The sequence below is a fragment of the Lissotriton helveticus genome, chromosome 4_1, assembly GCF_964261635.1.
Source record: "Lissotriton helveticus chromosome 4_1, aLisHel1.1, whole genome shotgun sequence".
NCBI lineage: Eukaryota > Metazoa > Chordata > Amphibia > Caudata > Salamandridae > Lissotriton > Lissotriton helveticus.
The window spans coordinates 335,371,514-335,443,602 of NC_136063.1; positions in this window are offsets into that span (position 1 = coordinate 335,371,514).

Below are 72,089 nucleotides of genomic sequence, written 5' to 3' on the forward strand. Positions count from 1 at the left end.
TGAAAGACTTGATCCGGTTAAGAATATAATGGAATCATTTAATAGCTGATACGTTGAACGAACAACGCCCTGTTTGCAGCCTGGGTGGGGCCGGCCTGACAGACTGACAGTCGCCTCTTGATCTGCTTGTCTGGACAGGGAGAGGCACCTTTCATTAAAGTGTGTCAGTCATGAGGCATGAACGATTGTTGATCCCTCGGCCTTCCTGAAATACATTATGCCTGCTTTCTTATAAGGTGATAAGCAGGTACCCTCTGAAGAGCCGCACTGACAATTAGCTGCCGCAGTCGACATGAAAGGACAAGGCCTCAGTCAGTGGCGTCATCATAACTTACAGGGCGTGGTGGGTATCTCTCCCAAGCGACGTTTCCTTCATTCAGAGCGCCGCGGCTGGCTCATGGCTCAGGGAAGGCAGACACACATCTAATAAAACGACAAGTACACATTTACCTGGGACGATCTCTGATGCTCTCGGGAGTGAGTACCTGAGCTCCTCCCAATATTTAAAAGAAGTTTACAGAATCAATATGTTCTATCTGCTCAGCAGAAATAAACGCAAGTGAAAAAGGCTTTGTTGCGCATGTTATCAATTAAAATCTGAAAGCAGACGATTGCTGCAGTGGCTGTGGCAGTCCATCCCTTTTAGAATATGTGTGTGGTGAGCTCGGAGGCGGGAGGGAAATATATTAACTCGAAGTATGTAAACCATAAAAACAAGAAAGGAACATTTGCAGTTGCATTGGCAGTTTACTCATGAACATTTTAATTGAGTTAAAAGACGATGGAAACCATGTCCACGTGGTACAAATCAATCCATTTGCGTCACAGGCGTCGCCGAGGCTCGCCCCAGTGGGGTTGCCCTGGGACTTAGGAGGCTCGGGATGGTTCTAGAAAGTTTTCATGCGAGTGTGTTGAGGCTCCCTCCCCGTCACCCAGCTTCCACACCTGGGGTCATTTAAACAAGATGGCGATGTTTACATTTGAAAATATAGAAGTACCCTGTTTTCAATTAGAAAAATACAAAACGTTAGCAATACGTACAAATATAAACTGTACAGTTTAGTTCCTTTCATCAGAAATCAATTTGGAATTGCTTTTCTTTTTTCTTCTTAAATACATTTCCACATTTTTACATGGACAGTCTCATCTTCTGCTGTGCAAATACTACATCGACTTTAATTTAAGTGGTTCTGCTATCATGTAACTAACTACACGTTAATGTGTTGTATTCAGCTGTCAGCTACTGTGAACGTTTTTTCTGTGCGATTCATAAATTATGAAAGCCATACATCATCTGCAAAGTTGGCTGGCAGATTTGAACAGAAGCTGCATTTTGTACTGTCGTGTTTTTCAACAAGGAGTATGGATTTGTTGTAGTAAGCGGCACAAAGTTCATGCAGGAACAACTTTGTTAAACAGAAGCTCATACTAAGGGCCAAAGGAAGTATGCGGCAGGGGGGCGCAAAATTATGCGGCAAGGTTGACTAAATTATGAAACAATAAAAGACAAATTATGTGGTATAATGCAGCACTTTTTATAATATTACTTCATGATTTCGTCATTTTTGCACATGTCAACACTGGGCAAGGATTTCACCAAATTTGTACCAGTTAACCAATGTGAAGGTTACACAAGTCAGCGTAACCCCCACACCTATGTTGTTGGTGTTGCCAGGACCTGAGCCACTGAAGTGTGCCCCCCACCGCCAGTTACACTAGTGGCCTTTAAGTGTTCTCTGCCCCCCACCTGGCCTGGGATCTGTCAGAGTTGTGGCGGATGTGGAATATCACAAGATTTTGAAGGGGCATCCTGCATCTCAGTGGTGTGCTGGGCCTAGAAGAATGCACAACTGCATTCCTGTGGTCCACCAAAGATCAGTAATGCATCTTGGGCACTCTGAAGAATTAGTCAATACCATTAGCAGGAAACTGTGTATCATATGACAATTCTGTTTGGAGTCTCATTAGCCAGCCCCCCTAGGGCGGTCTCTGTCCTGGTGTCATGAGACAGTGAGTCCAAGGTGGGGTTCCTGGGACCAGTTCTAACCACAACCCCCCCCCATCCTTTTCAGACCCCTGTGAATCTATCTCCCCATGGACATATTGATTGGCTCTTCATCTTGGGTGCAGGTTTTTGTTTGGTCAGATCTTCACCAGAAACTGAAGCTGTTTCCTCAGCACAACTGTGGAGTATGGAGTGCTGACAACAGCAGTGGGAACCGCACAGCTGAAGCTGAGCTGCAAGCCATAGTCAAATCCTCTGGCACAGACACTGCTCGCGAATCCAGGGGTACACCAGAGACCTACTTCTGATACTATATCTATTAGGTAATGGGGTACAAGCACAACAGATTGGCCTATGGCTAGCAAATGCAGTAGCAATCTACTCGCATCCTCTGTGAGACTGCACCAACCATAGAATATCGCTTTAAATACCTTTCCTGTAGTACTGGCACTGATCAATGAATCTCACCTCACATGCCATAACTGTGCAGATGGCACACAAATATACCTTGAACTGGAAAGCCCCAAAGAGATTGGAAACTCACACATTTTCAATTGCCTCATACCCGTGGATCAGTAGGTGACATGGAGCCATCTCAAATTGAATGCTTCCAAAACGGAAATAGTCACATATGACGATTGGAAGAATTATGACCTACTCGCCGCTTAACGATCTGGGAACACAGCCTATAGTATCAAAGGAAGTAAAAAAGCTTGGATTTGCCATGGACTCCAAGCTATCAATGAATGCCCAAGTAGACAAACTAGCAACATCAAGCTTCATTATATAAAAACTATGCAACACATCTTCATCCATGTGGGATTTCCACACAAGGTCCAGGCCATTATCTCTCTTGTTCTGTCTAAACTTGATTACCCCAAAAAGCCTCTACCACGGATCCTCTCTAACAACTATGACAAGACTACAACAGATTTAGAACTCTGCTACTAGACTACTCTTACATAAAAAAGCCACAAGCCCACATCTCCGCTGCCTTGTATGCCTTACATTGGTTTATGGCTACCAGAAGATCCACATTCAAGTGCTTTGTTTCACCCACAAAGCAATAAAAGGAACAGGGCTGTTCTTCATCAGGAATACAATCACCAAGTACATTTAACAAAGGAACCTCCGCTCTAGATTGGCACCTCACCTCAAACTCCCACCATACAAGAAATAAAAAATGGGTAGCATATACTTCTCTGTTCAAGCAGCCACACTATGGAACTCTTTACCCCCAAACTTAAGATCCATTGATAACTACTTTATCTTCAGAACACTATTCAAGAGTTGGCTCTTCCACATAAAACCACCATACACAAATATAAATGTACAACATATCCCTGTGTATATAAGCATTTATTTGGATTACATATCTGTACCTAGAAATGTGTATTCCTTTGTATAAATATTTATAAAATAATTATTTATATAAAGATATCGATATTTGTTAGTTCTGCTCAATAAATGGACATACTACTTATGGTTATATTATTCTATGTTTAACATATATAAAGGTAACTACATACATAAGTAAATTCTTATAACTATTTATCTACAATTGCTTCACTAATGAATTAAAAAAAATATATAAATTATGAAAACAAATAAATTAGCTCAAAGTCCAGCAACACATGAAAGTCTGAGTTGATCAAATACAACCGAAATCTAGATATATAACATTAATTATACATATATACCTCCTGTGTACTTATGTATCTTTATGTTTATCACTTTACTCCTAGCTCAGCATCTCCAATGAGCTCCCCTATCTCACCCTACACCTCTCTCAGTATATCCTCTGCCTTCACTCTGACTCACTCCAAACATTATTTTACTACTCTCTCCAACACACTTCCCTATTTCTCATCCTATACCTCTCTTAATATATCATCTATCTACACTCTCTGGCTCATCCCAAATCCCATTCTTCTACTATGACTCCCAAAATAACCCTTTCTAGACTTAACCCTCTTCTACCCCTCCTTGCATCATCTCATACCTCTTTTACTATTTAGATCTCCCAAATAAGCCTTTCTAAACCCTCCTCTCTGCCCCCCCCTCCATCTCCCCTTTACTGATTCCAAAACCTCCTACTACTTCTATGACCTCCAAATAAACACTTTCAAGACCCTTCCCTCTTCTATTCTCCACTATCCTTTACGATCAGATTAACAGACTCACATGTCTACAGCTATAATTAATTTCATATTTCCCTATACTCATTCATGAATAATCTTGTTTTTGGATTCTCGAGTAGCCTGCCACTCACCAAAAAGTGCTTCAAGGCTTCATCAAAGGTAAAAAGCACTATATAAATGCAAACCCTTTTCTCTTCTATCCCTCCACTATCCTTTTTCAAGCCAAATAACAGACTCACATGTCCACCACTCAAATTAATGTCATATTTCCCTATACTAATTCACCACTAATCCTTTTTGGGTTCCTGAGTAGAATGCCTACATTGAAAGGGCTTTGACGCCTCGTCAGGGGTAGTAAGCGCTATATAAGTGAAATTACAATTACACGTCACCACGTTTTCAGTAGCTTTTGATTGGTTTGAGCTACAACAAATCTGCAGGTTTTGCAGCAAATGATGGAATATGTAAAACTACCATGACTTCCTGCATTCCTTTCAGGCAAGCATTAGCAAAGCAAATAGGTGTACCACTGATGACTGTGTTTGCATGAATTAGCACATCAAAGCCAGACCTGTTGGCTTTGCCAAAGCTTGTTGGATTTTCAGGGCTCTAAACTATATTCTTATTGTCTCCCATTTAGCATGGGGAGAGTGCTCTAAGGTCAGGATTTTGAAAGGATTGTGGCTATAGTCTGATAAAATACAGTTCGAGAGTGTTAGAGATTTGTGTAAGGTGCTTCTTTATGACTTTATGTTAGGGGAATAACCTTTATTGCAGGTAGGAAAGGTGCAATGTTGCATGACAAAATTTGAAGATGAATGTGTGGATGACTTCCCCTTTTGTCCAGTGAAGGTGTATCAGTCCAGCAGGATTCTTCTTTAATGAAGATGATAAAGTCAGTTTTAATGGAACATGGCGAAGACTGTTATTTGTCACTCATTAGGTTTTCTGGGTTAGCTTCCAGGACTCAGAATTTGTAACATCTGAGAGTAGTGTTTTGTAAGGTGTGGGAAATAAGATCAGTGGCGTGCATTTACATGCATTCTGTAGTCTAAGCTGGAGTTTTCATTGTTTCAGGTCTGCAGCCATATTAGGACCGTAAGCATATAATTAAATATAACTGCAAAATCACTGAAAAGCAAAATTCCAGTTGGTGCAACATCCACAGCAGAGTGGCAGCACTTATAAGAGCACAAGATGCATTTCAGAGAAAAGCACATTTAGGTGTAGCAACAGGAGTATGTAACACATATTTTAGCAAAGTTCAACTTAGGTGAAACAACACCATTGTGGCAACATCACCAGGAGTGTTGAAACGTTTTTAAAAACACATAGCACATACAGGAGCAACACTGTGTTTAGGTGCAAAATCAACCTTGGTGCTATATCAACAGGAATGTGAAAACATTTGCAGAATCAAAAAATACATTTAAGTGCAAAAATGCATTTTTGTGCAAAAGCCAATGTAGATCTAAAAGCATCTTTGTGCACGATCAGTAAAAGTGTAGTATCACATTTAGGTGTAAAATCAATGTATACAAGAGGAACGTGATAGTAATATGTCACTTTATATGTAAAAGGTATGCCTCAGCACGTCATCACATTTGGTTGACAGCACATTTGGGTTCAAAATCTTTAGTTGAGAATTACCATGAGTGTGCAAAACATTTCACCAGCACAAATCAGTCAATCAGGTCGTACTTATAGAGCACAATTGGCACCCCAGAGGGTATCCAGGTGCATGCTGTGTGTTTCAGTCGAAGAGCCAGGTCTTGAGCCCCTTCCTGAAGTAGGACAGTAAGAGTCCAGTGGGGACTGGCTAATACAGTGCTGAGACTAACAGGTGGTCACCTGACCTTGGGCCTCGGGAGTGGGGCTGGAACTGGCAGCTTTGGGGTTGCACATGATTTGGCAGTCACACAGAGCTATGCAGCGGTAGTGGGGTAAGTAGCGCAAGACTAGGGGTCAAGGACTACAAATTCTAATTCAAATACTACACTTCTAAGTGTAAATGGCTTTTCTGTGCAAACATACTTTTAGGTGCAAACTTGCATATGGTGCAAAGTAAATAAAGATGTGCTATCCCACTGGAAACAAAGTAACATTTAGGCGTCTATTCAGCCATAGTGCAACTTGAGCAGGAATGTAGAAACACTTTGACAACTTAGTGGTGATCATCAGCAGAAAAATGGAGCACAAAAGTGCCTTCATCGCAATGCATGTACAATTTGCTTCATTGTCCATGCACTACAATGGCAATCACTTATTTGTCTGGAAGGCTGACACACCTAAGAGCCAAAATCAAATAATGTTTGTAAAATACTCCCCAGGCTTGAACCAAAATGTCAGTGGCTGAAGTGCACTGATCCATATGAACCAATGGCTGGAAGGGGTTGATCTAAACCACTGTCAGTGTTTGTCCTGTGTGTTGATGCTGTGATCTGGGAGATAGCTAACGTTGTCTTTGTCCAGCCTAAAAAAAAGGAAGCAAGGGAATTATCTGGGAGACACACATTCTAGCTTTCCTGTTGGGAAAGTACAGCATTTATTAAGGTAGGACTAGTTCAATATTTATATCTGAAGATAGTTTCAAACGTTCAATTCTTTCAACTTATATCTCTTATTACCTTCATTTACCTTATTATCATCCTTTTCAACCCTATTACCAGTCTTCTAATCTTTAACTGGAAATCAATTGATTTGATCACCTCTAATTTCAGTTGTAAATTGATGATAGGGGCATGTTGGTTTTGTTTTGTATTCAATGTATCATACTTTGGCCCAGTTTTACCTTTCCAGCTTAGTTTGTGTTTTGTTTATCATATTGCCTGGTATAATATTATCAGCATATTTTGTTATAACCTGCCTTTTCATACCTTTTTACCCTCTCCAAATTGTTTTATTTAGGCCCATTCAACATCCTAGCTCTTCTATCCACCACAAACAACTACACATCCTCTAATACATTCATTAATTATGTTTCAGTACCCAGAGTGTATTGATGCATAACACCCTGTCTATACAAACCAGGTAACTAAAGAAGCTCAGTATTCTCTTCCTGCAAAAATCTAACATTTCTCTATTAACTACTCATCTCACATTAACTACCACACATGCTTATTCACTATATGTAATTCTCAGAATCCTGGAATGAGGTTAATCCACCCTGCCACCATTCTAGGTCATTTCTTCTTTGTCTGCAGAAAAGTCAAAATATATAATCAGGAGCCAAAGTCAAGGACTATGCTAAGTCTATGAGTTATCAGCCAACAAAAGCAGAATGTTCATAAAGTTTATCAAGCATTACACCAACTCCCTTCACTATAGTCAAGTGTGATGTCACCTAAATCTTTACTTATAAATCACAGAATATTCAAGAGTACTCTAACACAAAAGCCTGCGCCTCTTACATTCACCGGTCCATGCTGCATCAACTCAATGATAATCTTTCTAAGACCTGTCTCTTATAGACCTCACCAATATCCACAACGCCCTCAAAACAACATCTTATGAAGAAGGTGTCTTAATCTCATCCATCATCAAAGTCCTCTAAGGAGAAGCTCCCTCTTTCATACTCATCAGTTTCTTGCTTCCTCAATGTATCTTTCCAGAAGCTCTCAAGAGAGTGCTTATCCTCCCTCTCCTACAGAAAGCCAGACTAGATCCAAATGATCTCACCAACTACCACCCATCACACACATGTAATTCAAGAGCAAGATCAGGAAAATGGGTGTAGACGCACAAATTCAAGATCGCATCAATGCCAACCATCTTATGTACGACTTGACTACATATCAAGCAGCAGCAAGGAATAATATACCTTAAAAATAATATGACAATGCCTACATGGCCACATATAAACACGATCTATGCCTCCTGATCCCTGGACTGTTTAGCCACATCTGACACAGTCAACCATCACACTCTCATCTCCACTATGAAATCCTCAAATGGGATTCACTAACAACATTTTCTACTGGATTTCCTTCTCTCTTTTCAACAAATATTAGTTCATTCACCTGCACTCCTCCAGACCTCAAATCTTGCAAAACATCTGTGGAGTATTCCAAGGATCCTTTCTTCCCATGTTATATTTAACCCATACATGGAGATCCTTGGAAATCCACTAACCGGTAGCATAACATCCATCAATCAGCACCTCAAGCCCTGCCTGAATCTCATCCAAATATAGATGTCCAGAAACTACTGGAAACTTAACCACCTCCTATTCGCTAGAAACTAGTCACATTCTGACTGGAGGACGTGGACCTGGACTTAGTCAAACAACAGATTTTGGCCATCATCCCTGACAGTGACCTCAACATCATGGACCACATTGTCAAGAAAACCAAAACCGCATGGTACCATTTCTCTCTACCTAAAAAAGTGAAACTATTCTGCTCAAAGGTCTGCTTCAAAACTCCCAATTAAGCACTCATATATTTGTGTATGTGATTGGTGGCAAAGTCCTGCTTGGCTATATCACAGACTCCACACTTTCCTGTCTTAAGCATGCCCTTTATGCAACAGCATGCCTCATTAAGGGTCTAAGAAAATATGACCACATCACCCCACAGAGATGAAACTCACTAATACCTCCGAATTCTATCAAGACACTGAGGCACACAACTCTACATGAAGGTCTCCAATACCTGTAGATCATCAGCATCTCTTCCAAATCTAGATGTCTAGCAAATACCTGAAACTTAACCCACAAAAAGTGAATTCCTCCTAATCACCAAAAAACAAGCATCTTTTAGCCACAACCTGGCTTGAGGATATGGACCTGGACTGATTCAAAGCATGGCTTCTGACCGACATCAAGTCACTTGATAGCAAACTCCCCTCAAGGAATACATTGTCAAGAACATCAAGACAGCTTGGTGCCAGCTCTCTTCACTAAATAAACTGAGACTGTTCATCCAAAACAGCAACTTCAGGACTGCCAATCAATCCCTGGTATTCTTTCTTCTGATTGGTGGCAAAGTCCTGCTGCATGGCCACCCAGACCCCATCCTACCCTCTGTTGAAAGTATCTTTTATATCGTAGCTGCTCCCTTAAGTGCTTGAAGAACTGTGACCAATCAGCCCCAAATTGACCGAACTTCACTGGCCCCCATTTCTGGATGGCACTACTTTCAAACCTAGTTGCATCACATACAAACTAAGGCAGACACCACAACTTCTATGCACAAAGGATCTGGAACGACATGTAAGTGTCTCTCAGGACTACCCTTATCTTTATTTAATTTAGGAAAGAAGAGCTGGAGAAGCATGTCTTTAAAAAACAAAACATCATGATGCAGTAAATAGGTCATCCTCCTCTCAAATACCAATACCCCATCATCTCTGATTGAACATGTGCTTTCTACTTCCTACTGTGCTCTGCTACCTTTTGGCTAGATTTCATTTGTGCCATGCAAATAACACATACATACATACATACATACATACATACATACATACATACATACATACATAAACACATACATACGCACATAAATACACATGATTACCTTCAAACCTGGTATTTACACACTTTTTGCCTCCTTACATTCTGAAATCACTTTTACCTCTTCAAATGAATCCAACCCTGAGTGGAAGTATCTGACCTTAGAAGGAAGGACGCCACCCCTGCAAGATCTGCCTGACTTAGCAGAGTTGCAAGGAGCCTGCAAACCCAGAAGAGAGAAGCTGTGCCAAGGACAAAGGGATTGCCCGACTCTCGAGGGCCTGAGGCACACTGCCTTCAGGTAAAAGAAGGGTGGTGTCAGTGGTTTCCACAGAGTCTAACGAGAGGATGGAGTCCTCTATACCAAGGCCAGGATCCCAAACCGCAGACAACCAGAAAAGGGGTGGTCCTCCAGAGGTATAGAGAGTTCCTCCTCACATTGGATCATGACATCCCCTTAGCTAGGTATTTGGGACAGACCAAGACACGGAACAGGCTGAGCAACCATTTCTATTGGTCTCCTAAGTCTGACCCGCTAAAGGCGTTTTGCAGCTCCTGTGGTATCAATGTAAATGTAAATGTATAGGCATTTATATAGCGCACTACTTACCCGTAGGGTCCCAAGGCGCTTCGACCGCTGCGAAACCCTTCCTGGCTTCCCTGAGAGATGGTCCCTTAATGGGTATCTCCAGGGTGAGACCAGGCATCCCCGGCAGTCTGGTGGGGCCGTTAGTGAAGATGAGGCAAGCTAATGCCCAGAGTTGCCGAGTGTGAACGCTGATCAGAGTGGGCACCGAGGCGAGAGAATTATCGAGTCCGCTGACCCTGGTCCAGAAACCTGCCGCGCCGGGAATCGAACCCTGGTCCCGGGCCGTCCTCTGCTCTCGGGTCTGCCGCCTCTAACCAGTGAGCCACACTACTTCACTCAAGGGAACCAATGGTATCAAGGGAACCTTTGACTTGCCCCCTGTCCTGCCACTGGTATCAAACCAGTGGCAGGACAGGGGGCAAGTCAAAGGTTCCCTTGATACCATTGGTAGTAATTGGGACTCCCTTTGGGAGGGTGGGGATTGGCATTGTTGGTCCCCTAGACCCACCAACCCCCTCTGGGAACATATATATCTTGGTGGTAGTGGACCATGCCACCAGATACCCAGAAGCAATACCCATCAAAATGGTCACTGCTTCCAAAGTGGCAATTTTCCTACTTGCCATCTCCACCAGAGTGGGCTTTCCAAAGGAGGTGGTCTCAGACAGGGTGACTAACTTTATGTCTGCCTGACTAAAAGTGGTGTGGGAGGAATGTGATTTACCATCAAGTTTATCACCTCATTTCATCTCCAGACCTATGGTCTGATGGAAAGATTCAATAAGGCACTGAACGTCATGATTGTGGGTCGTCAGGAGGATATGGGATGTTTTCCTCCTATTCCTGGTGTTTGCTTACAGATAGGTGACACAGAAAGGGGTTGGTTTTAAACCTTTGAGTTACTGTTCGTCTATCCTGTAAGAGGGCAACTGATTTCAGTTAGAGGAGCCTTTCAAAGAGCCCAAACAAGATGCGCTGGATTATGTGCTAGGCTTCCTGTCCCACATGACAGAGTACATGGGGAGAGCAAACATCATCCTGGAGGCCAGCCAAGAGCTTATTAAATTTTGGAATAACAAGAAGGCTACTACCCCTGAGTACAATCCAGGACTGTTGGTGTGGGTGTTGGAGCTTATGGCTCTTAGTGCCCTCTGGGACATGTGGACGGGACTCTACCCCATTCTGGAGAAAAAAGGGTATGGTCACCTACTTGGTGGACCGTAGCACCCCCAGGAGTCCCTACTGGGTACTCTATCTCAACAGATTGAAACCCAACTATGACATGGCAAACATGACCATTCTGATTGTCACAGATGAAGGACGAGAAGAGGAGAGTGTGCTTCTACCGGACCTCTCCACTAATGCACAAGATGGGTCAGTGGAGGAGGGAATAGTACTCTCTCCAAAAGTTGACAGACCTTCAGCAGAAAGACTGCAGACAAGTGTTGGAGCAGTTTGCTGGGCTGTTCCCCCTGAACCATGGAATCACCACTTGGTGAGTCCATGACATTGGCACTGGGGGCAGCCTACCTGTCAAAAACAAGCTGTATAGGTTATCTGACCAGGTCAAAGCAAGCACTAAGCCTGAAGTAGCCAAGATGCTGGAGTTGCGGTTAATTGAGCCCTCTGACAGTCCATCAACAAGTCCAGTGCTACTGGAGCCAAAGCCTAATCCCCATGGGGCAAAAAAATAAATGAGGTTTTGTGTGGACTACAGAGATTTGATTGCAGTCACCAAGACTGATCCTCACCCCATACCTAGAGCGGATGACCTCATTGACAGGATGGGGGCTGCAAAGTACCTGAGCATATTTGATTTGACCTCAGGTTACTGGCACGTTGCCCTAAGTCCAAGAGCACAGTAGAGGTGCACAGTTTCCACCCCAGAGGGCCACTTTCAGTTTAGGGTGATGACCTTTGGCTTGAGAAATGCCCTGCCACCTTATAAAGGTTGGTGAACTGAGTCCTGTCTGGGTTGGAAACTTTTAGTGCAGCTTATATAGATGAGATAGCTGTTTTCAGTTCCACCTGATCCACCTGAATGAAGTTGCTTCAGGCCCTGCAGCAGGAGGGTCTGACTATCTATGCAAGCAAATGCCAGAAAGGGCAAAACTCAGTAGTGTACATGGGCAACGCTTGTAGGCCATGTACAACTTCTCAGGAGCAAGATACAGATCATCCTGGATTAAGAGGCTCATAAGACCCAGGCACAGGTCAGGACCTTTCTTAGCCTGACTGGGTACTACAGGCGGTTTTGATAGGAACTATGGTACCATGGTGGCTCTCCTGACGAAACATACCTCAAAGAAGCTGCCCAAAAAGTCCCTATGGATCACAGAGTATCAGAAGGATTTTTACAATGTGAAGGAGGCTATGTGTTCAACACCAGTCCTAATGGCCCATGCCTACAATGCTTCGGAGCAAGGGTTTGGGTCAGTGGCACAAGAAAATGAATCGGGCCAAGACCAACCAGTTGCCCTCATTAGCTTGCAACTACTACACAACGAGAAAAGGTGGAGGGCCATTGAGAGGGAAGCCTTCGCTGTGTCCTGATCCCTGAAAAAGCCAATGCTTGTGTGGTACTCACTTACATGTTTAAACAGACCACAGATCTCTTAGATGGCTCATGCAGATGAGTGGGGAGAACCCAAAATTGTTGAGGTGGTCTATTTCCATACAGGGGATGGACTGCAGAGTAGAACGAAGACCTGGGACTGCCCATGCAAATGTAGATGGACTTTCCAGGTTTTCCCACTTAGATGGTGGGGACTACCAGGGTGTAAGTTAGTTGCCCATCACCTTTCGTCAGGGAGGGGCATATAGGAATGTCATCCTTCAGGCCCTGACCCGCCCCATTTTTGACTGATGGATACTGACTCTGACATTGTTGGCACCAGTTTTGACGTAGCGGTCAACTATATAGGCTCCACCCAGGCGCTCTGACATCACATCAGTAATTTTCTTTTCACTCTAGTTAGTGCTGATCCAGATAAGAGCTACCCTTCTGTCTCTTTATGACAGTCTTTTTCGGATGTTTTGCTGAAGATTTTATTCATTCATTGTGTGTTAAGGATGAAAGATAGTGTTTAAGCTGTATGGTGCCTGTCACTGCAACATGTTGATTACCGACCCCGCCTGGTATGCTTATGGTTTCTCGAGGGTGACCATGACTTGAAGTTGTGCTTTGACTGCTGGGCCTGTGGGACAATCGTGCCAAAGGCTTTGAGGGAGCAGTCCCTAAAGCTGCTTGAGGCCCGGCGCAATTCTTCAGAGGGGACAGTTACGATTGAGGAAGAGAAGGTCGTGGCACTGCTCCATGAGCTCCGAGAAGAAATCAAAATCGACTTTGACTTCCCCTCGTCTGTCATCTGTCAACGGGACGAGTGGGGAACATCGACGTTCAAGGCATGGTTCTGCAGAGCTGCTGCCAGTTGGGCCTCTGCAACTCACCCAGTTTCCGGGAGCCGGAGTGACTCCCGCTCAAATTAAAGTTTTACAAGGCCATGCGCCGAGTATTTTAAAGGGCCGACCCCTCTGGTGTGTCTTCAAGCCCTGTAGGGTGGGAAGAGGCCCTATCAGATTCCACGGCGATGACTCAGGCCTTGGCACTTGTGGAGTCTCATGGATATGATTCTGGATCCCGAACAGCAACGGTCATGCCAAAGGGACCTTCCTTGGCGCCAGTCCCAAAAGTGATGCTCCTGCTGGCGTGTGTGCCCCCCCATCGCACCAGGCACATTCTGATTCTTGGCAACTTGGCTTCGAATCATCATCGTTCAATTCAGGACTGGCGCCGACAGAGTCCATGGGTTCTAGGTCAGTGCCTGAACATTTTGAGGTCTCAGGCCTAGTAAAAGAGTGGGAGGGGACATTTTAGAACACCAGTTGAGCCCTTATGGTGAAGAATTGGACTGGTCTGAGGAGCTTGTGGAGGCCAGTATACTAGACTCCTCTACAGATACTGGTATGCTCTCTCCACCTACCATGGCTACAGAGGAGGGAGCTGCCTATGGTATGGTGGTAAAGAGTGCTGTAAAGGTTCTTGGCCTGGAGATGCCCTCGATGCAGGCCAAGACTAATCTCTTGACCAAAGTGCTTCAATCTGGGTCTTCCTTATCTGAACCCTTTTTGCCCTTTAATGATGCACTGACAGATGTCCATCTAGTCACATGGTCCAAGCCTAGCACAGGGGCTCCTGCAAACAGGGCAATAACACACCACCATTGCCCTGCCCCGTGATCCAGGTTTACTGAGCCAACATCCTACCCTAGAGAGCTTGGTGATCCAAGCCTCAACATCCCATGGCGCATTCCCATCCGCTCCCCTGGATAGTGAATCAAAAAGGCTGGAAGCACTTGGGAAGAAGATGTTTTTTCTGCTAGGCTGGCATTGCGGTCAGTGAACACTAAAGGCTTTTTGGGCAGTTTCTCACATACCTCATGGTAAATGGTAGTGCAAGTGCTGCCACTGGTCCCGGAGAAGGCCCAGGCTGTGCTCTATAAAGCAGTGAGAGAGGGGAGGGATGCAGCAAAGTTCACCATTAGGTGTGGTCTGGATATGACTGATTTGCTCGGCACAGCAGTTTCACTGACAGTGCCTTGCGGGGCAATGCCTGGCTGAGAACATCTGGCTTTTCAGGGGATGTCCAAGCCTACGAAATGGATATGGCCTTTGATGGGACTAGGCACTGAAGCGCATTAAGGACTTGCGGGCTAAAGCCAGGTCCTTGGGCATCCCAGTCAAACCTCGCCCTGTCTGCCTTTCGCCCCTTTTGTGACCATGGAAGGGGCTTTCAACTGTGTCAGCCATATCTCAGCCACCATCCTCCACAGACTTCCCAGGTTGTGCAAGAATGTGAAATGGTGCATTGCGACCTTGTGGAAATGGTAGCCAGAAGTCATCCTCTACTAACCACCCCCCCAGCAGCTGCAGGCTCAAAGTCCTCCCGGTTTGGTTCTGCAAGACCATGGCTATTCAGTTGGAGGGAGAATCCAATATCATCTTCTCCTCTGGCCATCTATAATATCAGACAAGGGGTCTTGCAGATAATTCGAAATGGTTGCTCCCTTCCTTTCCAATCTTTCCATCTACCTTTACCATCATCTCAAGAACGGCTGGTGGAGGATACTCTTTTCTTGCTCGGTGAGGAAGTTACAGCTTTCCTGGCCAAAGGGTCAATGGAAAGGGGTCTGATTTCAGGCGTAGGCAGTGGTTGTTATTCCCGCTACTTTCTGACTCCCAAAAAGAAAAAAGGACTTTGTCATATTCTAGACCTCTGAACCGTCAATCTCTTCTTTTAAAAAGGAGAAAATTAAGATGCTCACATTGACTCATGTCTTGTCTGCCCTAGACCAAGGAGACTGGCTGGTAGCATTGGACATGCAGGATGCGTATTTTCACATCTGCACCCTGCCTGCCCACAGGCATTCCCTGCGGTTCAAGGTAGGCCAAGACCACTTTCTGTTCACTGTGCTACCCTTTGGGCTAAGCAGCACCCCTCCGGTGTTCACCAAGGAGATGACAGTGGTTGCAGTTTATCTGTGCAGGTTAGGGGTTTCTATCTTCCTCTAAATCGCCAGCTGGCTATTGAAGGCATGTTTCCCCAAGACTTTCGACTCCCACCTCCAGACTACAGCAGCCCATCTGCATTCACTGGGGTTCACTATAAATATGCCAAAGTCACATCTGACTCCTTCTCAAATGCTCCCTATCATCACAGCAGTTCTGGACACAGTGCATTTTCAGGATTATCCTCCCGGGCAGCAAGTCCAGGATATTCAGATCATGATAGCAATATTTCAGCCTCTATTCTGGATTTCCATGACAATGGTTCTGATGGTCCTGGGCCTCATGGCCTCCTACATCCTGTTGGTAAATAATGCCAGATGGCGTATTCAGACTCTGCAGTGGGACCTAAAGCTCCAGTGTGCGCGGCATCAGAGGAATCTCTCCAATGTGGTTCAGATCTTGGAGGGAATAGCAGAAGATCTACAGTGGTGGCTAACAGATGAAAATTGGGCCAGAGGCAGACCCCTCTCCCTTCCCCAACTAGAACTCACAGTAGTGACAGATAAAGCACTCCTGGGATGGGGTGGCCATTTGGGAGAGATGGAGATCAGAGGACTCTTGTCTCAGGTTGGAATCAGGGGTCCATATCAACTTGTTGGAGCTCCTGGCGATCTAACTAGTTTGGAAAGCATTTCTTTCCTGTGTCAAAGGGAAGTTAGTGAAGGTGTTCACAGACAATACCACCGCCATGTAGTACTGCAACAAGCAGGGCGAGTGGGGTTGTGAAGCCTTTGTTAGGAGGCCCTGCATTCTGGACATGGCTAGAACAGCAGGGTGTAACCCTAGTGGTTCAACACCTGGCAGGTTCTCTGAATGCCAGGGCAGGCAAACTTAGCCATCGATGCCAAATGGATCACAAATGGAGTCTCCACCTGGAGGTGGTGCAAGGTCTGTTTCAGCAGTGGGAGAGCCTTGGTTAGAACTGTTCTCCTCCAAAAGAGCAGCATTGCGCGTTGGAGTTTCCAAGGCCTCTTTGGCTCTGCAACGCTTTCCATCATGAGGGGAGCTCAGGCCTCCCATATGCTTTCCAGCGCATGCCACTCCTCCCCAGAGTTCTCAAGAAGATCAAGAATGTCCGGGCCCAAGTTATTCATGTGGCTCCGGACATGGCACAAGAGTGTGGTATCCCGAGCTTCTTCGAATGAGCATTGATCTTCCGATCAGGCTGCCTCCTTGGGAGGATCTTCTGTCGCAGCAGTAGGGGTGTGTCCTCCACCAGAAACTGTCAACGCTACGCCTCCTTGCGTGGAGATTGAGCAGTGGCTGTTGACAGCATTTGACCTTCCTCCCAAAATCTGTAAACTTATTTTGGTAGCCAGGCAGCCCTCCACCAAAACAGTATACACCTGCCATTGGTAAAACGTGTAATATATTGTACAGCTAGGCTCTGCTCTGGGCACTTTCAAGGGCTATCATTCTGCTCTGTCCACTTTCCTGCAGCTGCCTGACTAAGCCTCTGTTAGAAATGGGTAGCGTGGTGCAGCGCAGGTGGGCCAAACTCAGGAGGAAATGTGTAAAGCATCCACGAAGTACACACAGGCGACACACAAGGCGCACTCCAAAAAGAGACTCTACACAAGGTTGTGTAAGAATAACTTTTGTATTGGGTCAAACATACAATAGTAATCACAGTAATCTCTATTCTGCGCCAACTGGCACCCAGGCAATATTTACAGGGGGATTATATGCATGGCAGGGCCAATCGGGCCGCTGCCAGAACCATTGTGAAGGACAAAGGAAAAAAAGGTAAGTCCATCAGTCTCAATCCTGCAATAAAAACATCAGGGCGTGAAATTAGTCAATAGGCCGGAACACCTTCAAGGGAAACATCATGTCATCACCATAAGCATAAAAGCAGTAACCTCTGAGAGCAGGCATAATCTAGAGCATCCTATTAGGCCTCTAAATGTGCATAAACATTAAGTATCATCGTATGTATCAACCTGTGGCCATAGGAGCATTAGACATAGAACGAAAACATGGCCTTAGCATGAGACATTATCATGAGGCATCAGAGCAGGCCTAACGACCCCTCATGCGCGACAATCAGCATAAACCCCCATTAGCAGCATGAGGCATAACTTTAGGTAGAACTGCATAAAAGGCATAGAAACAACAGTTTACAGGCATAAATCATAAGCAAGGTAAGCGTAAGTGGGAGCCTCAACATAACTACCTGGGGCATCTCATTAGGCCTCAATGCATTAGGCATGAACTCACCAACGCGCACATTAGGGGAAGCAACAACACATTTGCCATAAATAACATTAGCACACAACCTACATAATCTCATGCAGTAGGGAACAGGGGCATGAATGCATTAGGCATCAAATCATGAGCATGAGACTGAATCCTAACATAAGTCCCACCCTGCCTTGGCCAAATCCTGGGAGCACAGTGGCATCTCCTCAGCAGAAACAAAATGAATAACCCATGAGGCAGGGAAACATCATGGCATGATGCGGGTATGAGGCATCCGCCGCACTAGGCGCCAAACCATCGGGGTAAACCCTAGGGAGGGAAAGCATTATCAGCATGACGGCATCAGCATGAACCCCAAGTGCATATAGCATAAGAGGCAATAGGCCTCGCAAGCGTAGAGTACAGGGTGCCCCACTTGTTGCAACCGCTCACTATGCAGCGAGGCAGTTGAGTCCAGTAAAGTTAACGCGGGTCCGGTGGAGGCCCCCCAAGGGACTCGGAAGCAAAGTCTGTCCAACGTCGCAGGTGCCCGTGGACAGACGGAGCACCTGTAAAGTCAGCCCTGTCACCGTGGGCGGGCACCGGCAATGTGCCATGACATACCCCCACCATGGTTGGCCTGGGCCCCCTTGCCCCACATGTGGCCGCTAGAGCCCCACACTCACTGGGACTCTCCTCAGTCTGCTCCGGCTCCGTCTTCTGCTCTGCGGAGGTTGCGGGGCTCTCCCTCTGGATCCCGGGAGCCCCGCCTCCCTCTCGGCTGCTCCCTGGCTTCACTCCGGCCCCCTCTTGGGACCCGGGACTTCAAGGCGGCCTCTGCGAGGCTGCAGAGGTCTTCGCGCGCTGCTAGGCTACTGTGGGGTAGGCTCCCGCCTGGCTCCTCTGCTACCACGGGGCTCCCTCTTCACCCCGGGAGCCCCGTACACCACCACTTGCTTCCTGCTCCCGCTGGGCTCCGGATGTCTTCCGGCAGGCCCCGCCCACCACCAGGCGGCCTCGGCTCTGCTTCCGGGTTGCCACGGGCAGCGCGGCGGTGCTCCTCTTCTTTTGGCCCCGGGCTGCGGCGGTGATTCCACAGTGCGGCGACACACGGGGTGGGCTCCCGCTGGTTCTTAAGTATGCAGGTACGTGGCACGGGCTGAGGAGGTGATCTTGGCCATTATAAGGTGCGGCTGAAATGCGGCAATAGTGCGGGGTGGGCACCCGCTTATTTTCAAACGTTCAGGGGCCACACACACGCGGGGTAGGCACCCGCTGTTTTCTACACAATGCGGGGTAGGCACCCGCGAGGGCGGCAAAATGTGGAGTAGGTTCCCGCTATTTCCAGAGGCGATGGGGAACTGGAAATACAGCGCTCCCCCCTCCTGGCACAATAAATGCAGCACTCAACCAGCGCTATAAAGCACAGCATTGTAGAGGGGGTGTGGAAGCGCTCCTCTCTCCTGGCATTCAAGCAATTGGTATCCACGAGGCGCGTTTAAGGAGCAGGCAGGAAACAGTCAATTAAAGTGTAGAGCCCATGCTCCTCACCTCTTTCTGGGGCACAGTCACTGCTGGTATAAGGTTGTAGTGCCCACAAAGCGCTAGGTTCCACACAATAACGTAGTACAGCGCTGCGGGCATCAGCCTCTTACTCCTGGGCAGTCAGATAAAGCGCTCTTCCTTTCCAGGCGCTAGCCAGCAGGCAGGGCACAGATGTAGCGCTCACCAGGCGCTAGGTAGTAGAGCAGCAGGTACTGCTAGGCCAGTTCAGCGGTCAGTGGGTACTCATCAGTACTGGACAGCAGCTCCTAGGAACCATCATGCCCTGTAACGTGGCACTCCTCCTGGTAAATCGGCCTGTACTCTAGCAGCAGGCTCTCCCTGGCCCTGTGGACAGTGGAGGGGTACATATGGGCTCAGGGGCCAGCACACAGGCCCATGCGGTGTTATCCCCTGGCAGCAGGTCCCTTAACATTCACGTCCATGCTCTGACTGAGCACATGGTGGCACAGCCCCCTCACCCCACCTACCAGACAGTCTTCTAGAAGCGTCTTGGGAAACTGGTTCTAACTAGTCTTGGGGGGTAGTAGAGCACCCTGGGTGCCAGGTTGTCCCTCCAAAAGCTGGGACGGCTGGGAAACAAACAACTAGACTGCTAACCTACCTCACTCAGGCCGCACCAAACACTGCCATGGCATCCATTTTAAAAGTAGCATTTTCCCAAGGTGCATTCTTACAGGGGGGGAATTACAGGTGCTCACACCATTGCATCACATTTAACATTTGTATTTCCCATTCATCAACATGACATGTCTAAATAGGGAAAATCAGTCTGCGCACGCCATTGCGCTGCATGTACTATGGCATCTCACACCACACATGGCCTATACATTTCTTTACCAAGGGGGAGATATCCTCAAATGACATGTTGATTTCCCCCCAAAAAAGCAAAAAAATTCAGGGAACAAAGGGACAAGTCCAACAGCCTCTTTGTTCGAGTCCACTATTGTTAGTAGTTTTCTGAAAGAGGTTGTACATGTTGCCGCCTACACCCTTCATTATACCGCAGTGGGATGTGAACCTGGTTCTCACTTATCTTATATGTGCTCCCTTTGAGCCGCTACTTAATTGTCCCCTCTGGTTGCTTGCCATCAAGACAGCATTTCTAGTGGCAATGTCATCTGCCTGCAAGGCGAGTGAACAGCAGTTTTTATCATCTAAGCCTCCCTATCTTCCGATATTACCGGATAATGTGGTGATTCATACCTGAGCTTATTTCCTACCTAAAGTGATGACACCATTCCATCTGGGTCAGTCGGTTACGCTGCCCACCTTTTATGCTCCTCCACAGCCCTTTAAGGAAGAGGAGCGAGCCCGTCATCTATCCCAAAAAGAGCATTGTCGTTCTACCTTGACTGCACAAAAGAGTTCCCGGTGGACAACCAACTCTTTGTGGGATATGTGGGAGCTAAAATGTTCGGGCAGTTCAGAAACAAACTATTTTGTGCTGGGTCATTATCTGTAATAAGATATGCTATGCCCTGCCTAAAATGCAATCTCCTGAGGGCTTACATGCCCATTTCACCAGGGGAAAAGCTGCGAGCACGGCTTTGGCTCATGGTTTTCCAGTACAGAATATCTGTCAGGTAGCAACATGGGCATCTATGCACACATTTGCCAAGCACTACTGCCTGGACAATTAGGTCCGCAAGGATGGGCATTTCGCCCATTCGGTCCTGTAGGACGTTTTAGTCTAGTAATTCATCCGCAGCCCACCGCCAGGATGGTATGGCCTGGGTATCTATTCAAGGGTAAGGAATCTGCAGATAGAAGTCTCCATCAGAAGACAAGTTATTTACCTTCAGTAATGCATTATCTAGTAGAGACATTATCTAGCTGCAGATTCCTTACAGACTCACCCTTGTCTCCCTGTTCTGCGGACAAATTTTTAGAGCTAACAACCCCAATGACAACATGTGAACCTGAACGGAGCCACCTGACAGCGCACAGGGGTACTGCTCATGCAAATGTTTCCGGGTCAAGTCTGATGCCTGGGAATTTCAAAGGTAAGGAATCTGTAGGTAGATACTGTCTCTACCAGATAATGCATTACCAAAGGTAAGTAACTTGTTCTTTATGTTTCCTAGTAAGGAAAAACAGCCAAAGTCATTTTTACCTATTGAAGTGCTGCTAGCCCCATAGGTTAAAACAGGTATGGCTTATTTAAACTTAATAGAGTCTATCTTTGCTCTGGAGCTAGCTAGCAATATTATTCAAAGTATAACAATAATAGTTACAATCCATCCAACAACTTGCTGAGGTCGATTTATAATAACTATTTCATGAACGCACTCTTAGGACTTAGTATCCAGAAGTTACCTAAAGCAGCCCTGTAGCAGCCTCTTCTGATTGGTCAACATTTGACAGCCTGAGCCAAGCTTCTCCCTGAGTAGGTGTGAAGCGGCCTTGGACTGAAACAATGTATCCATTTGGTGGAAGCAATTTTGGTTCCTGGAGAAGGCACTGAGAGGAAAAGGGCTGGGGAAATAAAATGGACTTCAAAGGCAGGAGAACAGATGTAACAGGATCCCAGGACCCAGGCCAGCCCCCACCTCCTTTATCCCCTGCCAGATGGGAGCCCTCCTTATTAGATTAGGAGAGGGGCTGGAAGCCACAAACACCAAGGAGAGATTTTCTCTATTTTTATTGTTTGGGGGAACAGTGCATTCTGTATCAAAAATATGCTACACTTCACAGGAAGTGGTCATAGCACAGAGAGGTAACTTTACCCCTGTTGGTTGGGGTGCCCCTCTCTTGCATGCCCAGAATGGAAGATAAATATGGGAGAGCTGCAGGAGCTCCTCAGATCACTGCCTGGAACATCAGAAGATGAAGAAGAAGAACTGACCTACTAGACCCTTGGACTGCACTACAGAAGGCTTGCACTCAGAAGGACCGCACCTGCTGCACTGGAGAAAGGACTGTGCCTGACTTAAAAGATAAAGATTGGACCCTCTGATCAGCAACAGGTACAACAGATCTGTAAGAAGTCACCTGCCAAGCCAAAGAGAAGATCACCCAGCTGAAAGTTGTAAGTGGACTGATTACTGGAATTTGCATGTGCATTGTAAAGAATTGAGCCCTAGACCCCAAGAGGCAATCCAGAGTTTCTGAATCCTTGCAACTGTATTTTATCTGGACTGTGCAGGTGCTTTGTGAGAAATTGAATGCTAGCCCCCCAAGAGGCAATCCAGAGTGTCTGAACCCTTGTCTAATGCTACTGGATACCTATTTTATCTAAAGGAACCAAAAAGATCTCAAAGTTTGGAAACCTTCAGCAATGCTTTACAGAAAAGTTACAGGAGGAGACCAGTTCAACTTCAAAAGGCAAGCCGATCTCTTTGACTCGCAAATCCGTCTAACCATGCTGGTTTGTCCCACTGAATGCTCTGGAGCTCCTTGTCATCAAGGACAAAAATAAAGACTTTCAGACGCTCACTGAGGAATCAAACTCCAGATCTGAGGAACCTGAGGACTCGTCGTCGTGAGAAAAGTTCCAGGAAAAGGTCTAAAACCAAAGGTAAACTTTGACTGGAACCTAACCCTCAACTCTCCGACTCGCGCTCCACCGTGGTGAGCCTAAAATGCTGTCTTTTTCCAGGTCCAGCGTTATTAGATAGCCATGATTGGTGCTTTATGCTATTTGGCATCAGAAGGCCCAGTTCTTTTAATTAAACTAAAAAAATAATTTATTCCGTTCCCTCGTAGGACATCAAGAAAACATATACAAATTCTATCACATCTCCTGTGCTTTCTAAAGATTTCCAAGCAGAAGCACTAGCACTATCTCTTGATCTTTAGAAAACATTCAGTAGGATTGAATGAAGTATATGTTCTAAACCCTACAGACAGCAGTACTGCAGCCTGATTTCATCAACATGATAAGGTGGTTAAATTCAGTCCCTACAGCCCATGTGAACTGTGGAAGCTTACTTTCTAATTCCTTCGCTATCCAGCACGGGGTACAGGCACAGTTGCCAATTTTCGCTCCTTCTGTTCCTACTGGACCTGGAACCACTGACTAAAGCTATACAACAAAATTTGGAAATAGTGGGAATTCACCCTAAAGCAAGATATGTTTGTATGATGACAATTTCGTTTTTACTCTCATTGACCTTAGTTCTTCTCTGTTGACACTTTTATCAGTCAATGACTTTTCACTCTTGTCCTTTTCCCCCTTTGTGGGACACATGGTCAATTGGGATAGAAGTGCAGCAGTACTCCTCTCTAGAATTCCCACACAGGTGTTCATTGCAGGCTAAACCTTTCAATGGCAGCAGAAAAAACTGAAATACTTAGGCATATTCCTCAACAATTGCCAAGAGCATTTGATATAGGACAATTTGAATCTGCTGATGAGAAATATCTAACAACTTGCCTTCTGCACAACCTCAACAGTGTTGTGGGGAAACATGAGACCATGACTGAAACTCTTTAAACTGTTAGCAGATAGACCATCATGTAGTTTATGTTTACTACATATAGAATTCATTTACGAGGCACTAAGACTGTCACGGCTAACATAAATGCTTCCACAAGCGAGGGCAATTCCATTCAGTGCATTGCTAGAGCGGGCTATCTCTGACTGTGCCCCCACTGGTGTAAGTTTACCAAGTCTTAAATATCTGCTGTTGACATGTGCTAGAAGTGACAATCACAAATCAGTAATATTTATGGGAATTAGTTATCTCGGGTATTTTCAGGAAGTACAAAGGCAATTGCAATTCTTACTCCTTCCAGCTCAAACTCTGGAAAGTTTAATGAAGTTCCAGAAATTGTATTGAGCGCCTCTAAAGTCAGCTGCCCACAATGTTTGTTTGGAAAAGCTCACTCAGTCTGGTCAGCCGGCTGGTGGCCATCAGAGTTGGGCCTACCACCTACCCCCAAACAAATGCGCAAAGAACCTGGGAGTTCTCATAGTTGATAATCTTTCCATGAGTGAACATGTCAAAAATCATCTCCGGAACCTGTTTCGGTCTAATGTGAATGCTTAAGAAAGTCTTTCAATGGACCCCACTACAGAACAGGAAAACTCTTGTTCAAGCCCTATAACAAGTCGCTTTGACTATGGTAATGCCTTATTGGTCAGAATCAAGGAAAACCTCTTAACCAGGCTCCAGGTAGAGCAGAACTCAGCCGCACGCCTGGCCCTGAACCTTCCCCCTCACTCCCCTTCAGAGCCCACCCTCCCCTGGCTTCCGATTAAGACATGCATCCTCTTCAAACTTCTCTGTCTGGTCTGTAAAACTCTCCATAGTAACAGCCCCCTTTATCTCAGGAACAAACTTCAGCCATAAATCCCGGTTCACCATCTCATATCCAGTGACCTACTATTTTTATGACCCAAACGTATTCGATCGACCAGGTTCGGGAGCCGCTCTTTTGCATACCTCACCCCTTATCACTGGAATCAGCTGTCCTTGTCTATTTAGGCATGCTCTGACCTCACTAAGCATGAGCGTAAAATCCGTTCCGCTCGCGGATTTTGCGGATTTTCGGCAAATTCGCAATCCGCGAACTCTCGCGAACTTGCCGAAAATTCGTAAAATCCGTGCGAAGCGGATTTTTTGCTTGGTTGCACTTGCCAACTAGAATACTATACAATTTCGCGGGAGTAAACACTTGCGAAGACGTAGATGCGGCAGACAGCGACAATCTCGCAATTGCGAGATTGCAAAATTTGCAATTTCGCACAAGAAATCCACCAGCAGGCAGCATAAACCTTGAAAATTATGATTTTTATCAGAATAACTCCTCAGGTTGACATTTGCCTGCACTTTTTCTTTGCAAGGAGTTCATTTTGGGGGGGGGGGTGGGAGGAAGGAAGTGCCCCACAGTCTCCAACTTCCTGTTCCTGTCCAGCAGTCCCCTCCCAGTGCTTTCTTCATGTGCTGGTCACTTTGATTTGGATCTTGACCTGGAAGGATTACTTTTTGTGGATGCTGCTGGATATTTGGATTTTTGCAAAACTGAAAGCACTCAGCAGGTGCAAAAGTTCAATCTTATCATTTGCCTACTTGCAACTATTCTATGACCCTGCTCTGACCCTCACAGCAGGCTCAGAGAATAGCTACAAGTATACAACAAAGGTCCTGTTAAAAAAATTACACTGCAACAGAAAGCAATTACAGACAAAACTGAAAGCACTCAGCAGGTGCAAAAGTTCAATCTTATCATTAGTAACCATTCCCTGTAGTGCTTCCTGAGGGGCCCCTTCAGAGTTCAGTTGCCTACTTGCAACTATTCTATGACCCTGCTCTGACCCTCACAGCAGGCTCAGAGAATAGCTACAAGTAGGCCACAAAGGTCCTGTGAAAAAAAATTGCACTGCAACAGAAAGCAAATTACAGATAAGGAAGCAGGTGCCAGCCAGACTGGAAGTTTAAATTCAGTGACACATTAATCAACCCCAAATTAATTCATGTCAGTTGAAGCAGTGCAGGTGTGCTTGCTTTTTTTCACCCCCATAATCTACAGTGATAAACCAACCAGAGGGTGGCAGTGATGTACCAGAGGGTGGCATGGGTGTACCAGAGAGTGGCAGTGGTGAAACAGAGGGTGCTGTGAACCTGTGATGATGAACCAGACGTAGAAACAACATAGTCGCGGCCGTTGTGAGCCGACAAGTAAGTTCGCAATTGCGAACTGGTACACAACCCTCACGAACTGGCAGAAACCCTTGCGAACACAAAAAAAAAAGTTCGCGGATTTTGCGGATTGCGAATCCGTAAATACGCAAGTTCGCGGATTGCCAATTCGCAAAATCCGCCCATGCTTAGACCTCACCCGTTTTAAAAAAACTCCTGAAAACCTGGCTATTCACTCTATACTCTCATTTCTTATAGTGTGATATCCTCTGCTGTAAAAAATCACCGAGAGATCCCCTCTGGGAAGATTGGTGCCCCAAATAAACAAATAAATAAATGCCAAGAGGACCGTATGCACCTCAGAATGCTTCAAGACATCATTGTTTACAGCCATATTTACCACTCTTTATGAAAAATATCTTAAGTCCCAAATACTGCCTCCACATTTTTTCCTTTAAGATGCCTTGTTTTATCTTCTGGATTAAATTTGATAAATTGTGTCAGCAACTTCCATTTCCAGATCATGTGGGTATGTAGATGTACTTATGATCTAACCTACACGAGGTATCAAACCTTTCTTTTATACTTTGGCCTTTGAAGATGCTTTGTGTGTACTTGCAATTCACCTCAATAGTTGCCAAAATATCTTCAACAGCTAAATTTCTTTCTATTGGATTTTCTCCAGCGAGAAACATTTCAATACAATGAGAAAACTGATTGGTATTACTTTAGTAATAGTTTCATTGGGATCAACATACTGCCAGTTGAGCTGTCTAGTGTTTTGTGTACAGTTGGACATTTTAGTGCTATATGGTCAAGCAACAGAGTCTGCCTATGGTTATACATTTCTGAGAGGACAGGGTCATTCCACTGAGATTGTTTTCTGGGTGGCTAGTTTGCAGACGGGACATATACCATTATGACATAGTTTCATAGACATTGTGACCTCAACTACTTGTGCCAAATACAATTCCAATATGTACAGTAACTCCTGCCTCTTCTGGGTGGACTTCACCTAGTATTTCCTGTGGTTGCTAAATGGTACCAGCATTCTAGTTAGAGCGTAGCTTAGTTAATAATGTTGGGGGGGTGATTCTGAGATTTCTCAACAAGCAACGTGGGGCGCCCAACAAAAATAGGTTGGGCTTGCCAGGTTAATGGACAGGTTAAGAACATTAGTTGTGAGTTATTTAATAAAAATGGTTGCTCAGCGTAGGGATTGACTGGATTTCTTGGTCTGCTCTAGTCCAGTTCGTGTGCACAGCAATGGAGGGAGAGGGAGGGCAAGGGGAGCAGGCCAGGCACAAGCACATGCCTAACATGAGTAGACTAGGTTTGGGAGGGCAGCAAGAGTTTACTTAGTAGTAGCCCGTGCGTTCAGTCCTGCAGATCTTCAAAGAATATGGGGGCACACACCAGATTCCTATAGTCAAGATAGCCTGATTAAAATCAATACCCAGATACACACCTTGGGCTCCAAAAGGCAGGTACACCATTACATGTGTCTTTTGCTTCTGAGACCATTGAAGGGCAGTTGCAAGGTACCCTACCTCATGTAATAGGCAAAGTACACCATCAGCGGTGTAAGCATCCCATATATAACAAATATAGCTGGACATAAACAGTGGAAGTTTCAAGTACAACATACCAGATTGAATGCAAGCTTTACTCTCTCACAGAAAAGTTATAGCACACTACCTGCAGCTTTAGCATCCAATCCTCACAAAATAGGTACAGCACCACAGCAGAAGGGCAAGCCTCTCCCTCATAGAACAGATACCATACACCATCAACAGTGCCAGCAGCCCACACAGAACAGGTACAACTAGTTATCAGCAGTGCAATCCTACCTCTCTCATGAACAGGTACAGCATGATAGCAGTATAAGCGCTTCTCCCTGACAGAAAAGTTCTAGCACTACAACCACCAGCAAAAAAAGTTAACTGTATATAACAGGTCTAGCACAGTCTGCCTCAACAGTGCAAACACCTGTACATATTTGCTGTGTATGTTTTTCTATGGTTGTGTGGATAGGTAAGTGTATGCATGGCTGAGATGAGTGGGTAAACAGCCAAATGTGGGTCAGTAATTGTGGGGGTGAATAGCTGTATCGCAATGTGAGTTGATTGAGGAGTAGGTGCTAGGATGATAGATTGAGCTAGTGGGAAATTGGGGGAGTCAGAGCCATGATGGCTCATTAATTTATGATTGGATGAATGTTGAATTAGTGTGGATAGATAGGTGGATGACCAGATGTGTTTGGGTGAAGAATTTATATTTAACGATGATGTCTGTGGATTGATGGGTATTTGTGCAAAGGTGAGCTATGGTCAGTTTTTATGTTTATTGATGGAGTAACGGTCACTTTATGTATAAGGTATATAACTGTGCCTAGGGTGTGTGGGCAGATGGAGATGTGGGGAGATCATGTGCGCATACAGATGGGTCGGTGCACCATGATGCTGCTGATGCACTTGGAGCTGTTCTTCTTGGCACATGGTGAGCTGTACAAAAGGTCTCATGACCTTCCAGGGCACTTACATCTGCCTCTTTGGCAACAAAACACTGTGAATTACTGTGACGAGACAGCACTTCCATCTAATACCACATGGGAATCCATATACTACAAACTGACTGTGGTGCTTGCTTTGGTGCACTTAAGTGTCATTAACCATTGTTAGAATGTTCAGAATGTGACAAACATAATGTCCTTCATATGAAGCTGTGTCTCTGACACTATGGGCTGTGAGATAAAGACATTACAGAACAGCTCATAACTTAAATAATAAAGGTAAGCTATCTCAGAATGACGTATAATATGTAGTGGCACTGAAAATATTAGGGTTGACATGCAATTTCCAAGAAGTGAGCCTCATGGGGATGTGGTATAACATATAGTGTTGTCATGTGTTTTCTATATAGCACATAGTTGTTTCCTTTTTTTTTTCTTTGCACATGTTACCGAATATTGTTTTTGTGCCACAAAGTATGTTTTTGTATTTTGTTCTTTTCCTAGGATTTAGTCGGAACAGCATAGGCAAGGGCACACAACATTGTTCCATGCTATTCTCTGTGGTCATACACTAGCACCTAGACGTAATAGAAAAACCCAGCAACTGTTTTCGCACACACATATTTTGTCATATAGCCAGGGACATGTCGTTCTAAAAAACACAGAGCAGAGACTTGCAGACAGAGCAAAGGTCCTGAGATCAGAGGGCTGTGTCAGCTGGGATGTAGAGCCACTAACTATGGTAAGATATGGGGTCCACCACTAACCCCAGAGATCTATAATATATAAGCTATAATCACTTAGCCTTTGTAGTGAGGGTGGATATATGCAAGTCTCTCAGATGATATGATAGTGCTTTTTACTGTATATGGTCTGCTAATCATGTTAATGACTTTGCTGACCTGTATCTGTTTTCTAGTTGTGGCACAATTATTGCATATTAGAGCAGGATAGTTTGAACAAATATTGGAAACTTACTTTGTGTCTCTTTTATATTTAATGTGTACAAGTATGAATGAAAGGGGATGACCTGCTACAGTGATCCCTAAGAGAGTCGAGAGTGTTGTGTTCTGGGATGCCAAAAGCACTTGTCTCTCTGGAAAAGTTGAGAGGGCAGGTGAGGCACTATAGGCTAATCAGATTTGGGCCCATAGGTACTGATGTGGTTTGATGACTCAGTCCTTACATGCTGATTTTCTACGGTCCCAAACATAGTTCTGTTGCTGAGCAGAATCCCTGCAACAGTGCCAGCTTTGAAAATAACGAGGTTGACATGCATATTCCAAGAAGTGAGCCATCATGGAATGAGGTACAATATGTGGGGGCACTGAAAATAAAGGGGTTGGCATGTACATTCCAAGAAGTGAGGCATCTCCAAATAATGTGTAACATGCACCGAAAATGATGGAGAGACATGCTATAGCACTGAAAATAATGGTATGAAATGCATATTTCGAAAGGTGAGGCATCTAAGAATTAGGTTTAACATGCAAAAGCATTGAAATATTGAGGATGCATGCACCTTCCAAAACGTGAGCCATTTCAGAAAATTTTATAACACGTGGTGGCACTGAAAATAAAAGGGTTGACATTCACATTCCAAAAAGTGAGCCATTTAAGAATAAGTTATAACACGCGGAGGCACTGAAAATAAAGGTTTGACATGAAAATTCCAAGGAGTGAGCCATCACAGAACGAGGATTAACATGCTGTGACACTGAAAACAACAGGACTGACATGCACATTCCAAGAAGCAAGCCATCTCAGAATGAGATATAACATGATGTAGTACTGCTAACAGAGGGGTTAACATGCACATTCCAAGAAGTAAGCCATCGCAGAATGAGATATAACATTCAGTAGCACTGAAATAAAGGAGTGGCGTACACATTGCAAGAAGTTAGACTTCTCAGAATAACGTATAGCAGGTGGTAGCACTTTTAAAGGGGTGACATGAATATTCCAAGTAAGCCACCTCAAAATGAGGTATAACATACAGTAGCAAAAGGGTGACAAACACACTTCAAGAAGTGAACCATCTCAGAATGAGGTATAGCATGTGCAGTACTGGTAACAAAGTGGTGGCATACACATTCTGAGAAGTGAGTCATCTCTGAATGAGGTACAATATGCGCCACCACTGGTAATAAAGGTGTTGACATGCAGATTCCATGAAGTGTACCATCTCAGAAAAAGGCTTAACATGCAGTGCCACTTAAAACATAGGGATTGACTTTCACATTTCAAGATGTGAGTCAACCTGGAATGAGATATAGCATGCGGTGAATGGAAAAAAATGGGTTGGCTTGCACATTCCATGACGTGAGCCATCTCAGAATGAGGAATAACATGAGGCGGCACTGAAAATAAAAAAAGGCTGATGTGCACATTCGAAGAAATGAGACATATCATAATGAGGTACAACATACAGTGGCAGCATCGAAAATAAAGGAGTTGACCTGCACATTGCAGGAAGTGAGACATCTCAGAACATGCAGTGATACTGAAAATAAAGGGGTGACATGCTGTGGCAATGAAAATAAAGGGATTGATTTGCACCTTTCAAGAAGTGAAGCATCTAAGAATGAGGTATAACATGTGGTAGCACTGCTACACATTACAAAAAGTGAGTAATTTCAGTATAAGATATAACATGTGATGGTGCTGCACATGAAGGACTTGACTTTCACTTTCCATGAAGTAAGCCATTTTGGAATGAGGTATGACACGCGGTAGCACTAAAATATGCAGGTGGTATGCATGTTGCAAGAAGTGAGCCATTTCAGAGTGAGACCCCTGAATCACGGGGGCAACGAAGGGGACAGAAGGAGAAAAAGGCACAGAATCACAGGGGCATTGAAGGGGACAGAAGGAAAACACAGGACACAGGAGAGAATCAGTGGCGGCTGGTGACATTTGAAAGTGGTGGGCGTAAAGTTATTGTGGTACTGAAAGAAAAGCTTTTGCCAACATGGGGGGGGTTGGTGACTGGAAGCTAATGCACAGAGTGTATATTGGTCATTTGATTGAAGGATGGCCCGAGTCTTTCAAAAGTAACACGAAGCAGACACTTAACATTGCATGTAATGTATAGGAGGACGGTATGTGAAACCTGCCCAGCTATTATAACTCGTCCATTGTGAACAAACCCCCCCGCCGCTGCTTCATGACGCAGAATATTCTCACCAAGATTCTTACAAACTTAAGAGTGGCGGTCACAGGCCCACAGCCATAATCACTAGGTGGAAGTGGGTCTGTCCCTGCCTGCTACGTTGCAATAACAGAAATGGTCAGCCAGGAGGCAGTGTAGTCCATTTTCCTTTCTTGGGCCCCAGGGGGTCCCATACCCTAGTGAATCCTGGACCAGTCCTTTAGTGGGATACCTCCTCCAGTCCCTCTCGGTCCCTGCGCGCAGAGGCCTCAAAACGATGTGCTGGTGCCATGGAGGCAGTGATAGAAGTGCAGGTACCCCTACTTTGACCTGTGTTTGCACTTGAGATATGCTGGTCTCTCCCATCAAAGGTCGTGCATCTCTGTCGACAAGTGCCGGCACCCTCCCTTCCTTTCAAATGACAGAAGTGCAGGTACTCTTATTATGACCCGTGTTTGCGCCTGAGATATGCTGGTCTCGCCCATCAAAGGTCGCGCATCTAGGCCGAGAAGTGCCGGTACATTCCCTTTCAAATGACAGAAGTGCTGGGACTCAGTACCCGCAGTGCCTGTCTATTTAAAGCATGGCCTGCCCTGTACAGGAGTAAAATGTGCTTTTTCCGGCCGCAGTTGAGTCACAATGGCGCCAGTGAATACGCTTGCAACAAAGGGCAGCAAACCTGGGGTTCTGAAGTTTACTTTGGACTGGGCCGGCCCCTCTGCAGATGGCAGCTTTAGTAGTGCCAGATCTTATGTCAACACAACAAACTCAGAAGAAACAAATTGAACAAAATGAATACACAAGAAAGCCCCAGAGTCAGCATACATACAAGTAAACATTCCATTTACTGAGATGAAGTGCGGACAGTAATGCAACGAGGAAAACAAACACATCTACTCAATATAAAAAAGTAAAACATATAAAATTAGACTGCACCTGTAAAACGTCAAAATAATATTTGGAAACTGACTGACAATAAGCCTAAATTAATGGTAGATGATAAGCAGACAGCAGCGTGAACACATAAGAACACTGTACAGTAACTTCCATGGAGCAGAAGGAAGGTTGCCATTAAATGTCGAACCAGTGTGTCACATTTGGCACTTCCTTTGTGTACCATGCACCTCTGAGGACATGAGGACAGGAAGATGATGTAAGCACCAGTCGCAGTCGCGGCTCGGGGGGAGGGGTGTCATGCGGAGGTGGGGGGTGTCAGTTTTCAAATAAAATAAATCCTACCTGACCAGGTCCACGCCGCTTCGGGTCCGTTCTGGCGCCTACACTGGAACAGCCCATCACTGCTGGCAAAACCCCTCTCAGCCAATCCTGGAGCTGGAGCAGCGCCAGGATTGACTGAGGGCACGGTTACTCTCCGCCCACCTGCCCATTAGGAGACCGAGGTTTGAGCCTTTGCTCAACCCTTGCTCTCCTAATGGGCATGCGCAAGACAGAGCAGGCACAAGTGCGCATGAGTGGCCACGGAGGAAAAAGTTGCCCCACTCATGCGCACTTGTGTTGTGCTGCTACCTGTTGCCCCTGGTCGACGATCATGTCAGTCAACATGACAGAGGACCACCCACCCCCTTCAGACTCTGAAGGGAGTGGGCGGTCCAACGTCATGCTGACTGACATGATTGTCAGCTCTCCCTCGCGTCTCTGAACTTAAGTAAACTGCGATTCTTATGGCCACACCCATAAGAATCTATAGCACGAATCTACAGCAAGTAGAATACATTTAAAAGCACCATCCGAATTTAGAGAAATGCAATGGTCTAGAAAAACGCATTGGAGAGGTTTGTTGGAAACTAAAAAAAGTGTCTGGGGTGGGTGTGCAATGGTGGGGATCTTCATTTGTTGGCATATGTCACATCTAATGACATACTTTTTTGTCTGGCTCTAATAGCTTTTTTGCATAGTGAAATTGTGCCCACCAAACCAGCATGGGTAGCTGTTACACCCTAATTTACTGCCATGATTAACACTAGTCTACGGTCTTGGTTGGGTATCACATGATCATCCACCCCAGAGGTGGTAGCAAAAGAAATATTTTGGGCACTTAGGTCGTAGGGATATATCACAGGACATTTTGTAGGCAAAGAATGCATGAAACATTGACGGCTGCCAATATATTCTCATCTACCTTCGTGTGAAAATGAGATTTGGCAGCTTTATCTGCCAATGAATTTCTTACAATTGATATTCCAAAATGCTGATGAATCAATGTGTGTATCACATGAGCCTGTGGCAAACTGACTTTAGGTTTGCCACCATTCAGCAAAGCAGTTTGTGCTTTATAGAATTACCCTTTGAGTCTCTAAATTCATTCAGGTGCCAGTAATATAAGTTTTCATTAGAAGACTAGACATAGTAATACGAATCACACACTATGAGTGAAGGAAGTTCAGGATCCATCGATTCTAGAGTCAGAATTAAAGCTTTCAGTTTAGCCATTTGTGCAGTCCAATCCCCTAGGGACTGCGTAAATGTTTTTTGAGGACAAACTGTTCAATCCACCATGACACCGTGTACTACAACGCAAGCCACAGAATACTGGTGTTTTGTACCTAAAGCAAGTTAAGCTGAAAGAATATTGTACTTGAAGTGTTTGTATTGTTGTAAGGTAGAGTCAAGAACATAGTCTACATCAGTAGCCATCAGGGATGTGGTCCATTGTATCAATCTAGGATTTAAGGCTTTCACATTAGAAATGCTGCCCATTAAAACTCATGGTACCATTGTGCAATACATTGTGAGTATTTAAGAAACATATGGTACAAATCAGCGGGGTTCTGCGGTGATCACCGCAGAACCCTGCTGATTGAGCGGCCCTACTTTAGTATTATCTACAAATTGCCGTAACTCGCCACCCGCGACGGCACCCATTTAATCGCGTGAGACTTGCATACCCTATATTCTCTGGGTCCACATCACGCCCTGTTGGACTGAATCCCCTGATCCACCCGCAAATTCTGCCTCAGATACTCTATACCAATTGCCATCGCTTTGGCAACTGTATAAATTCAGTACAGGCATGTTTTATAATACTGTCCTGAAGATGATGCCACACATCTAAAGTCTTGGCATCGAAACGTCGACACCTTTGTACCATATGTTTCTTAAATACTCACAATTTATTGCACAATGGTACCATGAATTAATTAAGTCCGTCTACTGAAAACTAGGAAACAGACCGCTTTGTTCGTTCTTGCCTGAAAATTGTTGTTCTGTCTTGTTGTCTGTGGGTCACAGGCTGTGCCCCCTTGACATTACTTTTAATCCATTGTTATCTTTCACATTTGATAAAATAAATTCCTGTCCGGCTGGACAAAGAACATATTGGCTATTTAGCGTATGTTGATTCTCACTCTGATTTTTCATGTTCTAGCGACCCCTGTCTTTAGTAACAATTAAACGCCCAAGGTCCCTAGTACATTACCTTTGGGTTCCGTTGTTTTTATAAACAGTATGTAGCGCAATCACTATATTGCAAGGGATTGTGAATCCTTACCACTTTCTCAAGTGGGATCTCCCTGGTTGTTCCCCCTTCTCCTTTTCCCTTCACGCTAACTTTATTACTTGCTAGGCATATCCGACCTCCCACCTCTTTATTCTAGGCGATCACCGCAGAACCCCACCGATTGAGCGGCCCTACTTTAGTAGTATCTAAAAATTGCCGTAACTTGCCATCCGCGACGGCATCCATTTAATCGCGTGAGACTTGCATACCCGATATTCTCTGGGTCCACATCACGCCCTGTTGGACTGAATCCCCCGATCCACCCACAAATTCTGCCTCACATACTCTATACCGATTGCAATTGCTTTGGCAAGTGTATAAATTAAAGACAGGCATGTTTTATAATACTGTCCTGAAGATGATGCCACATATCTAAAGTCTTGGCATCGAAACGTCGACACCTTTGTACCATATGTTTCTTAAATACTCACAATGTATTGCACAATGGTACCATGAATTAATTAAGTCTGTTTACTGAATACTAGGAAACAGACCGCTTTTTTCGTTCTTGCCTGAAAATTGTTGTTCTGTCTAGTTGTCTGTGGGTCACAGGCTGTGCCCCCTTGACATTACTTTTAATCCATTGTTATCTTTCATATTTGATAAAATAAATTCCTGTCCGGCTGGACAAAGAACATATTGGCTATTTAGCGTATGTTGATTCTCACTCTGATTTTTCATGTTCTAGGGACCCCTGTCTTTAGTAACAATTAAACGCCCAAGGTCCCTAGTATATTACCTTTGGGTTCCATTGTCTTTATAAATAGCCCATTATAACAACCACCAAGGCCGGGACAGGAGTAATGACAATTATTTGTTTCGCTTGAGTCAGTAGTTTATCTTTAATGACATCCATCTGAACAGCAGTGGGTATTTCTTCAGTGGATGCAAAACACAATTCTGCATTGGCATGTAGATGTGATTGATATACAATCAACATTGTGTCACCTTCATTGAATGTGATGAAAGCACACACAGTGATATGGATAAGCAAATTAGCTTTTTTTTATTCATGTATGTAAATGTCTTGATCCTAGCATGTCAGTTTATGTTCTGATATCCGATATGTACGGGGAAAATCAGGGAACTTTATAAATCATCCAAAGGTTTAATGCGTTGGCCATAATCTGGTATATGTATTCTGCCAAAGTTGAATGATCCTAACAAGGATTGCAATTTTTTTTAAGTGTGTTTGATGATTGTAAAAGAGCACATTTGTCTAGGCAATGCATGCCAGGATCTTACCAACATTCAATAGCACGTCTCCTAAGATTAGGACACAGAGAAAAGCAATTTGGGTTTTCATTAAATTTAATTTATAGTCATGTTCACCAAATCCCAATATAATGTGATCTACTCTGGCTAATTGTGTGTTTAAGTAATTGCCCGTCCGATATATGTCATGAACATAGAACAATGCTTCTGCATCAATATCACGTAGAATTGGTATTACTCGGGCAGCAAACAACCCTGGGCTTTTCTTATACCCTTGAGGCAATTAATAGAAACAGGGTTGTGAACCCAGCACAGCGAGCTCTGTCAAGTGTCTGCTTTCAGGGGCTATATATTGGCAGAAAAAACATTGGAAATCTCCAACAACGTTTTACAGATAATGTTGTTATTAGAGCCATACTGTGATAAGTTTGTATTGCAAATGTGAGTTTATGACTACTTAAATGTCTATTGTTTAAGACTATGTGGTATGAGTTATCTGGTTTTGCTACTAGAAATAAAGTAGTATTCTTAGGAGATATGCAGGGTTCAATAATTCCCTGATACTCAAGCTTCCACTTCATGTTTAATTGGGTATTGTGGTTGCACTTGCAGGCTGAACCTGATAAGTATAATGTGATAAGTTGAGTCCTTATCCCAGCCAACATGGTTGTGGTACAATGCTTGGATTTTTGCAAGAGCCCTTTCTGCAGCTTATGCTTGTTTAACCTCTTTGGGGACAAGCACTGAAAAAGATGTTAAAATTACTTTGTCTCCTTTTGGGGCAGTTTTTACAAACTCAGGGGGGCAATCGACCTCCTCTAAGAGAATGGCATAACTAAGTGTTATGTTGTCCCAAAATATTACTTTAATATTCTAGATTTTATCACCCTCAATTAGTATATTTAATTTATAAAGTCTTTTCTTATAAAGTCGATCTAGGGTTTCCTCTCATATAAAATCACGAGTTGCTTTTGCATCCATAAACTGGAAAAGTGACCCAGGAGTATAATATCTCAGTTCTATAAGTATCGTGGGCCTCAACCACGAAGGTAACATCTCCATCCCCATTATGTAGCCTATGTAATATTAAATGTGCTGTAGCCGCAGGTCATCAAATAGCAGGAACATTTATTTGGTTCCCTATTGTAACAAATGGTATTCAGAGGGGGAATAACTATAGTGGGGTATCCTTTTCAACGTAAAAGCTTGGACAACTTACAGACAAAAATTGGTGCTTCCTATTATGCTGAGGATGATTTGTCCCAACCACCATGGACATTTCCCCATAGAAAAGGTGACTGTGGTACCTTGGCAGACACAAGAACTACTCAGGAGACCTGTTAAATAAATTCCTGTCCTAGTAACGCTGGTGGCGCCATGTTATACGGTTCCCACATATGCCACATCAGAAACTGTTGCCCTATTTCTAGCTAGCTCAAAGTGCCTCACCTGAACCCCTAACCCTTTTGGGGTGGCAGGTGATTTTGGCAACCTCGAACATGACACTCTGATCCTCAAAAGGAATCGTGGACATAGATTTTACTCCATTCGTGGCTGACTCATGCATGCCCTTGGTAATAGACAGGAAGAATACTAATGGAGTATACAATATATTTATTGAAACAATCATAGTCTTGCATAGAAAGAATAAGCTGGGAATATTAGGCACATACAATGAAGCAAAGTAACCAGCATTGTGAACATGGTGAAAAGAGTAAACAGTCCAACCATCACAGTCTGATTTCTATCTATCTGTATTCCTGCCTAACTCTACCTTTAGTGCATAGTGGGTGTACTCTCTGTCTGATCTCTTAGGGTAGCCTGAGTCCCCATACCTGAGTGACTTGATCTGGATTTGGATTGGCAATCCCTCTCCGCAAGAGATCGGCATGGAAAGTCAGCATTGGCAAGGCTGCATGTCAAACACAACATTCCTCCTAGGACCATTGTGGCTGAAGTTCCCCCTATGACCCACAACGGGACAGTGCACTATTTATATAATAAAACCACCATGTTAGGGATACAGCTCTGATGCAATGACGTGTCTAGATGTTAGAAGCTGTCTCAGAGAGGACAACGTATGTACTAGGATATAGCTTTCTTTGTTCCTAGCCTTGAACGAAGAGTAGAGATTATGTAGAAGGAAATGCTTTCTAAAAACAAGCATCATGTGCAGTGTTGCTTAGACTCATATAGTGAAAATAAAATATGTAAAAATTAACGAGGTCTGCTTAAATGTGTAAAATGTAAAACTAAAGTGGAGAACCAAAGTGGGCCCAAGAGGGCTTGACCACAGTAACATGTGGTGGCACCGAAAATAAAGAAAATAAAGGGGTTGACATGGACATTCCAAGAAGTGAGCCATCTCAGAATGAGGTATATAATATGACGTGGCACTGAAAATGATGGGACTTACATCCACTTTTGAAGAAATTAGCCATCTCAGAATAAGATATGACATGCAATGGCACTGAAAATAAAGGGGCTGACATACACATTCCAAGAAGTGAACCATATGGGAGTGAGGTATAACATGCGGTGGCACTGATCAAAAAAGGGTTGATATGCATATTCCGTGAAGTGAAACATCTCTGAATGATGTATAACATTCAGTAGCACTAAAATATGGAGGTGGCAGGCACAGTTCAAGAAGTGAACCATCTCAGTATGCGGTACAACATGAGGTGACACTGAAAATGAGGGGGCTTACATTCACCTTGCAATTCTGAGACTGCATAAACGCAATTGTGACTCCAACAAGTTTCTTAACCAAGTGACTAATTATCATAACATTCTTTATTTACAGTGCTTATGAATGACGAAACATGGAGAGCTGTAAGAACTAATCATTCGTATGCTAAGGAATTGTGATTACCTGAACATGCTTGTACCGCAATCCTCAGCATAGGGTAGCATAGTGCATAGAATTGAAGACACAACTTTAACGGCTGGGGCATTGATTGCAGGAGAGCAGTGAGTGAGAAGAAGGGTCCCTCTGCACTGGTTATGACGGGTATTAGGACCCGACTGGCACTGCCAGGCCATGACTTGACCAAGGAAATACTCAGGGGTTTTCTCCTCCGTACCTCCCCCCTAAATCCATGGCGCTGCTTGTGGTTGGCTCCTTGGTAGTTTCTCGAGGGGGCGTCTTAGTCACTCCTCTGGTTGTACTCTTTAGAGCATACACCCAGGTAAATTCCAGTGATGCAGAGTAAGTGGCTGTTCAATGTTATGATACAGACCACTCCTTCAAAAAGGCAGATATCCACAATTGCATTTAATCTCAGCATTTCAGAACAAATCTACAAACAAAACACCTCATTAAGCACCTCCATAGAGGCTATTCTACAATCAATACTTTTTCCAACTATGTATACAAACAGAGTACCAAGGAAAAATGAAAGACGTGGGTACGAAGATCTCTATATATGCTACAGTGCAAATAAATTTGATCCATAGACTGCCATCAAGATATGCCCGGTAACATTCTATATATATAACATTGGAAAAAATATTTGTGGGTTGCACATTTTGGTGTTGTTTATACTGAAAAAGTGTATTGTACTGTACTTAACCCCTTCCACACTCATGACAAGCTGGGCTCGTCATGAGGTAGCCTCCTGCTACGCTGATGACGAGCCCAGCTCGTCATGTAACATGTGTTTTTGTTGCTTCCAGCACACAGCGGGAAAATGCATAGCATCGATGTGGTTAAAACTTTGTGCACAATAACATTATAACCTAATTCCTTCTGTCAGTACAAGAAAACTAAAATATAAAAAAATTGAAATAAATGTTACGCAGTTTTCCTGAGTATGATTATAAAAACCCTGAATTCAAACATTGCGGATTGTAGCAACAGAAAACACCAACGAAAATACTGTCAATGTATTTACATTCATTTTGTTGTTGACATTTCACTTTTCATGGGTTATATTTTTTTAAACTCATATTCTGTCATCTTGTTTTCCTGATGAGCAACGACAGCGGTTTCCCATCACTTTTTATTTTTAACTTTTCCTTTTCTTTCTGACCTGCTATTTTACAGCTTCAGGCCCTACTCTGGTCTTCTTTGTTTCGGGTGTCTTTTCTTGAACACTCTGCCACAGTGCCACCCTCGCAAAAACAACAGGTGATGGACAGAATGCAGATCAATGTCATACATTCACCCCAGTACAGAGATCTGGGCCTAAATCCACCGTTTTTTTGCTCACCATGCCGTTCCAGTTTGAACCCAGCCATATGCAAATCAGTCTTGACCCTGTGCCCCATGGGAACAGTACAGCCCAAACTGCCAAGCCAGGTCCTCGATGGACTGGAAACAAGCATCCAAGGACCGGTTTCGGGCTTTCAGCCCTCATCAGCCTGGATAGATTGATTCCAGTGGCATGGAGGGCACGGGACTCACGTCCGAGCATACCCGTCCCACTCGGGGTGACAAATTCAAAAACAACAGGTGATGGACAGAATGCAGAAAATTTCATACATTCACCCCAGTACAGAGATCTGGGGCTAAATACATCGTTTTTTTGCTCACCATGCCTTTCCAGTTTGAACCCAGCCATATGCAAATCAGTCTTGACCCTGTGCCCCATCGGAACAGTCCAGCCCAAACTGCCAAGCCAGGTCCTCGATGGACTGGAAACAAGCATCCAAGGACCGGTTTCGGGCTTTCAGCCCTCATCAGACTGGATGGCTTGATTTCACTGGCATGGAGAGCACGGGACTCACATCTGAGCATACCCGTCCCACTCGGGGTGACGAATGCAAAAACAACAGGTGATGGACAGAATGCAGAACAATGTCATACATTCACCCCAGTACAGAGATCTGGGCCTAAATCCATCGTTTTTTTTGCTCACCATGCCTTTCCAGTTTGAACCCAGCCATATGCAAATCAGTCTTGACCCTGTGCCCTCATCTCAAGTAATACACCCGGAGAAATACTAGTTTACGTTTTAGTAGATTTGGAAGGCGCCTGTAAAACTCTGGTGTGGAGCAAACGTTTGGAGCTATGGACTGGCTTATTCGTGTGCTTTCTGTGGCTACAGCTGGATCTGTAGTGTGGTGTTTCTACTAACTCTTATGAGGCTATGAAAGGGTTTCATTATCTCTAGGGGCTAAACTAAATCTCACTTTCACTAGATTGTGAGTGGGAAACGTCAGCTCACAATCCTTTCCCTTTTCTTTAAACACCATCTTTTGTCTAAAAATCACTTACATTTAAAGATGAATAAGACACAATAATAACACAAACACACAACAGTACTGTACCAATAATATAGTACTTCACAATAATATTCGTTTATATTTGCCGCCCCTTTCTTGTGCCTGCATTTGCAAAAGTTTAAAGAACTTTTTCAAAGTGAGCCAGAAGTACTGCACAGCCGTACTCGCCTCTGCGCTTCTGATGGTTACACATTATTCCCTATGCCTAAATATCTCAGATGTTAAAGGTAACACAACCCGTTTAATATAGACATCTCAAGGCATCTGCAGTCTATTGCATTTAACACAGTGTCTCTTTCCTTTGGCTGTTTTCAGCTTCTCATAAAGATCTGCCCATTCCTATTAGTTCTGTGTTCAACGATGAACAATTATATGTGTTGAAGCAGAATAGCTCATTTTCTACAGCTGTTAGCCATCTGACAACTTATTGGCAAACACATTTAAAATAGAAAGCATGTTGCTCCATTTAAAGTCTTCCATGTTTGCTTCATTAATTTGCCCTTTTGAGGATATATTCTAAATCCAAAGTAGAAAACAAGTCGAGAATAGATCGATATGTCTGTTCTGTCTTCTTCAATGGAACTGTCTGGATATCTAGGGTCGACAGTGTTCAAGCTGCCTTTGCCATCGCTAAATCTGCCTTCCCACAAGCTGAAAGCACAATGGAGATTTTTAAAACCATGTTTTCTATGTTTGAAAATGCAGGGTAAACTGAAATACAAGATCCGCGGCTGCCAAACAAAGTTGCCAGATCCAGTCAAGCAGTCAGGAAGGATACAGAACAGCACTTGTTGTTGGTAGGAAAACTACAACTGCATGCTCAACTGCTTTGTTTGAGTATTATGTGTTGTTCCTGGGTGCTTTGTATTCACTAATTATTTGGGCTCTTGGAATTGTTTTCCAGACTTTTACAGATGTGTTTCAGTGAGGTTTTCACTGGTGGATTACTACCAAAACCACAATTTTATGTCGGTGGTCTGTAGGGAGTGGATTATGCGTATTTGGTATTCCACAAGAGAGGGTGAGTTTTCCAATCTTCCATCCTAAACAATGGGAATGTCCTGGTTACTTACGGTAGCCTTCATTACTCCTAGTTGAGTTCTTCCTCGCCACAGTATTCACTCAATGAGCTTTAGCCTACCTGACAGAAAACTCCAAAATCAAAAGTTAGCGTATTCGTTTCCCATCGCTCCAATATGGCCGACTTCCACTTCCTCCTTCATTATATGATATGGAAGTCGAACCTACCCACATACTGTTTTCAAAAGCCTACAACAGAAAAAATAAGCCATTCACAGCAGGCCATACTGAGGCGAGGAAGACCAGTGCTCGAAGTAATGGACAGTACAGGTACGTAACCAGGGCATTACCTCCTCGTCTATCTTCCTTGGCCTAGTATTTACTCAATGAGCTGATACCAAAGCTAGAATCGGCTTCATTATTATTGCAATGAAAACATATATCCATGGAAGATACTGTATCATACATGTTTTCATCCAAAATATTACAATATGTTCCATTACAAAAACATCAAACTATACCTTAATTTAGTACAGAAGTAGCAAAAGACATAGAAACTCCTCCTACTTCCAACCTACAGTGTTCAATAAAAGTATGAGGAATTGCCCATTTGGAGGCATTGCAGATTTACTCCATTGTTACACCTTTGCATGCAGCCCAGGAAGTGCATATAGGCCTAGTTAATTTCCCCTGATCCTGACTTTCCACCTCCACCTCCTGATCCTGAGACCTGTACATCAACAGAATTGTTTGCTTAATCCACAGAGTAAGTATACATTCGAGGGCTTCAAACCAGTTCTCACCAGCCCAAAAGTCACAAAAAGACTGGACGTTTTTCTGAGACTCTCTCTCCTGGAAAGGTAAACTAAAAAAGCCCTTTCACATCCAACAGGTGCAATAAGGTCTCAGATGTAGGATCAGGAAAAAACACAGGCAGCACTACCTCCACAGGCCTGTAGAAATAAGAGGATACCTTGGGTATGAAAGTTGGGTCAGCTTTTCGAATTAACTTATCCAACAAAATCCTCAAAAAGGTTCAAACCTCAACTCACGACAATTCTCCTGGCTGAAGAGATGGCCACCAAAATACCACTTAAGGGTCAGGATGTTTAAATCTACTGACTCCAGAGGTTCAAGAGGCTACCCTGTAGGGAATTTAGTACCAAAGGCAAGACTCATGATGGCGCTGCTGCCATAAGTCCAGGGCTTTGTCAAAGAAAAGGACTTCAACAATTGTCCCACGAGAGGCTCTAGATGATCAAACAAAGGACTTTCAAATTTCCTAAGTGCTGCTTACTGAGCTCTAATAGTCGAAGTGGCCAAACTCCAAGCAAAACCATCTGATAAGAAACCAAGAACTTTCATGGGTTCCATGTCATCACACTCAAAACACTTCCTTACACACCATTTTCACAAAATGTGCCAACTGCTTGGCATATGCTTTTAATATAGAAGGGCATCTAGATTGTTTGATAATTTCTGCCACTACAGTATAACAACCTTTAATCATAAAACCATCAAATTCATCCTTTTGACAACCAGGTCTGAAGGTGCATTGTCTATAGTAAGCTGACTCGTAGATGGGGACCCATCAGTGGATATGGGTAACATGGAAAATGGAACCTCCCACTGCTGCAGAACTGCAAATTATAACAGGGGAAAACACATCCCCTTTGCCACCCTGGAACAAGCAGGACTACATAGCCCCACCAACCATGTGAAAGACACTCTAGCCCCATGCAGTACCGAAAGTGATTGTGGATTTGATTTGGCCTGACTGTTCTCTTTCCGTTGTTGACTGTCAGGTGCCAGGGGGTCGGGGATCTTGGTTTTAAGAATGGTTGGAGCTTTATTTTTAAGAATGGTTGGGGCTTTATCAGAATGATTGGAGCTTTAAGTGCAGTAATCATATTACATGTGCAAAAAGTGCTCACAAGGTCGATACACAAGCACCATCAGTTCAAGAATTTGGTCGGTGACCACAAAAAAAGTCATTTTCTTATAGCCCACTACATGCTATATTAATATTTAAAAGGAAGTTTTCACGTATGAAAAGGATTGGACTGCAGTCACACACTGCAGGAGTCAAGCTACAATGGTAGGTCCAAAGCCATGTTTTTTGTGTCACATTTTTGGATAGCACATAAGTGCTGCAGTCCACAGATGACATTAAACTTTCTATGGTGTAGGTGTATTTTCTGCACCATATACTATGACCATATAAGAAAGTTAAATAAGAGCTCCAAACCAAAGTAACTTGCCCTGCAAGGTTTATCTGGAGGCTGCCGTCAACCAGCTGGGGCTACAACAGCTTTGGGAACTCCCAAGGACCCAAGCAGGCTTCAATAAAGTAGTAAACAAGACTGTCAGGAGAGAATCACTCCGGCAGGATAAAGCATCCCTGGTAGAGCGTGCACATGGCTGGCTTACTGTACAATCCTATATTAAACTCTTGCCCCAAGGATACCTCCAGACTGGCTTCTCAAAAGAAACAAAAGAGACGTTTTTGAAATTGTGCCTAGGGCTGCTGCCCTCGGCAAATCATCTACCCCCTTGGCTAAGTTGAAGAAAACATAGTGCATCTGATAACTGGAGTGGTGCGGTGAGCAAAAGAATAATGGATTTAGCCCAGATCTTTGTGACTGGGTGTGAATGTTTGCATTGTCCAGCATTCCGTCCGTCACTTGTTTCTTTTGTATATGTCGCCCTAAGTGGGAAGGGTATACCCAGTCGTGGGTACCTTGCTCACTACATCACTGGATTCAAGCTAGCCTGGTTGATGAAGGGTGATGCCCTGAAACAGGTTCCAGAATGCTTGTTTCTGGTCCAGGGAGGACCTGGCATGGCAATTTGGGCTGGACTGTTCCCGCAAGAAACAGGGTGAAGACTGATTTGCATATGGCTGGGTCCAAACTGTGATGGTGTGGTGAGCAAAAGAGTGATGGAATTAACCCAGATACTTGTGACTGGGTGTGAAATTATGCACTGTCCATCATTCCGTCAAATCAATTATTTCTTTTGCTAGAGTAATGCAAGGCAGCGATTTGTACTGCCATCCTTTATTCTAAATGTATCAACACATGGCTTGATTATTATCACTTACTTTTTGCATCACCCTTGGGGCCCCTAGCGTGGTGCACTGGTGATGCACAACCTTGATAATTGTAGGTTGGTGAGTGCTTTGTAGGTGATAGTGTGGCATAACATTTATCCTTCAAATCACTGCAGCATATTCTTGATGTTGACGAATGTACACATAGGAGGATCATTGGGTACGTCTGCTAAGACATGCTTACTGTGCTGCCTTGCACCAACATGTCCAACCAATGAATATGTTGCAGGGTTGCCCTAATCATAGGAATCATCTATGTGTCAAACCTAATAGCATAGGCCTACAAAGATAAGATACAGTGTGGTGTAGTTCCTATATTCCCAATACGCTCTGCGCATTGGAATAACATAAACGATAGTTTAGACGTAGGACTGAGGTCATCTAGGGCTCTACTGAATATGTTAGACTTAATTAGGTTTGCCAGCTAGCTCAGAGGTCATAAACATGACAACTTTGCTCCCCCCATAATAAGGAGTATATCTCCAGAGTCGTGTGAAAACAATAGACAGCTATTTCACTCAGTCAATCGTGCGTACTTAGTTTTACCAGAGTGCAGAGAAATAGAAAGACGGGCGGTATCAATAAAAGTTGTTATTTATTGAGCAGTCATCTTTCTCATGCAAGAGAAATTAATTGCCACAATTGCAATACTTGTTGTAAAGTAAAGTGCGTACAGTAAAAGGAGTATTATGAAATAATACTGTAAAAGCATTGATATGGTTTCTGAGCCATATGATACTTTAAAACGGATAAAATATATACATACATAAAATCATTGACTAAACGTACTCAACTGGTGCTTCTAAGATACGCCTACCCCGGTGTACCTGACCTAAGCCTAATACGTGGGAAGAAGTAAGTAAGTTGCAGTTTAAGTTAAGTTGGTTTTTGCCAAGGATGTGAATCAAGAATTTTCTTAAGGTTTAAATCAGCTCCGTACCTTGGTTATAGAATGAAGGAGGTCTTTTATCTCTCTCTCAGGACTCGATCTCCCAGCAACCCGCAAGGGTGACTGGAAACACTGGGGTTGGATTTCTCGGCAGGAGAAAAGACAGCGTCTCTCTCAGTTCGTCAATGGGAGGGTGGGCTTCCTTCAGCACTCGCATCAGCTGGGCGTCGGGCAAGTAGATAGCCGCTCTGCTCCAAACCGCCGTGTGTTTGCTTAAGGCAAGTGTTGGTATATTTATACCTGAAAGCTGCAGAGTTTGACGTAAGGTTGGACATAAGATGTCACTAAGAACTAACAGTTCTTTATGGACTCCAGGAGTTCTTGTGCAAATCAAAACAAAAGCAGGGGGAATTCCCGGGCTGCTGGAGGCTTGGTTTGTTTAAAGAACGCGTTGTACTTTCTAGGAGTCTATGGGAGTAGCCTTGCCGTATTTGGACTGCATTGGCTATGACTAAATATGGATATGATTCTTATGCCTTTATAAGGATATTATTTGTTATAACCACATAAGGGCATGAATCGGGAATATTTAAATAGGGTCCTAGATACATTCACAACACCCACTCCACGTATAATGTCCATCATTATTAAATACTAAGCAATACTAAACATATAATCGATGCATGTGTTTTCCAACCCACCCCAAAATACATAAATTGCATTTGAAATGGTAGATGGTATATACACGAAAAAGAGTATTTATACTGTACGTTTTTCAAGCCGTTGTATCATTCAGATAATGCGGCTGAATGAATTGCGAAAATTACATTTATGGTATGGCTCTTAATACAGAAAAGAAGGTCGAGACCATTTCATCACATATTTATACAATACTGTACATATGCTAGAGGCTAGGTCAAAATATTGCCTCTAGAGACTCTAAAAATAGAAGTTCTGTTCTCTAAGAATAGTTCTACTTTAAGCAGAGTACCATGTGCCAGAAAAAGGTAAATATTTTGGAAATGGAAAAATAATTTCTCTTTCAGGGGGAAAAAAAAATAGTTCCAAATGTTTTCAGTAGTGTTGTTTATCAAAAACTGAAGGCCGAATTCAGAGTTAAGGGAACGCTGTGTGCTTGTTGTTTTAAAAGTTATTCTCGTTGTTAGGAGAGAACATTAAATCAGACAGGCTTGCGAAAAATTGTTCTACAACAGTAGGTGAAAGTTCGACCAAGTTCGAAAAAGCTGAAATAGTGCATATGTGAGAATCATTGCTATCATCGATGTCTGGATCAGCAATGCTCACAGAAGGTTGTACCTGTGTGGTGCTGCTTTCATCTCGTACTTCACCGCCACCTAATCGTAATGGTGAAGTCTCAATGAATGCCGTCATCAGAATAGGTAGCCGCTGGAGACAACACGTTGCATGAGCCGTTACCGAACCAAGCAAAGTATCGATATCCATAGGTATTGCTGATGGTAGTGTAAGACAGACGTCCAACAAGCATTCTTCTCCGCATAGCAGACATCGAAGCACAGGTAAGATGCCATCTTGCCAGATTGGTCTGAATGAAAGAAATCAGGTAGTATTCAGATCTCTTAGCCGGGCAAAGCCGAGGGCTTTAGTGATCCGTTCTCTGTAACGTATAGCCAGGATCGTTTCTTCCATTGTAGCCTGAGTTTTGTCTGTGGCTTGGCTTGCCATATTGGAGCAGAAGGAACAAAAATAAAATTCCTGCTACGAGTCCCAAAAGAAGAGGCAGGCCGCCGAATAAAGAATGCACAAAATTCGGGAAGATGCCCAGAACTGTTTCAAAGGGTGCTAACAGTCCCGAAAAAATTGTCTTAAATACATGTGCGATGCCACTGGTATCAGACATGTTTAGAATTTGGCTTAACATTTCTACAAAATGTACGGGGCAATTTGTCGATAATAAGGTATGTATCTCTGCCGCTGTCCTTGCAACTTGCAGATCATACGTCTCTTTGGACGAGTTTAAAGGCACAGTTGTCTGTAAAAGAATAGACTTCATTCTACTTAAAGTATCAATTCAAATAGAAGAGATATTCAGAGAAGGCCATATTGCTGCCTCCTTGTCTGGTTTGCTGTTTGGATACAATACTTGCATACATCAAATGACCCTGGAAGTAAGGGTTACGAGATAGGCTTTTTAATATGATGTTTTTCCTGGCACCATGCCACAACAGCTGTGGTCACTTATTAGAACGTAGCTGCCGTTGGAAAGTTGTTTTAAAAAAGGCTCTATCTGTGTTGCAGGAGTGCGGTGCAGGTGACATGAAAGGTTATTTGATGAACCTTCGCAGGCTCCATGCAAGTTAATACCTTGACACAGAAGTGTACCGCTTAGTGATTTTTTACAGTTGTTACCACTAAGAAATACTTCTTTTTTCCCTTCACTATAACATTTATGTGTATAAGGTAAATTCCAGGTTGATTTGATGTATCCTTTGCCCAACCTCTCATACAGGCCTGCTGGTATATATTTTTGGCAATATTGAAACTGAAAAGTTGTTATCGGAATTGTAATTGTTCCATGTGTTATCCATTCAATGACAGGTCTCTCTGACATTGTCAATGGTAATCTCGCAAGTTTTTCAATGCTCAGAATCGTATAGTCTGCTCCGTTTTGTGCCAAACTGATTTGTTTATCAGTAAGGTTAAAGATAGAAAATAATGACGTTATGTTGATTAGACGCCATGGCACGTAGCCTGAACGCAGGTTTTGCAATGTCCAGCCTAGCTGTACAATAGAACGCAATCGGGACTGACCATGTTGTAACATTAGCAAGTCCTGCTCTATTATATCAATAGCAGATGATACAATGCTGTCCAGTGAATAAATTCTGGAGGACAGAGTCGTTAACCCATTGTCCATTACAGAAAGTGATTTTTCCAAATTTAACAATCAATTTCTCGTACTTTTTCAGCAGTTTCAATTTGCATTACTTTCCAAGCTTCGTTGTAAGCAGCGTATATACCGGCGTATATGAAACATTTTTGACGCTGTTTGCGAGGTCCCAGTATGAAATCTCGCAAGTCAGCACCGTCTTTAAGTAAAGTCAAGTGTTGCTTAATTTCAGCCAGTGTGGATTTTTGTAGCCACTCAAGGAATAATTTCCCTACACTGTATGTTGTAACTATCCCTGGATGTTGTCTCTGGGAATATCTTGGGTCTGGCCCGTTCTGTTTGAACCCCTGTATTTTGTTCAGGAATCTATCTTGACAGTTATTTGTGTCTGTGGGCCAGATCAACCATTTTTTCCAATCAGGATTTGTTCTGTTCTGGTGTAAAATATGGGATACGTCTATCTCCACATCTGTAGTGCTATTACTATCAGGTATGGGCTTTGGAATAGACGGTTTGTTTAAGTCTTTTATCTTGACTAAGCCAAGACTGGTTGTTTGTTGAATGGTGTCATTCAGGAATATTATCTGTTCTGGGATCATGCAGGCTCTAAATAATGCTTCCAAACCTTGTATCTGCCAGTCTTTTGTACCCCAGATGGTTTTTGTCTCAATGTTGTTTTCCAAAATTCAAAACCAAATGTAGACAATATTTCATAAAATGTTTCAGAATAAATCAATTTAGTATTTGTCAACATTGTTTTCATTCCTGTCTTATTTAACATTTTAAAATAAAAACGTTTCTGGATCACTGTTGTTAAACCCTGAGAAGTATGCGAGTTTCTCATAAAATGTTTTCGAGCTGCCTTTTGGCGGAGTTGGACAATGTTCCCATTGGTTATAATTAAAAAGATTTCTAGGATTAGCAGATTTATGCAAATAGTGATGACCATAATGATTATAACAGTACATTTCTTCATAATTTGATGAACCCTGCAAATAATCATGTTCTGTGTATTTAGCTGACATTACTAAATCTGACATCATATTATTAATATTTTCAAAGTCCCAATCATCAGAGAAAGTACTTGGTGTCACAAAGTCACTTAATGAAACCTTGAATTAATGTGGATATTTCAAGAGATCAATCGGGCCATAGATTTCGTAATCAGTGTTGTCCCATGCTACACCCCCAGGTATAGGATTGGCTGTGATGTTCACTGATGACAGTTCTCTTTATTCGATGTGTGAAGAATTGTGAGGCTTTAGGACCAAGTTGATGTTCTGACTTGCTGAGTCCATTGTACTATATTTTCCTTCAATTAATTTTCCCAAACATAGAACCATGATGAGCCAAAGCAGGAGGAAAAGTACACCTAACACAATCCAAAATACAATCCATGGTGAAATCAGATATGTTTCTTTTAGTTGATGAAAAAGTTCAGTCATTTTTTCTTTCAAACTTTTTGTTGCTGGCATTTCTTCATGCTCACTTGGATCATAAGAAAAGTCATCAAAATTGATGAAGTAGCCAGATGCAGTTCTGTCAATTGTTGGAATTGCTTCCTGATTGCCCTTAGTCTTTGGATCTTTCTTTGTTTCATTTGCATAGTCTGATGCTACATCGTTGTAGACAGGTGTTTCTTGACGAACTGTTGCAATTTGGGTTTCAAGAGGCACAAGTTCCATGGCTTTGTTGCATAGTCCTTTTTTATTCACTGCAGATTTATCAAATGTGATTAGTCTCTCAGTTTGAACCTCTTGGATTGTAGCAAGATTTGGTCTTCTGCTATTTCTTGGGAGTCCACTGCGCCTACTACTTATTTTTGGCCACATGATTGTGGTTTTACCAGGTAGATGGATACAACTCTGTTCTCCTTTTTACCAGCAAGGGGCGGTAGTACTACTGATCTTGTTCCGCTGACAGCTAAGACAGGTACTACTTTTCTGTAAGAAGGCCCAAATTCCTTCTTCACCGCGATCTTCGCTCTGACCAGATCCCTAATCTTTGGAATCCAGACAGGTCTTGCTGGGACAGGTGGTTTTTCTTCAGTGGCTGTTGGCTTTAACTTTATGTTACTTAGACTTCTTCTTGTTTCATTTAAGTCCTGTAAAACAGCCAAATGATCTTTGATATCAAAGCATTTTTCTTTCACCACTGAAGTCTGACAATCTAAGTCCTGGATAATCATTCTAGTCCCGAACAATAGTTTGTATGGAGTGATACCTCTTAGAGAATTTCTTGGCAGATTGTTAAGACATCGTTGGACACTTGTTAGATGTTTGACCCACCCATCACCCGAACCTAATACCCTCGCCGTTATAGATTGCTTTATGTCACGATTTTTTCTTTCCACTACCGCATTACCCTCAGGATGGAAGGGAGAAGAGTACCGCAATGCAATGCCCATGCTGGCCATGGCCTCTTTGTAAGCTCGAGAGCTAAACGCAGGACCCTGGTCAGAATGTAGCATGCCAATTGCGTATGTGCTGATAAAGACTCGCAAATCTTTTATAACAGTTCTGGTGTCAGCCGAGCGCTGGGGCCTATATCTTGAGTGAATCTAGTCTTAATAGTTATGGGAACGCATTTCTCCGGCTGGATTTCTGCGTATAGATTGCCTAATGCTTTCTAATAAAGGTGTCCTGGCAATAGTCTGGTCCGGTTCACAACTGCGATCTCTATTGCAGTCCTGACAATCCATTGCAAAGTTATAAATTTGCAGGCTCATCCCCGGCCACCAGTATTCTGATTGTAATTCTATTAGAGATTTCAAGATCTCTTGGTGCCTCAGACCCTGTCCCATGTGTGCTTCTTGAATCAAGTAAGCTCTCCGGTTCGTGCTTGGAATGACTCTATCCCCCACTCCAGGGATTTGAGCAAAAGGAACGGAGTTTGCATCAATTATGTATTTATTTCTGAGTGGATAATTTAGAGGTAATGCCGCATAGTTGCCCTTCATTGAGACTTTCACTGCTATTAGCGTTTCACCGTCTATTTGTTTTTTAGTACGCTTTTTTGTAGATACGGAAGCCGACTTGCCTGCTGCCGCTGTGGCTCTGTTAGCCAATGAATTCCCTGCAACGTGAACGCCATCACGTTGATGACTCAGTGTATGTATCACGTGAGTCTTTCGTGGTTCTTTCTGTAAAAGAACTACCTGTTCCCAAAGTTTTTTATACTTTATTATGGCACCTGTGTCATCCTTGTAACCGTTTTTGATCCATGTCTGCATGTTATTATTGTAAGATCTGATGCAGTAATGTGAATCGCGCACTATTAGTGTCGGGAATTCGCGATCGGCATTTTCAAACGCCATCTTTAAAGATCTTACTTTAGCTCGCTGAGCTGTACAGTTTCTGAGTGATTCAGTTTTTGTTATTATCGGTCTGAATTTACCTAAGCGCCAGTGACCTTTGACAATCGCGCACGCTGCATTGTAAGATTTTTTTATCCACATCGTAGTGTTGTGCGAATCTGTCTGTGTAGATTACACAGGTATATTGTTCTAGAGGCAGAATTTCGATCGGCAGAGGATATTCATGTTCGTATTCTAGATCTTCAAATTTTTTCATTTTCGGATCAAAAGCGCGGTTCACGTCTTCTGCAGCAAGAGCATTTTCCCATTGAATCCATTTTGGATCTAATGCCACAGCATTTGGAATGCGTGGTCTTGTTACTGCCTCAAGGGCTGATTCTGCTGTTAAAACAGATATGTTTCTCCTTTGGACTAGGGCTCTTTCTTTTGTTACAGCAGTTTGAACCGCAGTCAGAATTTTTTCAGTAGAACTGAATTTCATTTCAGCTTGTGTGTACAAATGTGATTTGTAAGCTATTGGTACCGTTTCTCCCTCATTAGAGGTCAGGTACGTGAATCCGCATCTTCCTGGGATGACTCGGATTACAAGGTTGCGTACGTTTTTCGCGTGTTTGCAGTTTTGTTTTAGTTAACATGTCTGATTGTAATGATCTTACAATTTCTGTGTGTTTCTGAGTCCAATTAATTGGTTTGAAATCAGATTTTATTTATTCGTAGAGAGGTTTAACCCTCTCTGCATAATTTAGAATGTATGTTCTTCCGAAATTCAGGAAACCTAGTATTGATTGTAAGTTCTTCAGCGTTTTTGGTGCTTGGAGTACTGCACACATCTCTGAGAAGTTGTCTGCAAGGCTTTTGCCTTCACTTGAAATTCATATCCTAAAAACAGGACAGTTAGATGGGCAATTCGTGACTTTTTAAAGTTGAATTTGTACCCTTCAGCTGCAAACCCAAGTATTATGGTGTTCACTCTTTTTAAGTGAGTCTCCAGGTCATCGTCTGTGAGATAGATGTCGTCGACATAAGATAATGCCTCATCATCATATATTTGTAGTAACTCTGTTACCCTTGCTGAGAATAATCCTGTGCTGTTCTTGAATCCCTGTGGGAGTCGCCAGAATTGTTTTTGCGCCCCCATACAGGAGAAAGTGGACAAATACCTGCTTTCAGGTGCAATATTTTGACAAAAGAATCCATTAGAAATATCTAATGTCGTTTTATATTTTTTGCGCACGATGTTATTCATTAGTGCTGCACTGTGTGAGTTTTGTACTGCAAATGTTTTGCAGCAGGAGTTTAGGTGTCTGTAGTCCAAAACTAGACGATATGAATCGGCTGGCTTGGAGACAGGAAACAAAGGATTGTTCATTTGTGAGGTGCATGTTTCAATCACCCCCTGGTATTCAAGTTGATCTAAGATCTCTCTGACTTGTTTTTTAGCTTCTTGCTTAACTGGATACTGCCTCTGTGCAGTACGTTGATTTTTTAACTGAATTTTATGGTGAGGAGAATTCTCATCCCATCCTACATGTTTTTTATATAATGCAGGGGCTTGGGCCACTGCCCATTTTCTTGCAAATGTGTATTTTATATGAATTGGAATGTGATTTGAGGAGGCAGGCATAATCATTTCTTCGCCATGTGGGCACTCCCTGACAAACTCCGGTGGCCAGTATTTTTCTGCTAGAAGGATATCATAGCCCTTTGAAAGGTTATCCCAAAAGAGACCCCTTACTTTCCTAGTTTTGTTCCCCTCTATACGCAATGTTATTTCGTATAATTTATGGGGTTTGTAACTCTGGTGTCTGCGGTTTCCACTTGAATGTATTCATTCGTGTCCACTGTCTCCAGAAGATTCATCAGGATCTTGCGAGCTATGGTTACTTCTGCTGCGCTGTCTAGCATTGTCTGGGCCTATTCTCCGTTTTTCAGTTGTGTCCTCAGAATCCTCGGCATGTTTTATTTTAATACTATCTACCTTCTTCTTTGGAAATTGTAATTTTTTACTTTGATGAGCAGGTTCCTTGTCATTGGACTTGACGTGCTCTTCTTTGTGTTCTGACCGTCCTCTTCTTTCCGATTTCTTTGAGGAAGTCTGAAAAGATCGAGAGGGACGTGTATCAATATCTTGATATCTATCAGATTTTCTCAAATTATCCCTATTTCTAAGGTTGTATCTTTTCTCAGAGGGCTGCCTCTGGGGAGACTTGCCTCCTCGTTCTGGAGATCTATCTCTTCGTTGAGGAGACCTTCCTCTGGACTGGAATTGTTTTTCTCTGGGAGTTGTTTGTTTATTACCCTCCCACCTCTTTTTTGGAGTGTTCAGATTATTTTTAATAAACGTTTTTTCAGGATTTTCAGTTAGTTGGGGTTTTAGTGGTTTCCCACCCAAACTATCTCTACCTAGTTCTTCATAGGATTTCTCTATGATTCTGGCAAGTTCAAAAGGTTGTTTTGCTATATCTGTTTTTTTTCAATTTCTGGCGGATCGCCACAGATGCTGCTTCTCCTTTTATGTTGGCTAATAGTATTGCCGAGACTTGCTTAAAGTCTTTCAGTAATTTCATACCTAGAGTTAAAGCAGGTTCTGGACCGTATTCATTTTGAATCTGTCTTAATACATCTGGTATAACCGCCATGGACGGAACACCATGTGTTTTTGTGTATATTGAAGCAAAGACTGTGCCCTGAGTGTCACAGTCCTCCACATGTGGTGCGATCCCCATTGGAAGACAGATAGTCAGAATTCTGTGTTTCTCATGAGGTGTAGTATCAGGAAATCCTCCCTCTATTTGAGTGATTTTTTGAGCTAACCAGAATGGAATTTGTTCCCGTTTTGCGGGTATTTTGCCAATGGCTGATTGTATATTCTGTGGTGTGATTTGATTTGTGTTCCCCTGGTGAGGGGTGTGCTGAGGAATTTTTATTGCTGGTTGGACTGTTGAAGTCCTTATGACATATTGGACCAATTGTCTATGTATTTTAATTAGTTGTTTTAGCTGAGCTAAAAGTCCCAGGTCTGACATTTTTTCAATGTCGGGATGTGGTGTGTAGCTGGCTAGAACCGGCCATGTGGCTCCTGGTCTACCTAGTGGACCGAGCCTGGTAATGTGATTTTGATGTTTTAGAGCGCATGTGCTCTTGGTATGTTAGTGGAATTTCAACGTCCTCGAAAGGAGCGTATTCCTCTGGAGATTCTTCTATTTTGTAATAGTGGAAATCTTGTGTCACAGCGTGTGTTGCTGGAAAATGTATCCATGAATAGAATACCTCTGTCTGCCGATATTCATGGGCCTCTACCACAAATATGACTGTACCACCTCTTGATGATAGTCCATTTTCTATAAGTTTAAGAGTTATAGTTCTTCTTACATTAACCGGAATGATTATAGCATTCGGGTCTTCTTCTCAGAGACTTGTGTCATCCGCTATAAGTTGAGCTGCTATTCTCGCTCTCTCTCTTTCATCTTCACTTTCCATCATTTTACTTAACGTTGGGCGCCAAGTAGTGTAGTTCCTATATTCCCAATAGGCTCTGCGCATTGGAATAACATAAACAATAGTTTAGACGTAGGACTGAGGTCATCTAGGTCTCTACTGAATATGTTAGACTTAATTAGATTTGCCAGCTAGCTCAGAGGTCACTAGAAACTTTCTTGAATGTACAGGAAGGAGTTAACATTCCTGTTTAGACAAGAAGGGATTAGTTTCTGACAACCGCATAAACATGACAACTTTGATCCCCCCAGAATAAGGAGTATATCTCCAGAGTCGTGTGAAAACAATAGACAGCTATTTCACTCAGTCAATCGTGCGTACTTAGTTTCACCTGAGTGCAGAGAAATAGAAAGACGGGCGTTTTCAATAAAAGTTGTTATTTATTGAGCAGTCTTCTTTCTCATGCAAGAGAAATGAATTGCCACAATTGCAATACTTGTTGTAAAGTAAAGTGCGTACAGTAAAAGGAGTATTATGAAATAATACTGTAAAAGCATTGATATGGTTTCTGAGCCATATGATACTTTAAAACGGATAAAATATATACATACATAAAATCATTGACTAAACGTACTCAACTGGTGCTTCTAAGATACGCCTACCCCGGTGTACCTGACCTAAGCCTAATACGTGGGAAGAAGTAAGTAAGTTGCATTTTAAGTTAAGTTGGTTTTTGCCAAGAATCTGAATCAAGGATTCTCTTAAGGTTTTAATCAGCTCCGTACCTTGGTTATAGAATGAAGGAGGTCTTTTATCTCTCTCTCAGGACTCGATCTCCCAGCAACCCGCCAGGGTGACTGGAAACACTGGGGCTGGATTTCTTGGCAGGAGAAAAGACAGCGTCTCTCTCAGTGCGTCAACGGGAGGGACGGCTTCCTTAAGCACTCGCATCAGCTGGGCGTCGGGCAAGTAGATAGCCGCTCTGCTCCAAACCGCTGTGTGTTTGCTTAAGGCAAGTGTTGGTATATTTATACCTGAAAGCTGCAGAGTTTGACGTAAGGTTGGACATAAGACGTCACTAAGAACTAACAGTTCTTTCTGGACTCCAGGAGTTCTTGTGCAAATCAAAACAAAAGCAGGGGGAATTCCCGGGCTGCTGGAGGCTTGGTTTGTTTAAAGAACGCGTTGTACTTTCTAGGAGTCTATGGGAGTAGCCTTGCCGTATTTGGACTGCATTGGCTATGACTAAATATGGATATGATTCTTATGCCTTTATAAGGATATTATTTGTTATAACCACATAAGGGCATGAATTGGGAATATTTAAATAGGGTCCTAGATACATTCACAACAACAGAGCCAGAGCATTCCATTTATAGATATATACACTGAACAAAACAAATTGTAATTTGACGTTATATTTATAATCATATTTTAGAAACATAAAGTTAAAGAAATTCAGCAGTTATAATTACCTGAGCTAACGATAACTTGCACCCCAGCAACGCATGGCTTGCGACCTCACATATTATATCACTCATGGCATGGTCAGTGACATCACTCATGGCATCACTCATGACATCTCAAATGACATCACTGATGACATCATCCAGTGAGTGAGTTTTTTGTAAAAGGTTTGGGTAGTGAAATATATGTACTGAGCTACTTCATAGGCTGGATTACTATTCTTACTGTAGTTCTAAAGAGTCTTAGTATTTCTAACATATCATCTGAACTATAATCTCATTTTTAAAGTGGGTGTACTATTTATGAGTGAACTAGTTTCTACGCTAACACATGTCCACTGCTGATGTATGTGTATCGTAGTGCTTTGTGACAGTCTAAGCTAGTTATTGATTCTTTACTCTAAAGTATAGTTATGTTTTAAGACATACTGACCAGTTTGCTTAGACCTCTATCCTTTGTGATGAATGAGTGTATTAGTAGTTTGCAAATAGCACATCTGACTACTTTAGTATTCACCAAGGAGAATAAAGGTCTAAAGTATTATATATGACACTTCCAAATATTTTGGAATGCCATCAATAACACTAAAGTGCAAGTGTATTTGTATGTGCCTGTGTAGTGAGTGAGTGGATGTGTGAGGAGCTCTATGTGTGTATGAGTGGTTGTGTGAGTGGCTGGGGTGCAAGTGGGTATCTGGGTATATAACTTGGTATATAATTGACTGATTAGATCTTTGAATGATTGTGTCAATGGGTCTGTGGGACAGTGGGTGGCTGTGTGAATATCTGTGTGGCTCTGTGAGTAGGTGTGTAATTAGTTTGAGAAAGAGTGTATGAGTGTCTGTATGGGTATGTGAGTGTTTGTGAGTAGCTGTATGGGTGTGGGAGTGACTGTGTGGGAGTGGAAGTGGGTGTCTGAGTGGCTTTGTGGGTGTGTGAGTGGGTGTGTAAGTAGCTCTGCGAATGTCGGAATTGGTATATGAGTGGATGTATGGGTATCTGAGTGGATGTGTAAGTAGCTGTGTGGGTGAGTCAGTGGGTATAGGAGTGTTATTATAGGTGTGCATGTGGCTGTTTGAGTGGCTCTGTGGGTGTGGGTGTGAGTGGCTGTCTGGGTGTATCTGTGTGTTTGGCTGTTTGGGTATGTTACTGGGTGTATAAATGGCTCTGTGGGTGTGTGAGGGGGTAGGTGTGTGAGTGCCTGTATGGGTGTGTTAGTGAATGTGTAAGTGGCTGTGTGGGTCTGTGAGTGGCTGTATAAGTTGATGTATGGGTAAATCACTGTGCGTGTAAGTATTTGTGTGGATGTGTGAGTAGCTGTGTGAGTGTCTGTATGGGTATGTAAGTATGTGTCTGAGTGACTGTGAGGGTATGTGAGCAGTGAATAAGCAACACAACACAATACACACCACAATCTTTTAATCATTGTATCTATACTTGTGGTACTAATATAAACAAACATATGCTGCAAAATGAGAACTTCATCATTAGAAGTGCTACCGTAGTACTACTAGCTATATAAGGCTCACCATCATAGGCATAGCCTTACAAAGAAATCACCCTTGGAAGGGTGCAAAATGTCATAACATCTGATTTATCTGCAATAACTAGACAATTCTACTTTTACAACTGGGACCGTTGTTACAACTTTGGTTCTGAAAACAAAAGATAGGAATTTGGTAACTTCCGAGGCAACCTTTTCCTGAAAATATGTTTCCTATCGGTGCATTCTGACCAGATCTAATACTAACTCCTTCAGAGAGTAGTATATGTTTTACCAGAAAAAGATATTTGCTGTGCTTTAAAGTTAGTAATTTTAGTATCTAATTGACTGCCATCTGCTTTGCATCATTATATATTTAAAATTACATAATTGCCAGTTCTTGCTACACGTAAACTTGACAGAACATCTGTTCAACAATTTGAACACACATTATTTTGTGTAGTTTTTCTCTCTATTATCCCAAAAGGTACACTTTTGGAATCTGGTTAAGTCAAACAAATAAAATGCTTTGCTTCTATTTTTGTCATTGATGTCCATGAACAATCTTCACATTCATGGTGCCACAAATACACCTGAACATACCAATTCGTCATTTTTCCCAGACTGCACTTCATGACAAAAGAAATGTAAAAGAACATCTTAGCAGACATTTTCAAACTGTGATACTATACCACAGAGTAGTGCTTTATTAGTTGAAAATTCTTTTGCACACTTTCCTGGATAGTCACGCCAATGAGTGTCCTTGTAACTAAGTGCATTTCCTCAATTTTCATGGATCTAAAACAAGTAACATTACAATTTTTCGCTTCACACTTAACATAATGTATCAATTGATTACTGGCAAATATTACAAATGCTACTGAAGTCCCATTTATACATAGGAGCATGTCTATGCCTTCCTTGTACCTCTTCATCTACCTCTCTCTCGACATTTCTAAGAACCATTTCCTCTTTTGCAATGGGAGTACCTGTTTTAACTCATAGCATCAGCCATTTGTTTCAACTGCATGAACTAATGCATTCTATTGCATTCTATTACAAATTCATACTGCAAGTACTCCTGAGTTTGCAAAGAGGAATCCAAGACAAACGTGACTTCCGGAGATTTCAAGGATGTGGCCCATTGTATCTAACGAGGATGCAAAGCTTTTGAATTCGGTACACTGGCTTTCGTCACTGCCTCCAAGGATATGTTTCCCCTGCAACAACATTCGCTCTTTAAGAATGGCCATCTGCACTGCAGTCCACAGAAGAAAACTGCATTTCAGCTGAAGTGTACAAGTGTGACTTGTAAGCAATAGGGACTGTGTTACCCTCATTAAAAGTCAGGCACATGAAACCCACCGCCCCAGGCAAAATTCTTATTACCAGGTTGGTGTGGTTGTCAAGAGTCAGTAAGTATTTAGATTCAAGAAGATCGGACTGCAAAGAATGCAATATTGCAGAATGTTCAGGCAGCCAGCAAGATTTGGTGAAAGTAGGTTTCTACTTGAGTAAATGTGAATAGAAATACCTTGCAGCTTCGGGAAGCGAAGGCATGAAATTACTAGCAATATTGCAAATGGTACGTTGAGGGAAAAATATACTGTGATATAGCTATGCTTACTCCCATTTTTCTTGCAATATTGTGGGGCTTCTTGTCAAGGAACAGGTGACGATACTTGTAAAAAAGTTAAACTGCCCTAATTGTGATGTTCAGATATGAAGGATTAGTTGGTCATCTAGAAACTTCAAGAGAACTAATATTCAGAGACTAATAGTAGTCATATTACAGATTAGATGGTAGAGTGAGAAGCAGTTGTCATCAGCACTTAAGAACTGGTATATCACACAATCCAAGTATTAATATTTGTAACAACACCTCAGTGATACATGATTTACATTGAGTGTGTAGCTCTTTTTGTTTGCAATATATTAATAAGAATTGTAGTGCTTTTTTAGTCTGTGTGTGTGCGCATATGACTCCTGCTACATAGAGGTAAATAAAAAGATGTTGAGATTAGTAGGGAACCATAATGAGTGTGGTATTTTCCCACTTCCTCATAGAGCGGTGCCTCCTTTTCCCTGAGCCGCAGCCAGGTGAGGTGAGGTATTCTCCTCATGCGTTTTGGGTAAGAACGATTGGCATGTACTTACAATTAAGTAAATTTAGATGACAATGAGTTTGTCACAACACAAAATAATGTTTGCTTTGAACATGAGAACTTTATAAACTTTAAAAACAATTGCGTCCATTTTCCTCACTCTGTTACAGATGCCGCCGGCATTACGGGATTTGCAGAGGAAGGGTTGTTCATTCCTGATTACAGGTGATTTGGTTGTATCTGTTCCAACTGTTTCGTATGTACTTGTTTGATCACAATTTATTATTATTTTTGTCACATTTGCAGTAGCAATATCATTAGTGGTCCTGAGGAAGGCATGGGAAGAAGATATCTTTATATGCTGAAACATGTTGACCTTTTTACGAACAATAGACAGTCATTTGTTATAAACTGTCGTTTGCACTGTTTTTAGTTTGGGCTGTGAGAGATATTAATAAAGGTTGGTTCTCTCAAAGGTCAATTTTAAAACTCACCTATCGCCATATTATAGTGCAGTGCATTTTTGTTCCACACACTTCAACCATTCACATCTGGAGGTCTAGTTAGGAGTTGTAGTGTTTCACTGATTCTTCTTAAGAAAACATCTTCTGGCTCCACTTTCCCTCTGAAAGGGTTGTAGTGCTTAGTGTCACTAGTGTGACACTGAGAAGAGACCAAGATGTTGAAGCATGTCACCATTGGTGAGTGATAGGAATCCGTCCTAGTATTTTTATTTTTTTTGCAGAGTGTTACATAGCACGAACTAGACCCGAACCAAATCGGGTATCAGAGCGCTTTACATAGCACCAGTTACGTTACATGAGGACACACATTCATTTTAAGCCCGGGGAGATTAAGTGATTTGCCCAGAATCACAGCATGATTGGCGTCGTTACCGAGACTCGAACTCAGATCCCTAGGTCCGAGGTCGAGCGCCCTAGCCGTTAGGCCACCTCCTCCTTTCTATGTTAGTGGCCCTAGTTAGGGAAGTTGGCACGTATATTATTGTGTTCTGGACCTTTTCATGTTCTAACCAATGCTAGACCCGTGGATATTTTTGTTCTATGAAAGTAGGTTGTACCAAGGCATAAAGGGGCTTGATACGCTGGGCATAATCGGGAATGTAAGTACACCCAAAATTAAAAAAAAACAGTAAAGATTGTAGCTTTTTCAGAGTTGTTGGAGCGCGCAGCAGTGCGCATTTCTCCAGGAAATGAGGCACTAAACCTCGACCATCATTGTTGAGCTCAGCTCTGGAATGTGTGACTTTGCAAAGTTAAATTTGTATCGAGGTCTGCAAACATACAAATGATGCGGTCAACGCGACATAGATGCGGCCATAATTCGCCGTCAGTGAGATAAATGTCAACATACGAGCATGCATAAGGCTCGAGTCTCTCCAAAAGAGAGAGAATGCGGGCGGCAAAGACGCCTGGACTGTTCTTACAGCCCATAGCCAATCTTCAGACCTGTTTTTGTTTGCCACCACAGGTGAAAGCTGTCCATTGACTACTTATAGGGGACAGATTATGGCTAAAAAAAGCAATGGGATATGTCAAGTGTCGTCTTAAACCCTGTACGTACAAGACTATCCACAAGGGCTGAACTGTGTGTATTCTGTACCGCACAGGTCCGACAATGAGAGTTCAAATGCTGGTAATCCAATACCAAACGGTACGAGCCCTCAGGCTTGGTCACAGTAAAAAGAAGATTATTCATCAGAGAAAAAAACATTTCAATCACACCTTGATATTCCAATTGGTCAAGGATTTCCGCCATGGAAGTTTTCACTTCACGTCGCATGGGATATTGGTGTTGAGGCTGTGGCATATACCGCAATGGTATCTCATGCCGTGGGGAAAATTTGTCCCATCCACACTGAGTACGGTACAACCCTGGTGCAAGCACCTTAACCCACCTAGAGAGGATTATCTCCTCCCCTCTCGGAGCAGCCAGAACGAAGGATGGGGGCCAATCAGCCTCTGCTAACAAAATGTCATAGATAGTAGTCAGATTTTCCCAAAATACCCCTTTTTTTAGTACGCTGTATGTCACCTTCAACTAAAAGGACTATTTCATAAAGTCTTTCAGGGGGAGCCACTCTAGTGTCAGCTGTCTCAACAGCAACAAACGTGTCAGTTGCTGTCACCTTCAGAAATGGACGCAATGCTTCCCGACCTACGGTAATTTCCGCTGCGCTGTCTAACAGCGTCAGCGCCCATGTCAGGTTCCGAAGCTGTGTTCTCACGGTCTGTGGCATACCTCGCTGTTAAAGCAGCAACTTTCTTCTTCTGAAACTGGGGTCTTTGACGCAGAGAATCCTCTCGCTTGCCTTTACCGTCGGTCTTGCGGGGCAGCTCTCTGCTTTGCTGGGCACCCCGACCTCCGCCCTGGTCTCCTCCACCGGTTTGTGAGACTGATGAATCCTGCAAAGACCGAGGAGAACGTTGATCAGGAACCTGCAAACGATCAGATCACTTAATACTAGCGCGGACTCGCAAATCATAGGTGCGCTCAGTAGACTCAGGTATTGACTTGACCCCTGTTTCTGTTACTTTTCCCCCTGTTTTTTATTCTTATTCCAATTCTGCTTTGGAAAAGTGGTGCGTTCATCTTTATCAGAAGTCACCACCTTAGTTTTCGTTTGCGCTGCTGATTTAGCAAAAGGCTTAACACCCAAACTATTGCGGCAAATGGTCTTATAAGCCTCCGCAATGATTTTCAGTAACTGCCGGGTCTTATCGGCATCGGGGACATCGCGTAAAGCATTAGACACCTGGAAGTTTTCTGCATCTCCCTTAACATTAGCAAGGACAAGATCGGAAACTATATCAAACACTCCGAGTCTTATTCCCAATTCAATAGCCAGAGTGTAGGACAGCCATGGACGATGTGCCGAAGCACTTAGCATAGACTGCCGCAAGTATCTTACCCCAGGTGTCACAATCAAGTCACCTCTGGCACCAAGTCTTTCTGTAAACTAATGGTCAGAATCATGTGTTTCTCAACAGGAGTCGTATTAGGAAATACTGCTTCCAGCTGGTCAAATTTCTAGGCAAGCCAAAAAGGCATGTCATCCTTTTCTTGGGGGCGCTTGCCCATAACCGCATTAACCATGACGGGACTAAGTTTCATCCCTCCCAGTCTAACTGGATGCGCCGCAGCACCAGGTGACCCCATGTGGATGTTGCGGGATACGTATTGCTCTAAAGCCCTAATAACCCCTACAGCAAAGGTATAAAGGACTCCTAATTCCCCAACGGGAACTGCCAAGTCACACAGGTGCGGTGTAAACCCGACCAAAATAGGCCATGTGGCCCCAGGACAAAGGACCTAACCAATCCGTCGTTATGGAGTGGGGAAGGGCACCATTAAACCAAACATGGTGCTGCCAAGCAGAAACCGCAATCTCCTGTGTCCTAAACGGAGTATACTCCAAAGGCACGGCAGTAGGAGTGTAAACATGAAAGGTATTGCTATCTGCATTTCCTTAATTTTCAAGCTTTGTACAGAAAACTTGGAAACAGAATATGCATTAATAAAGTACTAGAAAAATGTAGGAAAAGGTAGGAAAAGACAAGAAAAAGGTAGAAAAGGGTAAAAAGTTAAGATGTGTGTTGGGTTGAAACTTTATTTTAGAAAATAGTAAAAGCGAGAAAAAAATTTAGAAGTGTGAACGAGGTGGAATAATAGAGGGTATCCCAGATACATCACCCAAGCGGCAGAGAACAGAGTTAAAATCAAAGAGCGATCTCAACTGCTGATACCTAAGACTCCAACAACAACCACAGACACACGTCATGTATTTGTTTCCAAGTTTTCTGTACAAAGTTTGAAAATTAAGGAATCCATACGCAAACATTGGCCCATTTTACAACTTGAAGAAGACTTCCTTAACATTTTGCAAAATCCTCCCATATTTGCTTACCAACGTTCTAAAAATATCCAGCAACTATTGAGAGCACCCAAAAGATTTTCAGACATTACATATAAAGGGACAGTGCCATGCCACAACTGTGGCCATTGCAACAGCATAATTAAAGGCAATACCGTATCACATCCTACACAAGGAACACCTATAACTCTCAAGGTCAATGCTACATGTGATACAACTAATGTAATCTATCTTCTCAAATGTCCATGCATTAAAACATCACCCAACTCGATTTTTTCAGGGTCCAAGATGGCGGATTGACACCGCCGGAGTGGAGAACACTGAAACGGGTCCAGGCGGATACTAAGCTAATGGCCTGAAAATAGCAATACAAACTGGAGCGGCGAAGTTGTAAGCCTACGGTGCTTTTTGAATTATTCGCCTTGTAAGGAGAAAATCGAATGAAGACTTACTCGCATTACAAGGATCGAGGACAGAGGAGGGTGTTCTGAATGCTGCAGCTACAGCTACAGCGGATTGGGAGCCGTATCCGGAGCCTGCTACAGTCTGCTAGCACAAAGAAACCTGCGGCTTCACCACGTCGGGAACCCTTGAGTGGCAGGCCGAGCTGGGTGAGTCTGACGCGGTGGACGAAATCGAGATTGACGGCAGTCAGCTGGTTTGGCCTGCGTTCCCCCGCAACACCGGCAACAGCACAGCCAGAGGAGACGAGCGTCAGCGGGAGCAGCGGCAGGATGGCGCCGAAACCTCCTACACGGACAACCCGCACAACAGCGGCTAGCGGGAGAGCGACGGTTACACCGGTCACCCTGCCAGTCTCAGCTACGGCCACTAATGCTTTTACAACAAGTAAAAAATCCTTTTGCTTCAACAACGCGAGGAGCGCAGCTTCAGATGCGGAGCAACTGAATTCAGGTAAACTTGGGGAGAAAAACCCAACTCGTTTGAAAGATAATGCAGCAGATAGCACGGCTGATGACACAGCAGAAAGTCCATTATTAAACGAGGGCGCTCAAATGAGAACAGAGGACTCTCTTCAAAGCAGTTGTGTTACAGCACAGAACGATGATATCTTAAATAATGTAACTATGCTATCTACATTAGACACTGCGGAGCTGGTTGGTGTAGAGGAAGAGGTAATTAATCTATCTACTACTCTAGCTAAAGGAGAGATCGAACCCTCAGAAGCTCTGAACAAGGTGATTAACCTTGATATTGACACTGATACCAATACTAATGTGAGCACCCCTCATACTGAAATAATTAACACAACTAGCATGCCTGCAGACAAGGGGAGCGCTGAAGGTGTGGAAGAAAGCGAGAGAGCTGAAAACACTGACAATACAGATATCGCTGAGACAGATGAAGAATATGTGGATCTTAACGATATAGGAAGTAATGCGACTAAAAACAAAAATAAAACCCTCACTACTAAGAAATCAAAGGGCAAAAATAAGAATAAAGTTACTAAAATCACAAGCAAATCCAAAACAAATGTTATGAAATTGATTGCTGAGAATAGTCCAATCAGACAATGGGTACAGGCTAAGGGTGGTGTAAAATCTATGGCAATGAGACTATCTGGTAATAGCCCTAATGATCAAAACACTATTTCCAAAGACTTAAAGCAGATTACGGTACCACTCAGCCCTACTCATTCTAGTGTGACAAAGGTGACAAAAGCAAAGACCGATAGTTTTGATAAAGCTGGCTTGAGTAAGGAACCAGCAGAGTCTTTGGGGAAGAGTCTATTGGACCAGCCACACCCCCCTGTACCTAATACGATACTCACGGAAGACAACTCCGCTTCTTTGTCAATTAGCTGCAGCAGTGACAAAAGCAATAATAACAGTAGTGGCAGCATAACCCAAGACTTGCCGGATACTCCAAATGGGTCTACAGGGGAGGCAGCAACTACTCCGATAGAAGAGGCTATACAAGAAATACATCCGGAAAATATCGCTTCTTCTCTATCTAGCGGGCCAACTGAATGGATTCCACAAGGGGAGGTGTCTGCTTCTTTCCAGACAATTTTACAACTCCTACATGAACAGAAACAAGAAGCTAAAAATCATTATCAGCAAATGAGGGAGGACAACAACAGAACTCAAACCTCTCTGCAAGAGATGGCGTGCAAATTGGGGGCAGTGTCTCAAGATATAGAGGAACTACAACAAAGAGTAGTGGTGACAGAGGAGAAATCACAGCGCTCGGAAATAGCGGTGAATAAACATGCTTCTCAATTACTTCAGATGCAAAATAAGCTGGAAGACTTGGAAAATAGACAGAGAAGACAGAATCTCCGTGTTTTTGGAATTGCTGAAGGAGCGGAGGGGGCGGACCCGAGAGCATATATTACCCAACTATTCCAAAAGGCCTTTCCCGACCTCTCAGACTGGGATTGGGACTCTCAGATCCAGCGGGCACATCGCTTACCCCTAGTTCAAAAAGATAAGAGTGGTAAATTCCCACGACCGATTTTGATTTACATAGGTAACTACCTGCTCCGACAAGCTATTTCTTTAAAAGCAAGGCCTAACACTCCAGTCACCATTGATTCTACTATTTTTTTTGTGAGATCTGACCTAAGCAAGCTTTCGCTAGAAAGACGATGGAAATTGAAGCAATTCATCGATCCGATTAAAGAACTTGGATATCAAGTTTATTTGCAGGAACCTGCAAAACTGAAAGTGATTAAAAACGGCCGATCCTATTTTTTCTTGGAAGCAAATGAGGCTGAAAGCGCTATTGCTTCCTGGCGACAGGGGAAATGATTAAGCTAATAACTAAGTTAGTGTCTAATGCTCTACACATACGGTTTTGTAGACTCGTCAGTTATAGTTATATTTTAGATAGCTATAAAAGTTTTCTGTGGTAATTAAGCGATTGCTCCTATGAACAAGCATTGGGTAGCACGGGTCTCTTTCTTTTCTTTTTGTGTTACTACGATTAGTATCTTATGCCTGGATCTTATCAGCGTTCTATCCGCTCACTGACTGCCAAGGGAACGGCAGTCAACCGAATGGGGGGACCAGAAGGTAGCTATTGGGTGGGAAATGGGGGAGAGGAAAAAACAAAAAAATGCATCATGAGTATAAATATATCTGTGTTTTTTTTTTTTTTGGCTAAGAGAAGCTTATATGGTATGCAAAAGTGCTTTTGTTTTTTCTTTTTTTTTGGGTAGAAGCTTTGTCAGAATTTTTAATAATACCAATTAAATGTATCAATTAAAACTTCTAGTTTGGAATGTGGCTGGCTTAAACAGTCGGAATAAGAGGAGATTAGTATATGAAGAACTTAGGATGCATAACCCTCAGATAGTAGTTATAACTGAGACTCATATTGCATATAAGGATAGACGTGTTTTAAAAAAAAAATAAAAAGATAATCAAATGTCCATGCGGCCTTCCGTATGTGGGCAAAACAGAACGAAAAGTCAAAATCAGATTGACGGAACATCGCAGTAATATCCGCACGAAGAACCTTAAATCCTGTGTAGCAGCACATTACGTCAACCATTCGCATAATGCCAGCCAGATTCGGTTCTTGATTTTGGAAGTGGTTAACAAAACAGAAAGCAGAGACAATAACAAGTACCTGCTTCAAAGAGAATTATTCTGGATACACAAATTGAAAGCCCTACATCCGAGAGGGCTCAATGAGAGACTGGAATACAGTTGTTTCCTGTAATCCATTGTACCTGTTTGCATCCCTGTGATTGGTTTCTCTCTATTATCCCACCTCGTTCACACTTCTACTTGTCTTTTCATTTTTTTCTTCCTTTTACTATTTTCTAAAATCAAGTTTCAACGCAACACACATCTTAACTTTTTACCCTTTTCTACCTTTTCCTACATTTTTCTAGTACTTTCTTAATGCTTATTCCTCATCACTTTTTTCTTAAATTTTTCCTTCAGGTTATGGCGTACCATGTTTTTCATGTCTATTGAACTGATGGTTGTCCCCTTTTTAATTTCCATGTTTATACCTATCCGGATTACCCGTTTTCCTTCAAGACCTTTCCTACATTCACTTAGTTTGCGTTTCTTCTTATTTTCCTTTCCTTTTTACTTGATTTGTGTTCACTAATTTCTTTTAATTCATCTAGAGTCATCGCATTTCTAATTCCACATCACTTTGTGTTCATGTTTCCACCACTTTTGTTTCTACCCTCCTTTGTACGTTCATTCACCCTATATTCACCTAGCTTAGTCCGTTTTTTATTTTTAGCTTCGGCGATCTCACTCGCGCGTTACTTTAACCCGCGTCTTTCGGGTTCTATTCACTCATTCACCTTGGGACATCGGAGTTTACACTGTGGACGCACGCCGATTTCGTTTCGAGCGGGTAAGCAATTTTGGGTTTACGGGTGCTCAGGCTTTTAATTATCCACTGACATAACCTGCACGCTTTTGTAGTACACGCCTGTACGTCCGCCCGTTTTTTTTGGCACCTTAAGCACGTTGTGCCCCTTCGCTTCCAGTTTATTACTAAGCACGTGTGGGATCTTTCACACCAGTTTCGCCGCACTATAGTAAACCATCACTTTCCAGTCACATCAGCGGGTAACTCTTGTTTCTTCGACTACACATTGCATTATTACTGGTTAGATATTGTACTTATACAGCCTAGTCACATTCTTTTTTGCATTCCCACTTATCGCAGGACAGCGATATATACTTGCTTTTTTGGTTTATTTCATTGTAGATTCCCCCTGACGAATTGCTTTGCACTAAATGCATAGGGGATACAGCTCACTCATGTAATTCACCGAAACCATGGATTGAATACGACTTATGTATATATTCTGCAATACGGATCTATTGATACCTAATCATATGATGGAATATGATGATCTTCATTGATACTACCAAGAATTAAATAGATTTTGTTTCTCTACTCAAAAAAACTGTTCAGTTTACTTGATTTTCCAAATTTTTCAACGCGTATTTACGCCATTGGAGTGCACGAGATTTCACCTTACACTGTGTGGGGCTTCCTCAGTTTATTTCCTGTTGCACCTCAAGGACTAGGAGGTGATCATCTCGAGCACCCAAACCAAGTTCAGCGGTTTTATCCATTTGTATTTCAACGTCAGCAATAAGGACACAGTGGAGAAAAGTACAATGCAAAAAGAATTGTAGCACAAATGGGTAGTAATATCAAGTGCGAACCTTTCTAAATTATCAAGCTTGAAAAACCATATGTAACTATAGGTAGGTTTATCCGTCACCACTGTCAACCGGAAACAATAGTGAGGGTGTCGTGGACTGTTATAAGCACTACTCAAGAGTCTCAAATATAAGACCACATTGTTAGGTGCGCCATGTTGCATGGAATATGCTCGTACACAGGACGGTGCACAGAGACTCAGGACCTCAGTGAATTGTGGTGGACAGAAAAAACTCACCTCAGTACCTAGAACCCCCTAGCATCAGTGTCACATTAGCTCTTCGTTGTATAGCAAAGGTACCAATGATTAGACAACCCAGAACATGCAACTTAGGTTACTCGCAGGAATGGTGGGAATCAAGAACACTCTTTCGTTTGTTATTCTCATACCAGTCCACAACATAGGTAAAAAGAGACACCATAAAGTTTAAAATGTTTATTTCAACGATGTGCTCTAAGATGCAGTATTTTTGCTTACATAAGCAGGCATATGATTAGAAATAATACGATCAGCATTGTTACAATTCCATAAAACACAAAGGGAGAAATCATATTATAACGATAGTGGAAACAGGTCCTATAGTGCCTTGTATGCCATCATCCCTAGCTAGGAACTATGTTTTATAAAATATAGAAGTTCTCTTAGGCTTTAATAGGGGACTCCATACCTCCAAGATCAACAGAGATGAATCACATCAGGATCTGCAGAAGTTCTCTCTCTCTCTGGAAACAGATTTTCTCCAAGTGTCTAAATCATGCATGCAGTGTGATATTAAATACGCCAGAATTTCAGCTAGCTGCAGCTGCGTGCATGTTATGTCTAGAGCATGAGCTGATCAGTCCGAACAACACCTAACATTGTTATGATAACATTGGAGGCTTCAGCACTCACTGTGCAGACTAAGGTCGATAAGTCTAGGGATAGTTGAAAACAAGCCATTCTCATGTGAAGAATTTCACTCAGCCTCACTTACAACAACAGTTACATGTAGTCTTGTGTGCAAAAGCAGCAAAAAGGTAAAAGGGCGTTTAAACTTCTAATAAGCCTATGCTAACATAGCAATGAGCGCAAGCAGGGCCCTGCCTTCACTACAGTAGACTCAGCAGATTGGAAGAAAGTACGTTCCTTTCCATGGCCCTAAAAAAACAGCATGCTAAATGCCTTCATGGTCTCATTTCTCTTACTGACTTCAGACATGCAATGTATTGCTAGAAACGTCGGAGCAGGGAAAATGTGGGCTTATCTTGTGAATGTTAAGTACAACTCATGTATTCTCATTAATTGTATGCAAAGTGTTATTTTACAGTTGTTCCTGTCCTATAATGTCAGACACAGATTTATCAATATCAGGATGCAGTCATCCATAACATAATTGCTCCTCCATCACCACAGATATTTTGACCCAGTGTACTGGATCCTCTTTTTTTAAAGCTTCGCATGTAGAGCAATGCTTACGGATTGCAAGTCAGGTTTGTATTGAGTGTGTCAGCATTGCAGGCAGCACTGTCAGAAACAGATCTAGGAAGTAGCAACATAGTTAGAACTGTTTCCCACATTTGGCCCATGTTTTCTATTTAATGAACCTTTTTGCCTTTTTAATAGACACACGGACT